This window comes from Pinus tabuliformis, chromosome X (assembly GCF_031772625.1).
Source record: "Pinus tabuliformis cultivar Carrire ecotype Pingquan chromosome X, CPIR1, whole genome shotgun sequence".
Lineage (NCBI taxonomy): Eukaryota > Viridiplantae > Streptophyta > Pinopsida > Pinales > Pinaceae > Pinus > Pinus tabuliformis.
Window position 1 is genome coordinate 871820137 of NC_142308.1, and position 72089 is coordinate 871892225.

Genomic DNA, 72089 nt, shown 5'->3' on the forward strand with positions numbered 1-72089 from the left:
TATGTAGAGGACTAGTTGATCCAACATAATTGGTTCAGTGAAAGACACGAGAAAAGTGCACAAGAGTACACCACCAAATTTAGAAATAAAACCATAATGTTTTTTATCTCCCCAAAGAACCTACTCATACTCCTTAAGTATATCAGGGGTCTATACAACCATATCCAAAATAAAGTGATGTTGTTCAAACCTAGAATGGTGGATGAAGCTTGTGTATACGCATAATACCTAGAGAAGAAAGGTCAAAAGAAAGGAAATTCAAGTGGGTCAAAGTAGAAGGGGCACCAGGAAGCTTACAAGAATGGGAAGAAGAAGTGGAAGGGAGTGAAGAAAAAAATATAGTAGATAAATCACACAAGTGAAAATATACCAACAACCACTGCAACCACTGTAACAATAATGTTCATACAGAGGAAAAGAGCCAGAAGTTGCATCCATATCTTAACATGAAGAATCAAAATAAAGATGTTAAGATGAAAAATATAATGGCCAAAAACTCAAGAAACCAAGTGGAAAGCAACTCAAACACGTATAAGAAGATTGTCTATGAATCAATGTAGAAGGGGGTGAATTCGAGCATCCTTAAATAATAGGAAGAGAGGGAAATGACCAAACTCTTCCATATAAAGATATAGGTAAAAAAAAGTGATGCTCTATTTGAATCAAGATTATTGAAGAATATCATAACAATAGATCTAGTCAAGAAAATAGGACTAGAGACTCATGACCATCCTAGTCCATATCCATTATGATAGGTCTAAAAGGAGGTATAGTTAAAGGTAACCAAAAAGTGCAGGATCATTTTTTTATCAGTGTTGAATTTATTGATGAAGTATGATGGGATGTATTTCCGCTAGATGTATGTCGTATTGTGTTTGAGGGTCCCTATATGTGCAAAGAGCCAACTAGTACCACCTCATCAAGGACAAAAAATCCTTCATCATCAATTCGCACAAGGGTAAGTCAAGGATCTCACTCGTAAGTGCCAACTAGGCCAAAAAGTTGATCAATTATAGCAAGAAATGTGTTTTATTATTTTTAAGAGAAAATCAATCTGTAGAATATTTCATGAGAGCTAAGTAATTCCTAGAGGGGTGCACTAAGGATAAAAAACAATAAATGGAAGAGTTAAAAAATGCATATAGGGGTGTGTTCGAGGACCTTATAGGGATACCACCAAAGAGGGAAGTGGAGCACGAGATCTAGCGATTTCTTGACTCTTTGTTTCTAAACATTAGGATGTCTAGGAAATCGGTTATATATGCAAATGAGGCAACTAAGTAGTTGAATAAACTACTGGAATACAATTTAATTTAACCAAGCACCTCATCATGTGGGTCACCATCATCATTGTGCAAAGAAGGATGGGACTTGGAAGATGGATTATAGGGCATTGGAAAAAAATGCACTGTATTGAATTCACAATTATACTGAGAAGGGAGTAAATTAATATAATACAATTATACAATATCTAAAACATTCAATCACAATATAATACACCAATCACATGAGAGAATTAAACACAGGATATGCATGGAAACCCATCTAGGAGAAAACCACAAACATTATTTTAATTATTTGATTTAAGTAGGAGCCAACCTACTGTTACAATGTTTATAGGCACCAACATAGAGGAGAAACCAATCCCCTCATATTTGCAAGAAACAACTTTCAAGAGACACCAATCCCCTTAGATTTTCATGCACCAACTTGTAGGAGACACCAATCCCCTTAGATTTGCAAGCACCAATTTGTTGGAGACACCATTCCCCTTTAGATCTACTGATCCAATCTCTTTTTCCTATTTGATCTCTGTATCATCAAATTTTCAAAATGGATCCATAGGAACATTCTTTAATTCTCACATATTCCAAATTTTTGAATTCAAATTTTCTTCTCTTTTCTTTTCTATGACAATGATATGTTCTTTTTGGTTAACTTACAGTGATCTGGCATACTACACTATGTTGAACTCTTCTTTACTCACTCTCCACTAGCCTAGATATTAGACAATTCTATTCTACACACATTCTATTTATATATTTGCTTTATCATATCTACCGATGCACTCTCTCTATGCTCTTTGTCCCATCTCTTACTGGTCAAGATGTTAGACAATTCATCTACTTTGATAGTTTATGTACTTCACTCACTTGACGCATGTTCTCTCCTCATGCATGTGCATACACCACTGTGCTATAAGATTGTGTATATGCTCTGTCACACACATTTATCACCTATAAATTGTTCATATTTATGCATGGTGTGAGCCTTTAATTCTACCATGAAACCTTCCTTGGGGTATTTTCCTATCAAATCCAATTTTCGTGACCAAGTGTTGTGACCATTGGAATAACCTACCATTGCAGTGAATCCAATGTATGGGTTAAACACTTAAATCACTCTTTGAGTTCACTAGATACATAGATATCTAGATTTTCATCCTAACACCTTCAAATCTAAGTTCTTTAACTATTAATACCTCGTGACCTTGTGTTGAAACCACAACATTAAATCACTATTGTAGTGAATCCAATGTTCAGGTACTTTGCAAATGATGAATCTTTGCTAATCATTTGGAATTTTGGATGCCTATATTACTCGTATAACTCCTTTATCTCCAATCACTAACCATTAACTGTTTGCAACCCTGCACTATGACCATGGTCTTAATTGATTTCCGCTGATGAATCTGATCTTTGGGTTCTTGTTGATGAGGGTGCTTTGTTAAAATTTGGATTATCAAATGCCTAGATTATCAGACATGGCCTTTCATTTACCTTTAACCTCTAGTCCCTTACATATCAACCTCTCACGAATGCATGATGAACCCTTGTCCTTCTATGTGGAACCAAGATAGCTAGAATTCCTATGAACTTTCTATATCGGTTGGTAGATGAAACTACATTTGACAACTTTTCCTTCTTGACTGCAACTTATGGAAATATTTAAATCACACTGTATAAAACCCATAATGTTAACCCTTATTTTCGTAATATTAAAATGATGACTATGTAATTCCAACATGGAGACCATGGATGGATGAGACATGATATGTACTCATAAAATAATTAAATAAAAAATGTTGGCCTGAGAGGGGGGGACACATGGATAAAAGTTAGAGGGGGGGAGTGAAGAAGTGGAAGAGTGGTGTTTGCTGGCATAACATAATGTTCCACCACCTAATAGCTGGAAAGGACTGATAGGTTAGAGAAAAAATTCCCACACCTTTCTTGTTTCCATGACGTGAGTGAATGGAAGCTAGGAAATATCGTAGGAGATGAGGAGCCACAAGGAAAAGGGGAGGATGCAAGCAAAATCAAGAGGGAAAGCAAAGAGGAAAAATGGAGAGAGAAATCTTGGGAAAATGGGAAGCGAGAGTGCAAGAGGAAGTAGGAGCTATGAATGAGTTATTTTACTTAGGTTGTTGGGGTTTGATCCCCTAGATTGGTGTGTTGAGTCCATTGAATTGTGGTGTCCAAGCCTAAATGGTTAATGGGAGGCTCAGTGTGGGATTGGACTACAATTTATTTTTGTAAGGTTGATAAACCCCTAGGTAGGATAGCTAAACCACTTTGGTGCTTGTTGAAAAAAGTTGATAAACCACTTAGTGCTTATTGAGGAAGTTGATAAACCGCTTAGTGCTTGATAAGTAAGTTGATAAACCACCTAGAAATTGGTCTATGGATTCTTGTAGTGTTTTCCTTGAAAATAAAATTGATAAACCACCCATATTGTAGATCTAGACTCCTAGAATTAAGAAATACCCCAAACAAACCTTAGGTGAATTTCTGAAGTGTGTATCCCACAAAAATTTAGATCCAGCTCAATGGTTGTCAGATATAAGAAAGAATGTGGTGTAGTTGGCCTATGCTTGGGTAGAGAGTTGAATTCCATCCCTCAATTGAAAATCATTCAAGTTAATCAGGTAAGTGTATTTATTTTACAAATATTTATACCAACTGTTGATGAACAATATCTTGTATAAAAATGTATGGATTGGTTCAACCTACAAAAGGTTGTTGGGTTGTCTATAATTTGCATGCTGAATGCTTTGTTGTATCTACTATCATGGTTATGTTGAATCTTGTAGATCTCCATGTTTACTGTTCATCTTATGAGGTATAAAGTTAGATACATGAATGAGCCTGGTTGCTTGAATGTGTTTAGTTATTCTAATATAATGTGTGGATTCAATGAATTCAAGGAGGTAGTATAACATGTGCATACCTTGTGATAAATATGTTTATTGGAGTCATTTCTTAAGCTTTGATCAACATACGATATATGGTAGTGTCTTGTTGGGGTTGGTCCTTGTTCTTATTGATGTCTCTAGAAATATTGTATACTCCGTGTTTAGAGGTCCTTGATCTCATTGATGATTTTAATATACCCTTAACAACTCTTAACATTAGGCCCTTGTGCCAAAATCATAGATAATTAGAGGTTTGGGTAGTTTCCCCTTTGTTCATTTACTGGTAAGGAATGTGGCTTGCTATGAATCTCAGGATTGTAGGCATGTGCTCTCTAAGTAATATGAATTGAGCATATCCTTAAAAAGGGTCGGGTCCAAGATGACATTAGGATGATGTGCACATGGCTCGAGCTTCACTAGTAGTTGAATTGGGCATAGTCTTAATGATCAAGTGCTCAAAAATATGCTCAAAAATGAAAGTTTTCGGAATGGCTAAAAAATGGAACGATTGGATAGATCTCGGCGATCTAATCTGGCGCAACTTGTTTCGAGGAAAAAAACATCGTATGCTCCTGAAAACGAGTTCTGATCGATTTCCCAAACACGCAAATTTTGGCAAAAATTGTGCAGGCTGCCCAGTCAATAGTCCGTACAGCTAACTAGGCCTGTTGACAGTGCAAGGTGATTGGGTTTCAAAAAGAGCCAATGATATCATGACACGTGGTTGGCCCAGGTGGCGCTGACTATTTTAGAGTTCATTGGTTGACAATTGGTGAGGTGGACCAACTAAAGGTGGCCACGTGGCCCAACCAGAGGTTTACACGTGGCACCTCAGTGGCCGCCAAAATTGGTCGGGGGGGTTGAATTGGTAGCCCGGAGGTTTGAACACTCGACCTCCCTCCTACAAGAATTGGGGCTTACCATTGGACCAAGGGCGGTTCTTGTTAAGCCCCTCCACAAAAAAATCCTTTAAACTTTAACGACGGAGGTGTTGGGGAAAAGGGGCTAGGGCTTAGCCCCACCCCACCATTAAACAAGGCCATACGACCCAATGCTGCGATCAGGCGCTACCCGGAGAGGGCCAGCCACAGGGGCCAGCGCCAAGTTCAATGGAAGTCCATGCGACCAGGTGCCGAGACCAAGGGCCGAAGTGGAGGGGGCCATACACAGAGCGCCAATCCCCAGGCATATGGGGCACCCATGTGACCACTAGCGCGCAAGGGGATAGAGGAAAATTTAATCATGCCACAATTTAAGCCAGGTTTTCACCGATTTGTCACCCAATTAGTAGAAAAAGGGGTAGATTTGTAGGACGATTAGCCGGACTTGGCGAATTTGTAGGTCGACTAGCAACAAAACTTGGGGAGCTCATAAATTTCTTAGTTTTTGGTCTTTTTTGGAGAATAAAGAGGCTAGACAAGGGTTTTTGACAGATCTGAAGCCATTGGAGCTGTTACTGAATCCATTTCAGAATTTTAACTTGATGTAAACACCATTTTTATGAGCATAATGATATAGGCCGAAGCATTGGAAGCTGGACTAGGAGACATAGCCCAGGCGGGGTGAACTCCTTCATCACTTGATGCTTTTTGTTTTCTGTTATGGTGATAATGTCTGCATTATTCTACAAATTCTGAAGTTTTAATGCATGTTTATGTGTTTATGAATTTAACATAAGAGCCTTAAAAAATCAAATTTAATCACTTCCAATTTTACATAAAAGTAAAGCAGTTTCATATACAGATCAAGTTTGGCATCAGAGCATAGGTTCTTTGTTCCTGTGAGGATTTAATTGTTTGCAAGTGTTTCTAATGCTTACAAGGTTGAAGCTCAAGAGAGGAGAAGGAAATCTTGTGGGTGCAGGTTCTCAAGTTGGAACAAGGACAAGGAGAGCACATTTGCCACAATCTCCACCACAAGTTTCACCTCAAGTTGTTCCTGAAGCTTCAGTAAGCATGTCTCATGAAGGAGGAGTTGATAATATGTCAGAGGATGAGAAGGATTTTAGAAAAGAATTCTTTGACATGACCCATATGGTGAAAGTTCTTTATGAAGAAAGAAACACAAGATTGCAGGGTGATAGCTCCAAGCCTCCAAAAGGTAATGGAGATAAACCACCATCTTCTCCACCATAATATTCACCTCCATCCTCGCCTTCATCTTCATCCTCTTCCACAACAACCCTTACTCAAACAACTCAACATACTCCAAAGGGACATGGTAAAAATCCCTTGTTGAAACTTGATATTAAATTCGATTTTCCTATGTATGATGGTGAGGTTAATGCTGAAAATCTAGATAATTGGGTTTGTCAACTTGAGTATATTGTAGGATTCAAAACATCAAGGATGATGAAACAAATATTCAACTGGCTTCATTAAGGTTGGAGTGCAACATTGATTTGGTGGGAAACCAAAACACATTAGGATATGAAAAATCATGGTAAGGTCTCAACCTCTTGGATATATTTTATTGCTACACTTAGAAGATAGTTTTATCCTTTATCTTATATGCAGAAGGCTATTATGGTTTGCAAGAATTTTAGACAAGGAAAAGGACAAAGTGTTCAAAAGTATACTCACGAGTTTAGGACAAGATCACTAGTATTGGGTGTAAATTTTTCATCACAAGACACTTTGTTAAAATATATTGGAGGTTTACATAGCTACCTTAGGCACACTATTCTCATGTTCAATCCCATAGACTTAGATGAGGTTTGTGTTCAAGCCACTGATCCAAAAATGAATCCTGGATAAACCTCTAAGTCTAAAAGACTTCATGCAAGAGGTAAAAGGTGCCAAATGGCACAAGTCCTTTGTAAATTAGAGGAAAATGAAAGTCACAGGTTGCTCTAAAAAATAGTCCCATTGCATAGATCTGTTCATTCTGAATCCGACACAATTTAAATGGACCAAAACGGACTCAAGATGAAGGAGTTATTATAAAATGAAAATTGCCCAATGTCCTTAGAAAAGGAGGCAATTTCATTAAATTTTAAAATATATCAAAAATTTTGATTTTAGTATAGGCTCACGGGCCAATCTGACACGTGGCAGTCCGGGATTGGGCCACGTGGCCTTGTTTGATTGGTCAAAGAGGAAATATCGCATCACAACTATTTCAAAGGAGAGGACCTTGGGCCATCAACGATTGCGATAAGCAATTGCTGCTTTATCGCATCGCACAGATCCATGGGAGGAATTAACAAAGGCCGAGGCCAATGCAACATGCGATCACCGATTATCGGCGTCGGTGGACCAGGCATCGGTGATGTATATATTGGATCGGTGATCCAAAAAGGGAAGGACCCCGGGCCGATGCGACTTGTGACTACGATCGCTAATATCAGTGGATCATTGTCGATGATCCCAAAAGGGAAGGACCCCGGGCCATGCGACTTGCGACTATAATCGGAAACGGACCTGAAGGGGCTTCAAAATATAAATAAATAATATTTCAAATCCACTCCAAGGCCATTTTTGCGGGAATTTGCAGTGTTTTAGTGTATTTTTAAATACAAAGGGGAAACCTATGGAACATGCCAATTGTGATATGCGATAGCGATTTTAGGCATTCCCGATAGGGATACAAAGCGCAGTTATGAAACTTTGAAGTATGGAGTAGTGATGTATGCAGATTTTCCTGTGTTTTGCAGCATTCTTTGTGTAAAACATAGAACGACTATTTCAGAAGAATTTAAAGTGCCGATGGCCACCATACCTTGGGACGTTATCAATGATGAAAATGCAGATAGGGAGGCGAATGGACGGACAGAGAGGAATAGCTAGAGGCTTGACCAGAGAGGTATAGCTAGAGGAAGGCGTCTTGGGGAACGAAAGAGGCTTTGGTAACCATCCACAAGAGCTAGAAGTGTTATTCTTGGTGGACTCGAGGAGTTTGAGCCATCTCGGGGGATAAATCCCAATGTTGAAGAGTTAGCGAGGGGAGACCTCAAAATCGATAATGATTCCAAAGAACCCGAGGAACAAAGAGCCCGAGAGCAAAAGAGCTTAGGGACAGAGAGCTGAGAGCCAAAGAGCCTTAATACCAAGAGGGACAGAGAGCCACAATCCCACAGAGAAGCGGGAGGTGGAGCGAAAGAGGCCAAGAGACCCACAGAGAGCCTGAGAGCCAGAGAGTCAGGACTGGTTTGAATTCGAGCGTGCTGTTAGCTTCAACAGTTGAGGAAAACAATTCTGAGGGAGTCAGAGAAGCCAGAAGCTCAAAGGAGCTCAGAGCACTGACTGAAAGAATTAGTCGGCAGAAGCCGAGATCTGTTTTGCAGCTAAAGGACAGCCAGGGGTAAGATGGTATTCTGAGCCCATTGGTTCATTTGTAAACCATATGGAGTTGAGTCACAGACTTGCAAAAGAATTCAGCCAGAATTCAAAAGAGTCTAATCGAGTTGATTAGAGCTCTAGGAGAGGTAGCTCAAGATATCAGGGTGAACTCCATATTAATTTTCTGTCTTATGTGTATTGTTTTACTGCTGCCTTATTCACTGTTATATGCATTTATGTATATGTTCAAGCACATTTAAATATCAGCATACACAACAGATTTTAAAGCACATAACAGCCAACAATAAAACAAGCATATGCCTATACTTTAAAAGCATTTCTTAATTCTTCATTGGTTAATCATTAAAGACTTGGGAATATTCAAGCTTTGGAAGTGGGAGAGGTTCTTGTAAGCTAGACAAGAAGCCTAAGAGCCCCATTTTCAGATCAGCCACACATCTAGAAGCAAGAGGGAAACATAGTTCATATGAGAAAAGTGAGAGTTCCCTTGAGTTTGGAGAAAAAGGAAAGGGTAAGTTTAAGGGAAAAGGGAAGAAGAATGCTTCTATTAAAATGGAAAAAGAAAAACTCACATGCAAACATTGTTTGAAAAATGGCCATGATGAAGACCATTGTTGGAAACTCCATCTAGAGTTGAAACCCAACAAACTTAAAAACAAAGAGAAGGAGAAAACAACTGCAATTGTAGAACATGACTTAGGTTCAAATTTAGGAGATGAAACCAAGATTACAACGATGGGTTTGAAAGGTAAGAACATAGCAAGCACTAGTACTTCAAGTTGTTCCAATGATATTCCAAATGATGAAACAAGAATTGAAATTTTCCATATTGGAGTTGTTTCAAAGCATACAAAAATAGACACACTATTTGATAGTGGTTCGTAAGAAAATTTGATTTATGAAGACTTAGTCAAGAAGTTAAATCTAGAAACTGTTGCACATCCAAGACTTTATCCTTTAGGCTGGATATCTAAGAATTCAAATTTATAGGTGACAAGGAAATGTATCCTTAGATTTGTAATTACTGCAAACTTTCTTGATGAAGTTGAACTTGATGTAGTTCCGCTTGATATTTCCGGTTTTTGGGAAGCCCATATCTTTATGATAGGAGAACAATATTTCATCACCATGAGAATAAGTATCACTTGTTCAAGAATGGAATTGAGTACATAGTTAGAGCGCATAGTAAGAAGATGAGTTTGTCTCTTATGCATGTTGGACAAATGAAGAGAATTGTGAATGCAAGTCAAAATTTTGCTTTGTTAATGTTCAAACATCAAGATGTTGTGAATGAGGCCTTTCAAGGAAATGCATCAAATGAAAAATCTGATTTCATTAAGGTTGCTAATGGTTGTAATAAGTTGTTTCAGGGTTCTAACATGTTGCCTCCTAAAAGAGGTAAACAAGATGAGGAAAAATTGCAGCAACATACATCATTGTTGAACAGTGATGGGAACAAGATGTCGGTGCTAAAGAGTGCAAAGGTCAAAGAGAAAGTGCCAAAGAAATTTGACAAAGAAGGCATAGGTTCCACAAGTTCTTCTTGGGGGTTTCAAAATGGTGCATGGCAATGGCGAAAACACTTGGTCAAGAGTCGAGCCAAGTACAAGGCAAGACAAGCTAAACATCGTCATGTCGACAGTGTTTGAGGTGAGAAGAATTTCAAGTTGTTTAAGTTTCCTTTGATTGATGATCGAGGAAGGAATATGTTTGTTCCTTCAAGGACAGTTTGTTGTTCTACAAATTCTGGGAAATTGCAGCAAGATGGTATCTACAACAGCAAGACAAGGTCTCCAGAATCAAGGGATAAAATAAGTTTTCATTAAAATATCAATTTGTTGAATTCAAGAAAATTCCATTGGGTTGAGACTGGAAGGGTGAGGGAGCTATACCCTCATCTAATTGTTCAGTAATAAAGAGCTTTTGGGGTCCAAAAGCTTCCAGTGGGGAGAAGTGATCTGGTGCTCAAAAATGAAAGTTGTCGGAATGGCTCAAAAATGGAATGACTGGATATATCTCAGAGATTTGAATCTGGTGCAACTAGTTTCACGGAAAAAAAACATCGTATGCTCCTGGAAATAAGTTCTGATCGATTTCCCAAACATGCAAATTTTGGCAAAAATAGTCAGTAGTCCGTACAGATGACTGGGCCTGCTGACTGTGCAAGGTGACTGGGCTTCAAAAAGAGCCAATGATATTTCGACAGGTGGCAGGCCCAGTTGGTGCTGACTTTTTTGGAGTTGATTGGTTGACAGTTGATGAGGTGGACCAACCAGAGGTGGCCACGTGGCCCAACTAGAGGTTGCCACGTGGCACCTTGGTGGCTACTTAAATTGGATGGGGGTTTCGAATTGGCATCTTGAAGGTTTGAACACTCAAACTCCATCCCACAAGTGTTGGGGATATTACAATTAGACCAAGGGCATTTCTTGTTATGCCCCTCCGCAAAAACATCCTTTAAACTTTAACGATGGAGGTGTTGGGGAAAATGGGCCAGGGCTTAGCCCCAAACCCCCAATTAAAAAAGGCCATACAACCCAACAATGTGACCAAGTGCTAGGTGGAGAGGGGCCAGCCCCAGGTTCTATGGCAGCCCATGCGACTAGGCACCAAGACCCAGGGCCGAAGCAGAGGGGGCCAGACCCAGAGCGCCAACCCCTGTGCATATGGGGCACCCATGTGACCACTAGTGCGCAAGGGGATAGAGGAAAATTTAATCATCCCATAATTTGTGCCAGATTTTCACTGATTTTTCACCCAGTTAATGGAAAAAGGGGTAGATTTGTAGGACGGTTATCGAGACTTGGTGAATTTGTAGTTTGACTAGCAACTAAACTTGGGGAGCTCATAACTTTCTCAGGTTTTGGTCTTTTTGGGAGCGGAAAGAGGCTAGATAGGGGTTTTTGATAGCTCTGAAGCCATTGAATTTGTTATTGAAGCCATTTGAGTAGTGTAATTAGATGTAAACACCATTTTTATGAGCATGATGATATAGGCCCAAGCATTGGAAGCTGGACTAGGAGACATAGCCCAGGCGGGGTGAACACCTTCATCACTTGCTGTTTTGTGTTTGCCGTATGGTGATATTGTATGCATTATTCTGCAAATTCTAAAGTTTTAATGCATGCTTATGTGTTTATGAATTTAACATAAGAGCCTTAAAAAATCAAATTTAATCAGTTGAAATTTTACATAAACCTCAAGTAGTTTCATATACAAATCACTTAAGCAAGCAGAGGATGGGGTGGTGTATGCATGGGGAGGAACTTGCTCGGATGATGTATGTGCTAAGAGGAACCCATCAAGGTGATGTATGTGCAACCCCAGGATCTCAAGGTTAAGTTTGAAAGGCACATAGCTTGAGTGGGTTGAGGACCTGGGACTATGATGACGTGGTTACATGGGCCAATATCAAAGGAGAATGGTTGCAAATGTAATGGGGTAGGATAGTGGATCCCATGACTTAAGTCCATGTGCCAAGGCTCTAATAGGAGGAGAATATGTCAACATGGATTCCACACATGCTCAAGTAATGACCTTAATTAGGACTTAAGTGTGTGATATATTAATCCTGGAGTTCTTGAGAGGCCTTAATTAGGGATTAGTTTTAATTCCCCATTGTGTGGCCTTGGGCTTGAGTAGATTTCCATGGTTGGGATGGTTCAATTACCTAGGACTGGGATGATGTGGCACAGGTGATGAGGCCAAGTTGATGACGTGGTTGAAACAATGATGTGGCACATTTTATATGTGACATGTGGCAGGATAAATTATCCCTTTTGGGTGGTCAAGTGGAATGTTTTTGGATGACACGTGGCACCACCAGTGGAGGCCACGTAAAATACAATATTAGTAGGACATGGTAGAAGAAGGGTGACATGGAAACCATTAATTGGTTGACAATAATGATTGGAAACTAAGTTGGCCAAGAAACATGGTAAGATATGGTGGTTTCTTATCTTAGGATTAAGTTTCATTAATTAGGGATTAGTCCTAAACTGAGATGCATGACCCTTGGGCAAATGTAAAGTTCCATGGCCTGGATGGGTCGATGACCTAGGACCTAGAGGACATGGTGTTGGGTGGCATGGTAGAATAGGTGGCACCAGGAATGAGTGGGGGATATACAATAAAATCTGGGACCACCCCACGTTGTTATTCTTGAGGAAGGTAAGGGGGTCCCAGGATGGCTCTTCAACTATCAGATTAGGTAGTCCCCTTAGGGTTTGTGGCATGCTTAGGAAAAATGTGAGAGTTTTAGTCACATAAGCGACAAATTCTAGACCCCCACTTCATTAATTGTCGGGTAGGCAAGGGTTGTCAATCAAATCATATTATATGATGGATTGATGGTAATTTATGGTGGTTTAACCATTGCTACATGGATCAGTTGTAGGTGCCATGTGGAAGTTATTTTATGGTGTGGAATTATTTGATTTGTAAAACATCAAGTGGGTATAAATTTCAAACCAAGGGTCAGATTGAGATAAAATTTACATCATGAGATTTTCAGCCATTTTCAGATCAATGTGCCTACTACAAGTATACCAAGGTGAAGAGGCTATATATATAACTATCCATGTTTGATGTAAATGATAGTTATGTGTGTTTAGAAACACATAATATAACAAATAAATAAAGGAATGAGTAGTGGAATGGTTTAGTATAGCATAGACAAGTCCCATCAGAATCAAGAAGAGGACTTAGTTGGGAAGAAGCCAAAGGAGAATTATCTAGATTGTAAGGATACTCTCAAGAACTTGAGAGCTGAGTCGAGGCATTGCAAGGCAGACAATGAAAAGATTGTTAGAGAACAAGAAAGGAAAGTGGAGGAAAATGTGGTAATATTTAAAAACCCATTAAACCCGCAAAGGTAAAAATAATAGGATCTTGGTGATAGTTATCTAGGTAGGAACAAGTCCAAACCTAGCCCATTATGTGTCCAAAAGAAAAAATTGGAGACCAATAGGGCAGAAAGAAACAAGTCAAGGAAAAGACATAACAAAAAAAAGAAGATGTAGTGAGAGCAGAAATTCCACTCAACACTGTGCAAAGAGAGTCTAGCATACCTAATCAACCATTAGATACCATAGTTAAGGGACACCATCATTAGAGAAGTCAGAAGAGCTCAGTGCTAGAAGATTTCAAGATAGAAAAGCCTCCTACCTTCGACGGAGAGATAAAGAAGGATGAAGAGGCAGAGACTTGGTTGTTGTGGATGAAGAAATAATTCAGGGTGCATGACTACTTAGAGAACATGAATTCCCAAGTATCCATTTTTAGCTTGAAGAGGAAAGTTGAATTATGGTGGAAAAAATTGAGAATTGTTAAAGGCATTAGGGAGAAGGAATTGTCATGGGGGATATTTGAGAAATATTTTTGAGAGAAGTACTTGTCTGAGAGGTACTATGACAAAAAGTTTAAAAAATTTCATGAGCATAAGCTGGGGAAACTTACTGCTGATTAGTACACTAACATTTTTTTGCAGTTATTGAGGTATGTACCATCTATTATATATGAGAACGTAAAAATTGAAAGGTACCTTAGTGGGTTATCAAAGGCATATCGAGATAGCATTGAATTTAATGAACAAAGAACATTAGATGAGACTATTCATAAGGCCAAATAGTGGTATGAGAAATCCAAACATAATGCTGAGTTCCAAATAGACTAGAAAAAGAAGGATGAGAGCATATTCAAGGGAAAAGGAGCAAAATTTTCAAGATATAAGCAAGAAGGTGTTGATAAATTGGGAGGCTTGCATATTAAATTAGATTTCTCTTTCTTTCATATATACTATCGAAATTTGTTGGCTTCTTATTAATTTAATTATGTTTTTCTTCCTCCAACAATTATCAAATGTAAAAACATGAAGATAGAAGTACAAAAGAAACACAAGATATAGGCTCCAAGCCAGGGAAAAACCCCTCCAAGGGGAAAAACTAGAAAAAATATCTTCTTATAGAATCAAATCAAAGTGTGATATCCAAGACCGATGACCAACCTTTTAGATTCCAAGTCTAACCCTCCTTTTGCACAAAAAATCCATTAGCAACAAGAGAACAACAACAAATATTCGACAAGAGATAAGATAAGGAATAACTTCCAAAAACCCTTCATCCATTTCAGACTTCAACCCTCCTCCTTTTGTGAAATTTTAGAACCAATCCAACAAATTGTGTGTGTCCAAATGAGCTCAACTCAGCTTTTATTTATATTGTCCATAGGGGTTCAAATATATATGACCTTTGTGTTAGGGCTGACTTGACAGATAGGGATGTCTTGGAATCTAGAGGGGTTTTTGTCCCAAAATACATATTTAAAATTATTTTTCCTTTTTTATTTACAATAGGTCAAAATAGGACTTTGACTCTTTGACCCAACAAATCCTAAAAGCATGAAGAACTTGCTTAAATAATAAAATAATAATTTCTTGAGCATGAAACCCATTCTTGATCTTTTTTTTCTTTTTGCTTTTTACATAAAACATACAATGAAATAAGTACACAAATAATTATGAAGACTGAACCTAGTTACATTTTCTAAGAGGAGGGATGAATGGGAAGTTCACCACTCCTACCAAGAATCAATATTAGTAAAAATCCATGAATTCTAGTAGAAAAAAAACCACTAAACCAACAAAAGAAGAGTTAGAGGGGTTCATGAAAGGGATTTTGTAGTGTTGGACATTTGGAGAGAACCATATGTGGAGAAACGTCTCTCAACAATAACAGAGTGGAACAAAGCTGTACAATGTACAAGAGGTGATGGCAATGAATGATGTGGCTCAGAACATACCTCTAACCACATTGTATAGTAAGCAGGAAAACCATAAATTTTCAGTAATATAGATGGAAGGTATGGTTGTTAATCAACCAATTTCAATTTTAATTGACCTAGGTTCTAATTTCAACTATATTATACCAAAAGTGGTAAAGACTTGTGCTATGCAGAAGAAAACCCACGAGAAATCATGGATGATTTAACTAGCCATGGGAACCAAGAGGTGGGTGACAAACATGGTGGAGTCATGCCCCGTGATAATAAGTGACATGTATATTTATCCACTCTTAATATTTTACAATTGTGTTCGTGCACCATTTTGATTGTCATAGATTAGTTAGCAGCCCATAAAACCGAATTTCTTGCTTCAATAAGTCGTTGGAGTGTCTTAATGATGATGGTAAGGAAGTGATGTTTTAGGGGATAAATAAGCTTGTTACACTCATGAAAATAACAAAGATGCAAGTGAAGACATGCAGTACAAAGGATGCATTGTATGCAATCCAAGTGACCAACAACTCTGAAAGTAGTGAAGTCGAAAGGGAAATGCACTTGTTGCTAAAGCAATTCAGTGATGTATTTTCAATAAAAGTATTGAGGTTACCACCCAAGAGGGACATCAATTTTACCATTGAGTTAATCCTTGGGATGATGCCAACATTGAAAGCTCCATATCATATGAGTACACTCAAGTTGGTGGAGTTAAATATGTATTTGAAGGAAATGTTGGATAATGGGTACGTTAGAGCTACCATATCAGCCTGGGGGGGCCCCACATTGTTCTTGAAGAAAAAGGATGGTACACTGCAATTGTGCATTGATTATCTATAACTGGTTAAAAATACAATAAAGAACAAGTACCTACTACCCAATATTGATGACTTGTTTGATTAGTTGAGTGGAGTTGATGTGTTTTGAAAGATAGACTTGAAGTCTGGGTTCCATCAAGTTTGGATTAAGGATGAAGACATCCATAAAACAAAATTCAGGATGAAGCATGGAAATTATGAGTTTGTGGTGGTGCCATTTGGGCTCACAACTACACCAACCACATTTATGTGCTTGATGAACAAAATTTTCAACCTGTAATTAGACAAATTTACATTGGTTTTTGTGGATGACATCCTAGTTTACTCAAAAACCAGGGAAGAACATGAATAACATTTGTAAGCAATATTTCAATTATTGAGGGAACATAAGTTGTATGCCAAACTCAACAAGTGTGAGTTCTTCTAAATGAAATTCCACTACTTTGGGCTTGTAATTTAAAAAGGAGTGGCTGTAGAGCCTGAAAGGATCAAGGCCATAATGGATTGACCTACTTCCCGAAATGTCAGAAACCTTTTATTAGGTTGGCTAGATATTACTAATGATTCATTTGATACTTTTCAAAGATCGAGCACCCAATTACAACCTTAAAAATGAAGGGATTCAAATTTCGATGGACATTTGAACATGCAACTAATTTTGAGAAAATTAATAAATTACTCACATGTGCACCTATTTTAAGGATGACAGATCTAGAGAAGGACTTACTGGTTTGCATTGATGCTTCTAAGGAAGGACTAGGTGGAGTCCTAATGCAAGAAGGACAAGTGGTTTTCTATGAGTCAAGGAAACTAAATGAACATGATAAGAATAATGTTACCCATGATCCCTAACACAAAAAGGACATGTGGTTTGCTATGAGTTGAGGAAACTAAATGAACATGAGAATAACTATGTTAGCCATGACATAGAGCTGATAGCGATAGTGCATGCCTTAAAAATGTGGAGGCATTACTTGTTGGGGAGAAAGTTTGCATTAATGAAAAACCATGGAGAACTGAGATACTTTTTTGACCAGCCTAAGTTAAATGCTAGATAAGCCAAGTGGTTGGATTTTATCATCAAATTTGATTTTGAGATAAAACACATTAAAACCAAGGAAAATAAGGTAGAAGATGCACTTAGTAGAAGTCTATAAGCGGCTCATTTGAGTAGTGATAAATTGTGAAATTGATACCAAGGAAAGTGTTATGCTCCTATACCAATAGGTGTCATATTTCATGATTGACTGATGAAATACCAAATATGTTCATCCTTCCCATGCTGCAAAGGTTCCATATTTTCAAAAAATCAAAAATTTAAAAAATGAAAAGAGGGTATGCCCTAAAAGAAAAATCAAAGGGCAAAAAGAATGAATTGGTCAAAAAGAAAGAAAATGAACCCCAAAGGAAAGACCATGAAAGTGTGCTAGTCCAAAATGCCACTACTGTCTTATTTTTGCAAAAAAAGTTCAATATGTGCAATCAGTGACTTCTGTCACAGTTGATGGATGGCCAGACAACTTAACCTTGACTAGTCCATGTTTAAATTTCCTGTTTTAGAGGTAGAGAATGAAATCTGTCCATACAGTTCAAGCTTGACAAATCAGTAGTCAGGTAGAGAAGCAAAGGTGCTCAATAGTTAAATCTGAGCCCCTGGAAGAAATAAGGGCCGACTTAGATAGGAGGGCAGTTAAAAGAAAACAAGGAAGTAAGGGTTTGCTAGTTCAAATGCACCCAAAGAAAAGGAAGAAAAAATGTTAGGTGTATTAGGCTAGGTAGGAAGTTTTGATGTTGCAGAAGCAGGTTTGTGAGCAATTTTGTCCTTTGAATATGATCTATCTCATGGATGACATAAGTGCCATGGCAAGGTGGCTACCAAACAGGTGAAGCATGACTAATTTCCCTCCTCATTTCTCCAAGAACATTTACTAATTTCCCCTCAAGGACACTGAGATCTGCTCAGTGCACCTAGTTCACTTCATTTCATGAAAAAGACTAAGTGAAACTTTGTTTTTACTTAGGCAAAGGAAGCCACATTTCTTGTGTAAAAATGCTTTTCTTCCATTATGCTAAGCTTCCCAGAATTCATGGCCTAGATCCTTTTCATTTCCCTAAAGCCTAAGTCACTCTTCAAACTTAGTGTTTTGTTTAAACCTACCTTTCATATTAACCTACTAACTTTATATTATAACTCCTACATGAATATTTCCCCTCCCCTACTATATAAAATACATAAAAAATCCCCAAAGATTTAAATATCCCGACCCTCGGCGATAATAGCCATATATCAAAGTTTTGGGAGTTAATAGCTCATCTGGGGCCATTAAAAAACCCTACGCGCACATACCACGGGATTCATTTAACATTCGGTTAAATGAATAACCAACCCGCCCGACAAACCCAAAGTTGAAATACATAGAAAAACCTTACAAAATGTTGAATTATATGGCAGGTCCCCACGCCGTACCCCTCCGCCAACTCCGTCCACTCTCGACCGTCTGATCTAGGCTTTCCCATCGGACGACCCACAGCAATATCAGAACCCCTCCGATGACCGAACATTAGCGCCCGGGAAAATGGAAGTTTTGCCGTCGTATAAGAACCACGTGGAGCCCGCCCAGTGCTATCGCGACCCCTCTGCCCAAAATAGCTTTTGTCCAAAAGTGGTGTGGGATAATACCATATACTGCCCCTCGCTTCCCCCCCGCTGATGTCGTCACGCACGTCATCGCCCACATCATCACCCACGTCATCTGCCACCTCACCTCCATGTCATCCGCCAAGTCAGCCTCCGTACCCCCGCTACACGACAAATATTACATCATGCTAACGTCACCCGACCAAAGCACGCCAAAACCCGCCAAAATCAAATTTTTGTCAAAAAGGCGTAAAATGTCGTTTTTCGTTCATTTCTATTTTGTTTCTTCTGCGTGACCTCTGCATGCTGTTTCTCGTCCAAAGCATCATTTTGACCACACAGTCCGCCACCCAGCTAGATTGAGTCCACAGCTCGTCCCCTTAGCTTGTTCCGCCACCTGCATTTCGCATAAGGCACGCATTGAAACATGTATTTACCCGAATTTTGCTCCTAAACCACGTTTTTCTAGTTTTCTCTGTAAAATTGCCTGGAGAACCCAAATTTGAATTAAAATCACTGTGCTGCCTTCAAACCAGTGCACCATAACCACTATTTTTTCTCATTTTTACCGAGAAATCTCTCAAACTCCATCCCCCACTGCAAAATTCGCCCACTAAGCTAAATTCAAGCTCGTTCGGCCCACAATTCCCACAGAAAGGACCAAAAAGTGTTATTTTACCTACTGTTGCTGCATAAAGCCCAAATTTCAAATTGAAAAATCACAGAAGATTGAATAATGGAGGCTCCAGTGGCCCTCAATGTTGCCCCCCTCAATGCACCACACAAAGAATTGGAATGGTTGCCCCTTGCTGACAGAGATTTCCAGATTAATGACTTAATTGGTGACAAGCCTCACCTCCAAGCTTTTTGTGAAATTAGGAATAGATACTGCAACAATACTGATGTCTATGGAATTTGGGAGTCCAACATGCCCATGTACTACCTCCCCTCAGTAAATGTGCTCCCTGATATCATCCACTTATGCTGTGCCAATTATGACCCCACTCAAAGAGCAGTTATGGCTCCATCTGGGACTGTCTTATTTTACATTACCCCTGAATCCATAAATGAGATGCTACACTTTAAGCCAACTCAGCCTCTGGCCCCTCTCTCCATGGGATTCTTGCTTGACCAAGGTGCCAAACTGCCCAATTCAGAGATAACCAGAATAGCTCAATTATTCATGAGACTAGATCGCCAGCCCAGGCAGCCACCTCCTTTTAACCAGGTCTAGTTCAATGAAGCTGGAAAATTCATTACTGACATGATATCCTACATCTTGGGATTTAAAACCAGTGAGTATGTTGATGAGACTACCTTAGTTTTGATGTCCATGTTTACTCTAGGACAACCCCCTGCTGTCAAATATGATTATGCCACCTTCATAGTTGATAAGATCCATGAGCAATTTATGAACCTGGACAGAGAAAGAGTGTTTAAATACACATCATACATCTATCATCTGCTGCTGTACAATCAACCAAATAGCTTTCAAATTCCCCTTAGAAAATTGGATCTCAAAGGAGAAAGGAGGTTTGTGATATCAGTCTTCTATCAAGTCCATAACTCTCCTTACACTTATTGTGAATTCATTGACCTGTTCATACACCCAGCCTCTTCTTTATTGATGACAACTCCTCCTGCCAGACTCTCTGGTGAAATGTAGAAAATTTTACATCTCTCAAAAGGCTACAATATAGGTGACTGGTACTTTTACCAGAATCACACTGAGATAAGGATTTAAGGCTGTGAGCTGTGCTCCTATAAACTGCCAAAATATGTGCCTATGAGACTATTTTCCCTGGAATACTTCAGGCAATTTATTAGCTCAGATTTGACTCATTTCTATGCTGCCAAGAAAAAGGCACAGCTGAAAATAAGAAATCAATTGGGCCCGTTTGTCTTCAATAAAAGGGAAGCCTGGGAAGAGGCTGACAAGATTTTAGGGGAGCAACTTAAGTTGAAACAAAGTTTTTATTGGGCACCATATGACCCCGATCATTTCATAAGTTATAGAAAAGTGAAAAACAAGCTAACAGCATATGTTCACCACAAGATCCCTGAAATTCAACAGTATGCTAACCAACAAGAATGGGTAGAAGGCACATTAGTTGAAGAGATTACTGAGGAAGAGAAATTGGAAAAAGCCATGAAAGAGCTTGAAAAAACGCTTGACCTGGACTCTTTTGGACAGGTATCCTTCAAGCTGCCTCAGCACACAGGAGGTGATACATCTTTTGCTGGGACTTCTCAGCAGCCCACACAAAAAGCCAACACAGGGTCAGCAAAGGGCAAGGAGGTAATAGGTTCAGAGCAGGACATAATGACAGACCAACCAACTACATCAAAGGAACCAGGCCAAGGGCAGGTTCCTCTAGCTCAAACAAAGGCCCCAGAAATCCCTGCACTACAAACTCCTCTAAATGAGGAAAGAGGCAAGAAAAGGGATAGGCAAGAAGACACACCGATCAGCGGTCCTGAAGAGCAACCAGGGGAGAAAAGGCAAAGATTGAACCCCTTATTAGAAGAGGAGTTTATCAAGAAGACCACAGACAGTCTAAGGGAAGAAAGAGTAGTCAGTCAGGATACAACCCCAGTCACAGAAACATTGGCCAGTTCACACAGGTAGGAGATCGGAAGACAACATAGTGTGAAATTCTCTTCTGCCAGGCCACAAAGTAGGTAAGGCTCTGACATTAAGAAGACATTTACTGAAATAAAGGCAAAGAATGAGCCAATAAGAATTAAACTTTATAATCACTTACTAAAGATGGCCCCCACAAATCAACAAAGGTTAATGTCAGCATATGACATTCAAGAAGGAAAGATGATTCTTAGTCACTTTAAGCCCAAGATGCAACAACCACAAGCAGCTGCTGATTACATCAGGACCAGTTTGGAATTATTAGCCAAAGACATTCATCCAATGGACAAGATTGAGTTGCATAAACTAACTGGAGAAATGGTATACTCCACATTGGCAGATAAGGCATTCTTGGCCCACAAATTACAAAATTCTTTAAATAATACCTCTGCCCAATTAGAGTTGGAAAAGGCTTCTTCTTTAGCTAAGGATAACAGGATCAAATCCTTGGAAGAGATTATCATTGAGCTGGGACATGATCCCAAGGATGCCAAAGGCATTAAAGCATTAATAAAAAAGAAGGAAGAAGACATTGCAGCTCTCAGGAAACAGCTCAAGCTGCCCATTACCATGCATCCCTAAACTACAAAGATTGTTGAGCAGAAATCACAGGAAGATATGATGGACCTGCTAATGAAAATGAATGAGAGATTGGTAGAAACAAAGCAGGAATTGGAGAAGGCATTATAGGAAAAGCAGGGAGTGTCGACCTCCCAGTCATCTCAAATAGCTCCAATAGTTACAAATGCTCGTTCTACAGTCACAACAACAGTCCCTCCTACTGCCCCGGCATCAACAACGCTAAGTACTTCAACAACAACAACAACAAGTAGCAGCACTACCATGACTACTGAGGAATTGATAAAGGCTATGGAGGATCTAAGACTCCAAGTATCAGAACTAAAGGATGCTAAAGAGAAATTGGCCAAGTTGGAAATAAGTTATGACAAATCTAAAATGACTGTGGTAGAAAAAACAAGGGAGGTAAAAGCATTAGAGAATAAAGTAAAGGCATTGGAAAAGGACCTCTCTTTAGAAAAGCCTCTAGGAGAAATCAGGGGCATTTTGTGGGCCAACATTGGCCAATCCATCACTGATATATGGACATCAATACAGATAATTCATGAGAAGATTGATTTGGTGACAACAGCTCAAGAAGAAATTCAAAAGGCCAGGGATTCATTGGGACACATGCCCGAACAGGCCAATAGGCTAATACAGTTTTTGAACACCCACACCAAGGAACAGCTGGCATCACTGGATATCAGGGACAGGAAAAGCACCATCCTAACAATTAAAAGAGTTCTGACGATGAGAAACTTCATACAAAATCTGGAGAGGAAGTGTTAGGACAGGTAAATGGAGATAAATGCTTTCACACAGAAATTTACATCTTTAGAGGAAAAGGGTCTGCCCAGTTTATTAACCAATGACTATAAACTGATGACACATGCAGACTATACTCGCAGGTTGAATACATATGTGGATAATCAAGTCACAGCATCATCAAGTTTTGCAGGAGAGAAGGCACTCCCATCTGGACAAAGCCTGCATGACAATTTAGAAATCTGTTTTTTATTGAGCATGAAGTGAGACATATTTTCACGGTCCAGCCTACTTTCTTCAGGTACATGGATGCTGATGAAACTCTAATAAAAATGCATAGACACCAATTACCAGATGATTAGTGGTGGCAGAGTATGCTGGAAATTTTGTAGGCGGATTTCAAAGTTTTGTTAATTTTTCACAGAACACGATAGATAGTGGAGAAAAAGAGCAGATACAAATCACGCTGGGCAATGGTCTATTAAAGCGCAATTAAAGCACCCAAGAAAGCAACGCCAGTAGTGCAGAATGTCATTAAAGTATCCATTGGCCTACTCGCTGAGCAAATAATCAATGCATCTCACCAACTGAGCGGCCAACACAACATCTCTTGCTTCTACATTCATTTCTCTCTGTTTTCAAGATCATTTACTTCTCCTGTAGAGTAGGTAGAAGAAGTTATTGCTAGATATTATCTCATTGAGATATTTTCTAAACATTTTTGTACAAATACCTCCCCAATCTAAGTATTAGGGGTTGGTGATACCATTCTGGAGCTGCGCTGTAAATTTGAGAACTCTTCTAAATAAAAGGTTGTTGGAATGCTTTGTTGTTGAACTCTCTGGTTGTGGAATTGATGGCAGAGGACTATGTTGCGGAATTCTCAAATTATTTCATGGATCAATAAGTCTTTTTAACTCATGTTTTACTGTTTCTGTGTTTTATATATCATTTATATATCATATTCTAAATTACAGAGAAAAAGAATAACTCAGAACTTACTTAACTGTACTCTGTGTTCAATCTCTGTTATTTTTTATGTTTTCTTCAGAATTAGCATAAGCAGGAATTCTTAACTGCTCCTGTTTCCCTGGTTCTTACACCTTGAATATAACTAAGGAATTCTTAACTGCTCCCTGGTAATATTCATCCACTTTCCCTCTGTTAGCATGATGAAGGATTCTTGATTGCCCTTCACCCCCTGACCCCATTTCACCTGATTCCAGCTTACAATTTGTTTCATGGTTGATTACCTTGCTCTGTAGTACCTCCCTCTGTCAAAGAAACCATATCCAGCAGTTCATCTTCATTGACTCCATTAACCCAATGGACTGAACTTTCATATTTGCACCCCTGTTCTATTTGAAAGTCACCATCCAAAAATCAAACAAATCCCTGTACTTCATAACTAGCCTAACATACAACAAAACAAAGCTAAATCATAAAGAGAGAGCCCTCTCTGGCTGCAGATCGGCTAGAATCTGCATCTAAAAGATTGGTTAGTTGTTACCTCGACTGTATTCCCTTTTCTCACAACTTTTGAGGAACAACCTGAGTGATAACAGAAAGGATCAAAGAGGCATTTGTACATGGTGAGCATTACCCCATAATGTGAATGACGATTTGTAGAGGTACTAGAGGGATTAATGAACAAGAACTACAAGCTCATAGATGATGGCATGCTAATGTTGAAAGACATGAAGTATGTGCCCATGTGGCTGATTTAAGGAATATCATTATGGATGAGTTTCATAAAATACCTTACTCATATCATCCTAGTTATCATAAGATGAGAAAAACCATAAAGAAAACATATTGTTGGCCAGGATTGAAGAAGGAAGTTGTTGACTACATCTCCAAGTTCCTGGAATGCTAACAAGTTAAAGTAGAATGTAGGCACCCATCAAGATTGCTACAAACTAATCCCATTCCTGAATGGAAGTGGGAAGTTATATATATGGAAATCGTTTTAGGATTATTGAAAAAAACCAAACAACATGATGCCATTATGTTTGTAGTGGAAAATTTTAGTAAGGAAACTAACTTCATAGCTATCAATTCCGCTCACAAATCCATAGATATAGCTCAAATATTCATGAGGAAAATATCTATATTGCATGGCATACCCAAGAAAATCATCTTAGACTGGGATGCAAAGTTCACTTTCAATTTTTTAAATCCATTGTTTGCTAGTTTTAGAACCCATCTAGATTTTAGTACCACATGTCATCCTTAGACAGATGGCCAGATGGAATGAGTGAACATAATTCTAGAAGATATGATGTGAATGTATGTCACACATCAACAAAATAAGTGGGACAATTTCCTAACATTAGTGGAGTTTGTGTACAACAATGGATGTTAGGAGTCACTGAGGATGAGTCATTTTGAGGCACTATATGGCCAAAAATGTAACAATTTTATAACAGGGACGACCCAGTGAAAAATATAGTCCTTGGACTTGACATGTTGAAAGACATGGAACAAGAACTAGTCAAGATCAGGTAGGAATTGAAAGAAACCTAGGATAGGAAAAAGAGTTATGTAGACCAATAGAGGTTACACAAAGAATTATAAGTAGGAGAGAATGTGCATCTCCATGTAAGAACAAGGAATTAGAGCTCATTAAAATGGGGTGTTAAGTTGGAACCTAGATTTATGAGCCCTTTCATATTTTGGAAGGAGTGGGGCCAATGGATTATAGATTGGACTTACCACCAACCATGAAATCAAATGATCTGTTTCACATTTATTTGCTTAAGAAATATGTACATGAAACTAACTATATTTTTTATTGGTCTGTGATATAGGTGGAACTTGAGGGAGAGTTTCAACCATAACCACTATGAATCCTCGACCAGAGGCAGATTGCACTATGAAATCAAGTAATAGAGCAAGTCAAGGTGCAATGGAAGCACTTTGGACCCGATGAAGCCACCTGGGAGATGGTATAACAAATAAGGGAATTATACCCATTTTTGTTTAAATATTAAGCATATGTAAGAGATATGTTATAAAGCTCAATTTTGTACTTTTGTTCTCTATTTATTGAAACACTGAGGATGGTGTTCCTTTAAGGGGTTGGGGTTTGTAACACTACAATGTTAACCCCTATTTTTGTAATGTTAATATGATGATTGTGTAATTCTATGATGGAGACCATGGCTAGTTGAGACATGATGTGTAATCATAAAATAATTAAACATGAAAATTTACTAACCTTAGAGGGGGGACACATGGATCAAGGTTTGACAGGGGTAGTGGAGAAGTGGAAGAGTGGTGTTTGTTGGTGTAATATAATGTTCCACCACCTAATAACTGGCCAGGACCAATTGAGAAGATGAAAATTCTTATGCCTTACTTGTTTCCATGATGTGAGCAAATGGAAGCTAGGTAGTCTCATAGGAGACAAGGAGCCTCAAGGAAAAATGGAGGATGCAAGAAAAATCAAGAGGGACAACAAAGAGGTAACTATAGGGAAAATGAGGAGATAGAGTGTAGGAGAAAGAAAGAGTTGTGATTGAGAATTTTTTTTTACTGATATTATTGGGGTGTGATCCCCGAGATTGGTGTGTTGAGGTCATTGGACTATGGTGTCCAAGCCTGAATGGTAAGTGGGAGGCTCATTAAAGGATTAGACTATGAATGCTTGCTATAATGCTAATAAACCACTAGGTAGGGTAGCTAAACCGATGTGGCTCTTGTTGAAAAGAGCTAATAAGCCACTAAGTATTTATTGAGGAAGCTGATAAACCACTTAGTGCTTGCTAAGAAAGCTAATAAACTACCTGGATAGTTGTTTACAGACTCCTGCATTGATTTCATTAAAAATATAGTTGATAAACCACTTAGATTGTAGATACAGACTCCTAAAACGGAGAAATACCCCATATGAACCTTAGGTGAATTCCTTGAGTGATTATCCCCTCTAACATTAGATTCGACGCGAGGGGTGGTTTGCTACAAGAAATACTACGATGTAGCTATCCTATCATTGGGTGGACAACTGAAGTTGCTCCCTTAGTTTCCAATCACTTAAGCTAATTAGATAAGTGTATTTATTTTACAAATATTTGTACCAAGTGCTAATGAACAATGTCTTGAATGTGCTATGAAAATGTATGGATTGGTTCAGCCTATGAAAGGTTGTTGAAATATTTATAATGTACATGTTGAATTCTTTGTTTTATCTATTGTCATGGCTATGTTGAATCTTTAGATCTTTATGTTTGATGTTCATACTATGAGGTACAAAACTAGTTACATAAAGACCTTGGTTGCCTGAATGTGTTTAGTTATTATGATATAATGTGTGGATTCAATGAGTTCATGGAGGTAGTATAGCATGTGCATGCATTGTGAGAAATCTAGTTGTTGGAGTCATTTCTAAAGCTTTGATCAAAATCTAATATAGCAGTGTCTTGTTGGTGTTGAGCCTTGTTCTCATTCATTTCTTTGAAACTACTATATTCTCAGCGTTTAGAGGTCCTTGGTATTGTTGCTAATGTTTGTCAACCGTTAGTGGCCATTATGCCAAAAGCATAGAGGATTGCAGGTTTGGGTAGTTTCCCTTTTATTCATATGCTGGTAAGGAATGCGGCTTGCTATTACTTGCGAGCCTATAGTCTTGGGATCTCTAAGTAATTTGAATTGGGCATAAGATTAAAAAGGGTTAGGGCCTAGATGATATCACGATGATGTGTGCATGACCCGGGTTCTATAAATAGTTAATTCGGATGTAGCTTTAAAAGGGTTGGATCCGGGGTGAAGTATTCATGGGGAGGAACTCACTGGGATGACGTATATGCTAAGTGAAACTCACCAACGTGATGTATGCACGACCTTAGGATCTAAAGGTTAATTTTGAAAGGTGTGAGGCTAGAGTGGAATGGGGACCTGGGACCATGATGACATGGTTACATGGGATAGCATTAAAGGAGAATAGTTTCAAATGCAATGGGGTAGGTCGGTGTAGACCATGAGTTAAGTCTTGATAGGAGGAGAAGATGACAATGTGGATGCCATGCAGGACTGGGAAAGGAACTCAATTTGGGCTTAAGCATGGGATTATATTAATAACTATAGTGGTTGTGAGGCCTTAATGAGGGATTAGTTTTAATCCCCAGTTACATGGCCCCGGGCTTGAGAAAAGTCCCATGTCTGGGATGGGTCGAGGACTCAGGCCCCACATGATGTGGCATTGGTGATGTGGCCAAGTTGATGATTTGATCATGTTCGATGATGTGACACATTATATGCATGGCATGTGGTAGGTAGGATTAACCCTTTTGGGAGGTCGAATGGCCTTTTTTGGATGACATATGGAACCACCAGTGGAGGCCACATGGTAGTGCAATGTTAGTAGGATGTGGTAGAAGAAGGTTGACATGGAAATGATTAATTGATTGATAATAATGTGTTGACAGTGCTAGAAATCCGTCAACCAAGGGGGTCTCCTCAGTATGGAGTCATAATTAGACCTCACACTGTTTGGAGTAGGATCTCCATCTAAAGTATTGAACCAACCACTATAATTCTAAGGTTTTTCGTAGCTGTGATGAATAACATAAGAGATTACACACATATCCTTCAATTAGCAAGTTGACGTTGTGAAACACTAGTTGCAATGTGTGAAAGGAGGCTTTCACGAGAGAGTAGTAAGAGTGAGTCTCTAGAACGATAGTAATAGTACTATCCTAAGAGAGGCACATGAGAACAAGGAAATATTTGTTAGTTATATAACGAAATAGTTCACATAGACACAACGAACATTAAAGAAAATATAACACCCATTCAATAAAATAAGTACCAAATCCAATAAAGTAGTTCATTTTCCTTATTACAAATGAACAAAACATGTACCAAAAACATCTAAAGAATATTATTACAAATATTCATGAGACATGCATGAAAATGTGTTGGCTTAAAGAGCTTTAGATCATTAGGTGATAGATCCAAGTACACAGTTATAGTGGTGGGACACTAGCTCCAATAGTGGAACATTAAGTCACTCCTTACTTCTACAAAGAATGATCTTCTCTCCTATGCCAATCTAGAGAAGCTAAGGCTAGCTCTCCAAAGTATATGACTCCAAAATCCCTTTGCTTGAGTTATAAGGGTGTATTTATAACTAATGATGTGACTCTCCACCTCCCATGTGACTCTTGACCTCTCTCATGACTCTTGACCTTATGTTATGACTTTTTAAATTCTTACATGACCTTTGAGCTTCTATATGACTCATTTGTCCACATGTGACTTTACATATTCCACACATGACTCTTGGAATTGTACACATTGAATTTTTCCTTTTACTTTCGATAATTAAATCATTACATCCACAAATATTGTGGCAAGAAAGATTGTCTGAAGATTGAGCAAGTTGCACACACAATGAAGGCTCTGAAATGGATAAGTGTGGGATCAGTGAGGCAAGAGAGAACAAGACATGCAATAAAGTCATGAAATGGTGATATCACTCGAATAAATCAACACACACCATAAAACTCAAAATCCACATGCATACCTTGAAAAGACAACAAAGTGACACTTATTTCTAAGTGTGACAGTTAAAATGTCACGTTGCAACACTTAGAATACAAGTAACGACTGCAATCAAATAATACACTAAGCTATGGGAGGGTGTAGAATGTATTCTTATGATATATATGATATACCATTGTACAAGAATGTGTTAGATCAGCCTCTAGTGGTGCACTAAAATGCGACACGTGCAGGAGTGAAAATCATCAAAAGCAATAGCTGCGATAGTAAGAAAACATGAAAACAAAACTTGCAAAAGCTAAAGAAAGTGGATGAGACACATGCTATAGTAAAGAGAACACAAGAGTGCCACTTGTGGAAGTGAAAACAAGCAAAAGTGACAGTTGGAAAATGAAAGTGACACTAATGAAAACCAAATCACATAGAAGCGTCAGTTTAGAAAAATCACCTAAGAGATGATATAATTGTAACCAACAATGAGGGAACTATAAATATTGGGATCATGCACTGACTGTCAACAAGGGATTCTTAGTCTCTATCTCCAGGAACTGTGCAACCTCTATCCTTGACATCGATGTAATGACTATTAGTAAGGATTTCATAGTGCTCAACTTGCTAGCATGTGCTTTGACTGTTGGGCTTGCTTGAAAGAAAAGCACTTGTAAATGCAAAAATATTGAGCATGTGTAAGCAAGTGACTTCAATAACTATAAACTCAGATGAGGACTTGAGTACTTAGAAAATCTGTTGGGAATACTGAGAGGGGGGGTGAATCAGTATTTCTTACAATCCTTTTTTAATTGTTCTAGTGATTCCCAAAAACACACACACACACACACACACACACACACACACACACACACACACACACACACACACATATATATATATATACTTGTATATGTATACACAGACCACAGAAATCAACAGCTGGAATTAATGCTTTTATTAAAGAAACGCAAAACAGTGTAATGAAATAAATACAATATCAATATATATATATAATTGTGAACAGTTGCCAAGCTCCAACTTGGACTTCAGAGAGGCTCCAACCTCCAGAGCAGCAACTCTGTTTTGCCAAGACACCAATCTTGGACTTAGGAGCACCAACTCTCAAGGACTTCAATCCTGTTCAATTCTGAGGCTCCAACCTCTTTGGTATACACTAGTGTGTTGCTGCACTCTTTTCAGCTTCCACTACTTCTGCTACCACCTTTACCTCTTATGCTTCCACTATCTCATACGCAGGTTATACCATATACCAACGACAACATCAGTTCTCTGTTTTTGCTACTTTTATACATTCCATGCCTCTGTCCATTCATTTCCTCTTTCTCACCGGCTCTTTGGCTTCCTTTCTCCGCAGGCTCTTCGGCTTCCTCAACGCTTGCTTACCCTATCAGTTACCTCCTCTCTTGATTGCTTCTTCGGCTTCCCGGACTTCAGTTCCCTTTGTCTATCCAACCGTTCCAATATTCACAGGATACATATATCAAAATTGTAACAACACTCCTGTTTTGCTCATGATTGCAGGCATACACTGGAGCCGTCTCATTTAACAGACAACCACATCTTATCCCAATCATAATCGCCATGATTCGGTCTCCCACACTATCGGGACAGTTCCTTACAGTATTTTTGCCTCAGAACCTGATGGCCTGAGTGCAGGCGTTAGGGATAATTTTCCCAATCTGGCAGTAATTTCTCCTATATCAGTCTCAATTCCCCTTTCTTCTTCTTTTGGCTTATCAGTCATAAAACTAATATCTTCATTGATCTCTCCGAGCCCACAATCCTTGCTTAATTGACAAATAGTGCTTTACTCTTCCATCGGGCAGCAATTCCAAAGGAATTACTTTAAAAAACACGATCGAAGGCTTTTATAGGAATAATACGCCCAACACTCTATTGGCGGCTTTATACTATCGACAGTAATTCAAAAGAGTGACTTTAAATACATTCGCGCCTTATGATATCCCTTTTCCCTTTCCCCCGACGCGATATCGGCGATCGCTATTAGCGGAGTCTGTACACCAATGCTTCCAATCTGCTGTGCGGACCCGACGCACATTAAGCTCCCTTCTAAAGAGATTTCGGGTCCAGCCTATCGGTAGTTCCCTATCGGTAGATTTGCAATGTAATGGGTTTGCGGACCTGACGCTCCTTTAGGCTCTGTTTTATAATATTTCGGCTCCGATTATCGGAGTGTACAGTCTAAGCCTTTGCGGACCCGATACCCATTAACTCTAATCTATAGTATTTTGGCTCCGGGATATCGGATCTCTCCCATGTAGCCGTATCAAAGGTTCCTTTCGGACCCGAAATCCTTATCCATTTCACTTTATAATACTTCGGCTCCGGGATTTCGGAGCGCACAGTTAAGAGCTTAAACGGCCCTCTCTGACGCGATATTGGGTTCGGAACCGAAATCCTTATCCGCTGCACTTTATAATACTTCGGCTCCAGGATTTCGGAGCTCACAGTTAAGAGCTTAAAAGGCCCTCTCTGACACAATATTGGGTTCAAACTCGATGGGGTATGAACCAATCTTAAGAATGCTTCACGTCCGCTATAAAGGCCCGCTTAAAGAAAAAGTCATGGATCCTCTGTGTAAACAGAGTAGACACGATAATTTATAATACAGCTTATGAGGCCTGCATACACATTCAATTAACAGAAGGCCATTAGACCAAGAGAAAAGTTTAAGTAATAATGCTTCGGCACCCGCTCCTCTCTTCTCTGGCATATATATGGCATATATATATATATGTGGCTCCTCCGATATGTTCCTCTTTGCTCCAATGTGGCTCCTTTGGCTTGGTCTGCTCCTCTTGGCTCCATTTGCTCCTCTTGGCTCCGATATGCTCTGTCTCCTCTTTGCTCCAATGTGGCTCCTCTGGCTTGGTCTGCTCCTCTTGGCTCTGATATGCTCTGTCTCCTCATCTTGAATATTGCCATATTGACATCAATGACAATCTGTGTCCAACAATCTCCCCCTTTGTTATTGATGGCAATATTCTTCTGCTCTCTCCCCCTTTGACATCAATGACAAAGGAATGCATACGAACTCCCCCTATCAAATTGCTCCCCCTGTCCTGCTGCATCTTTATGAATGAACTTGAGTGATGATAAAGAAATAACCCCCATCTTTTGACGTAGATGTTCAAATGCTTCTCGAGGAAGAGGTTTTGTGAAAATATCAGCTATCTTCTCCTTAGTACTGATATATTCTAGGACGATATTTTGTTCAGCTACTTGCTCACGGAGGAAATGATACTTGATCGGTATGTGTTTGGTTCTTGAGTGCATCACTGGATTTTTGCTGAGACTGATAGCACTTGTGTTGTCACAATAAATGGTAATTGGTTGATCTGTACATATGTCAAGATCTTTTAGAGCTTCCTTCATCCATAGTATCTGAGAACAACAGTCTGCCGCAACAATATACTCGGCTTCGGCTGTGGATAATGATATGGATGACTGTTTTTTGCTGAGCCAGGATACTAAACAGTCTCCTAGGAAGAATGCATTTCCACTAGTACTTTTCCGATCATCTATACTTCTAGCCCAATCAGCATCGGTGTATACAGTTACCATCAGTGTTGAGTCCTTTGGGTACCAAAGACCAAAATCAGAAGTTCCCTTCAAGTATCTGAGAATTCTTTTTACAGCTAATAAATGAGATTGTTTGGGAGCAGATTGAAATCTTCCCACCATTCCTACTGCTTGCATTATGTCTGGTCGTGTAGCTGTTAAGTATAGAAGGGCTCGAATCATTGACCTGTAATGAGTTGCATCTACTAGAGGGGAGTCATCATCTTTTCTCAATTTGCAGTTTGTGGTCATAGGTGTACTCACGGGTGCACAGTCCTCCATTCCATATTTTTTGAGCATGTCTTTTAGATATTTGGCTTGAGATACACACAATCCTGCTCTGGTTTGAGATAGTTGAAGTCCAAGGAAGTGGGACATCTCTCCTATCATTGACATCTCAAACTCTTTTGCCATGATTTGAGAAAATTCATGGCTCATTTCATCATTATTACTAGCAAAAATCAGATCATCGACATAAACAACAGCAACTAGTAACTTACCTTGATCTGTCTTTATGTATAGATTGCTTCCAGCCACTCCCTTTTTGAAGCCTTGTTGTTGGAGATAGTTATCCAGTCTTGCATACCAAGCTCTAGGAGCTTGTTTCAATCCATACAAAGCCTTTTTCAACTTACAGACTAGGTCCTTTCCTGCTGTCAGATCAAAACGTTCTGGCTGCTCCATGTAGACTTCCTCTTTGAGTTCCCCATTTAGGAATGCTGATTTCACGTCCATTTGATAGATTTTGAATCCTTTTGAGCAAGCAAATGCTAAGAACATCCTGATAGCTTCCATACGGGCCACTGGTGCAAATGTCTCTTCAAAGTCAACTCCTTCAATTTGTGAATAGCCTTTGCAGACAAGTCTTGCCTTGTTTCTGATAACCTGTCCTTCCTCATTCATTTTATTTTTGAATACCCATTTGGTTCCTATTATGTTTTTGTCCTTTGGGTGAGGTATCAGCTCCCATGTCTTGTTCTTCTCAATTTGGGACATTTCTTCTTCCATTGCTTTTACCCAATGAGGATCCTTACTTGCTTCTACAAATGTTTTTAGTTCTATCATAGATAGGAGGGCAATGACTTTTCTCTTGGGTGTGATTGATATCCTTCTTCGGGTCTACACACCTTCATCTTTATCGCCAATGATCTACTCTTCTGGATGATGTTTTTGGACATATTTCAACTTTGAAGGGGTATTAGGTGGTTCTCTTTCCTCTTCTTCTTCTTTCTCATCTATTTCTTCTTTTGTAGGTTCTTCTTCTTCAATGAGAAAGTCATCTTCATGTTCTTCAATTTCCTTTTCTGGAAGATCTTCATCAACCTTTACATCAATGCTTTCTACTATTTTCTTCAGTCGATAACTGTAGCACTTGTAAGCCTTGCTCTGTGTAGAGTATCCAAGAAATATCCCTTCATCAACCCGAGAATCAAACTTTCCGGGTGAGCCATCATTTATTTTTATGAAGCACTTGCTTCCAAAGATCTTGAAGTACTTCACTGAAGCAGGTCTTCCTTTCCATAGCTCATAACGAGTTTTATCACAATTTGGTCTCAATTGAGTTCGATTCAGTGTATAGACAACGGTCCCTACTGCTTCTCTCCAGAATCTAGGCTGTAGGTCTGCTGCTAATAGCATGGTTCTTGCCATCTCTTGGACTGTTCGGTTTCATCTTTTAACTACCCCATTTTGCTGAGGTGTTCTGGCAGCTAAGAATTCCCTTTTAATTCCATGAATATTACAGAACTTACTGAACTCGTTTGATGTGAATTCTCCTCTTTTGTCTGTTTTGAGGCACTTAGTTTTTGAATCTTTTTCATTTTCTACAAGGGCTTTGAAATTCTTAAAACACTCAAAAGTTTTAGATTTATACTTTATGAAATATATCCACATCATTCTAGTATAATCAACAACAAATAACACAAAGTACCTTTCTCCTTGGAGTGCTTGATTTCTAGTTGGCCCACATACATCAGCATGGATGATCTCCAAGGGCTTCAATGTACAGTGTTCCTTTGTCTTGTGGCTGGTTCTGGTCTGCTTTCCATGTTGACATGGACCACACACTGCTTGATTTGGTTTGAACAGCCTTGGGATGTCTTGTACAGCTTTGATCTTGCTGATATTGATCAGATTTTCGAAGCTTGTATGTCCAATTCGCTTGTGCCACAACCAACTCTCATCTGTCTGACTCAAGTAGCATTTATTTTCTTGAATCTTGTTTAGAATGTAGATGTTATCTGGTGTTCTCACCCCTTTTGCCACAAGTTTCCCTGAGGTAGAGTTCCTTATTTCACAGTCTTTGGTGTTGAAAACAACCTTATGTCCTTGATCACAGATTTGGCTGACACTCAGAAGGTTGTGTTTGAGTCCGTCAACCAGCAGAGCATCTTGAGCTTTTCCTTTTCCATTGATCAGAGTAACTGTTCCTCTTCCTGCAATTTTGCGAGTTCGGCTTCCAAAGGATACATTCCCTTCCTTTTTGCTCAGTGAGATAAACTTCCTTTTGTCTCCTGTCATGTGTCTGGAGCACCCACTATCCACAAACCACTGGTTTCCATTATTTTACGCAAATAGAGCCAGGCCGCATTTGTACATGTCAGAGTTCTTGCTACTCGTCTTTCTTCCTTTGAGTGGGCAGTCTTGTTCATAGTGTCCATTATTGTAGCAAAAAGAGCAAGTCAGATGAAATTTAGTCAAGGGATCAAATGAATTGAAGGTTTTGATTTGTCCTTGTCTTTTGGGGGCATATGAGTTGATTACTCGGTCCTTTTGTGTTGTCTTTCACTTTTGCGAGCCATACAGTGTCTAGCTTGGTGACCGAAGTTTTTACAGTGAAAACAATGTCCAAGAAAGATGGTTTTGAATCAACCACGGTTTAAGTCGATTTCCTTCCTGGGAATTACTCCTCCCTCGTCCTTTGGATTTTTGATGGGCCCTTGGTGGAGTACAGGTTTGTATTTGCTGTAGTGTCCATGATTCGACTCCACATTCTTCTTTGGAGTAATTCTTTCTTCATTCTTGGAATCTGGGATACACTTTTGATAACATGCTTTTTCATCTTTTGGATTGCAGGAAAGTGCATCGGCATAGCTTTTCGCACTTTTCTTAGTGCTTGAGGATTCTCCCTTGAAACCTATTCCAGACTTATCATGTTGAGGTTTTTGATTTTTCAGAATAGTCTCAAGTATTTGAGAGATTTTACAACCCCTTTTAATTTTCTCCAACTCCTTTCTCAAAGATACTATTTCGGCCTCGCGTTCTTCACAAGTCTCTTCTTTTTCTTTAAGTTTTGCTTCCAAGAGATCTTCTCTCCTTCTTATTTCCTCGTTTTCCACTTTGAGAGAAATGATTTTGTTCCGTAGTTTCTCGTTTTCATCAATGGTGCTTATTAACAGTTCATTTACATTTCCTTCTAGCCCCGAGTCATCATCGTCATCTGTGAGTGCCATGAATACTGCTTCTTGGCTTTCATCATGATCACTTTCCTCATCTGATTTTTCTTTGATGACCATAAACTCATCCTCATCAGACTCATATTTCTTGGAGAAGAAGTTTTTCTTATTGAACCCTTTCTTTTTATGTGCCATTCTTTTAGAATTTCCTTCATCATCACTGTCATGTTTATGAGGACATTTTGCTGCATAATGACCTATTTTACCACATTTGAAACAGATAAGAGGATACTTGCCTTTAAGCTTAGATCCTCTCTTCAGCTTCCGTACATATTGAGCCAATTCGGATTCCACATTTGACTCATCACTACAGTCATTCCTTTCTTTCCTTTTCTTTGACTTTGAGGCCTTGAATGCTGCATCTTTGGAGCTAGGGCCACCTTTCCTCATTCCATAGGCAGTGAGAATTCCATGAAGTTCATCCATTTTGAGGGTATCTAAATCCTTTGCTTCTTCTATAGCACTTATTTTGGAGTCAAATCTGTCTAGAAGAGACCTTAATACCTTTTGAACAATGGTACTTTCTTCCACCTTTTCGTCCAATCCTTTCAGGGAATTTACTACTTCAGCTACTCGAAGGAGGTATGCTGCAATATCTTCTTCATCTTCCATCTTCAAACTTTCAAATTGTCTTCTGTGAGTTTGAAGCTTTGCCTTTTTGACTTTTGAGTGTCCATCGTACAAGCCAACTAGCTTCTCCCACATTTCTTTGGCAGAGGTACAGTGCATAATTTTTGTAAACTCGGAATCAGTGATTCCACTAGTGATGGAGTTCATGGCCTTTGCATTTGCGATGTAGGATTTCTTGTCATCTTGGTCTATTGGAAGATTGGAAGTCGTTTGGTATTCAGTTTGACAAAAATGCCAGACTTCAGGTCCAAGGGACATTAATTAGTAAGTCATTCTTTTGTTCCAGAAACCAAAGTTAGTGCCATCGAACAGAGGAGGATTTCCTGATGCTTCGTGATTTCTCATCATGGCTGCGGATCCTTCTTCAAGTTGTTAGGCTAGAATGAAGAAGCTGGCTTTGATACCAATTGTTGGGAATACTGAGAGGGGGGGTGAATCAGTATTTCTTACAATCCTTTTTTAATTGTTCGAGTGATTCCCAAAACATATATATATTTGTATATGTATACATAGACCACAGAAATCAACAACTCGAATTAATGCTTTTATTAAAGAAACGCAAAATAGTGCAATGAAATAAATACAATATTAATATATATCTAATTGTGAATAGTTGCCAAGCTCCAACTTGGACTTTAGAGAGGCTCCAACCTCCAGAGCAGCAACTCTGTTTTGCCAAGACACTAATCTTGGACTTAGGAGCACCAACTCCCAAGGACTTCAATCCTGTTCAATTCTGAGGCTCCAACCTCTTTGGTATACATTGGTGTGCTGCTGCACTCTTTTCAGCTTCCAATGCTTCTGCTGCCCCCTTTACCTCTTCTGCTTCCACTATCTCATACGCAGGTTATACCATATACCAACGACAACATCACTTCTCTGTTTTTGCTGCTTTTATACATTCCATGCCTCTGTCCATTCATTTCCTCTTTCTCGCTAGCTCTTTGGCTTCCTTTCTCCGCAGGCTCTTCGGCTTCCTCAACGCTTGCTTACCCTGTCAGTTACCTCCTCTCTTGCTTGCTTCTTCAGCTTCCCGGACTTCAGTTCCCTCTGTCTATCCAACCGTTCCAATATTCACAAGATACATATATCAAAATTGTAACAACACTCCTGTTTTGCTCATGATCGCAGGCATACACTGGAGCCGTCTCATTTAACAGAAAACCAAATCTTATCCCAATCATAATCGCCATGATTCAGTCTCCCGCACTATCGGGACTGTTCCTTACAGTATTTTTGCCTCAGAACCTGATGGCCTGGGTGCAGGCGTTAGGGATAATCTTCCCAATCTGGCAGTTATTTCTCCTATATCAGTCTCAATTTCCCTTTCTTCTTCTTTTGGCTTATCAGTCATAAAACTGATATCTTCATTGATCTCTCCGAGCCCACAATCCTTGCTTAATTGACAAATAGTGATTTACTCTTCCATCGGGCAACAATTCCAAAGGAATTACTTTAAAAAAACACTATCGGAGGCTTTTATAGGAATAATACGCCCAACACTCTATCGACGACTTTATGCTATCGGCAGTAATTCAAAAGAGTGACTTTAAATACATTCGCGCCTTATGATATCCCTTTTCCCTTTCCCCCGACGCGATATCGGCGATTGCTATCGGCGGAGTCTGTACACCAATGCTTCCAATCTGCTGTGCGGACCCGACGCACATTAAGCTCCCTTCTAAAGAGATTTCGGGTCCGGCCTATCGGTAGTTCCCTATTGGCAGATTTGCAATGTAATGGGTCTGCGGACCCGATGCTCCTTTAGGCTCTGTTTTATAATATTTCGGCTCCGATTATTGGAGCGTACAGTCTAAGCCTTTGCGGACCCGATACCCATTAACTCCAATCTATAGTATTTCGGCTCCAGGATATCGGAGCTCTCCATGTAGCCGTATCAAAGGTTCCTTTCGGACCCGAAATCCTTATCTGCTGCACTTTATAATACTTCGGCTCTGGGATTTCGAAGCGCACAGTTAAGAGCTTAAACGGCCCTCTCCGACGCGATATTGGGTTCGGATCCGAAATCCTTATCCGCTGCACTTTATAATACTCCGGCTCCGGGATTTCGGAGCTCACAGTTAAGAGCTTAAAAGGCCCTCTCCGACGCGATATTTGGTTCGGACCCGATGGGGTATGAACCAATCTTAAGAATGCTTCACATCCGCTATAAAGGCCCGCTTAAAGAAAAAGTCGTGGATCCTCTGTGTAAATAGAGTAGACACGATAATTTATAAGATAGCTTATGAGGCCTGCATACACATTCAATTAACAGAAGGCCATTAGACCGAGAGAAAAGTTTAAGTAATAATGCTTCGACACCTGCTCCTCTCTTCTCTGGCATATATATGGCATATATATATGTGGCTCCTCCGATATGTTCCTCTTTGCTCCAATGTGGCTCCTCTGGCTTGGTCTGCTCCTCTTGGCTCCATTTGCTCCTCTTGGCTCCGATATGCTCTGTCTCCTCTTTGCTCCAATGTGGCTCCTTTGGCTTGGTCTGCTCCTCTTGGCTCCATTTTCTCCTCTTGGCTCCGATATGCTCTGTCTCCTCCTCTTGAATATTGCCATATTGACATCAATGACAATTTGTGTCCAACAAAATCATCAACCAAATGTGAAGCGATCAAGATCAATCAAGGAATGATAGATCATATGATCACAAGTAGGCTCCAAAATTTGAGTGTAGGTAAAATTTTGGAGGGTGTTTGTAACATCAACAACATAATGATTGGAATCTAACTTGGCCAAGTGACATTGCAAGATATGGTGGTTTCTTATCCATGATTAAGTCACATTAATCAAGGATTAATACTAATCCCTAGACATGCAACCCTTAAGAAAGACTAAAGTTCCATGGTTGGTATGTGTTAAGGAGCTAAGACCAAGAGGATGTGGTGCTGGGTGGAATTTCAGAAGAGATGAGGTGGTAACAGGGATGAGTGGGGCACATATGACAAAATACAAGACCCCCTTTCATTATTCTTTGGGTAGGGAAAGGGGCCTCAGGATGGCTCTTCAATCATTAGATTGGGTAGGCCCATTAGGGGTTTATGATCTAAACTTAAACAGGAACGTAACAACTTACATATATAATCATAAATACAGAGATGCAACAGAAAAACACTTCATTTCATTAATAGAAAATTACTGAACTATGCTTACAAACAAAATGGAAATAAGATAGCTCGAACGATGGTAGCTTATCTCTGAGAAGAGATGTGGCGGATACATGCCTCTGAACTGTGTTACAATGAGGCTCAAAGGCATATTTATTATTGAGAAACAATGGAAAACCCTAAACATATAAAAACCTAACCCTAGGAGATGAAGCGCAAAAATTGTGGGCCCCGTTTGGGTAAATTGGTACATCAAATTCCCAACTTCGTAACTTTGGCATATGATCTCCATTTGGCTATCATAATACCTCATTTCAAAGATCTCAAAGAGAAGGATAAAAGAAAAGATGTCCAACAACTAGTCTGTAGTACACCTCCAAATAATCTTGGCACACTCGCTTGAAGGAACACATATGTGTCCCAAGTGGCATAATAGTGCATCTTGAAGGTGAAAATTTGGAACTTTCTTCCCTTCCAAGAGTGTTGGTATGTGCTACCGAATTTTGGATCGCTCTTGTAAAGATGCAGACACCCTGATGTCTCGTGTTCATAGGAGTCAAGCACAATGATCAGCACCATGGTTGGTTGTCGGCTGAGACAATGTGTGACATTATTGGTGCTTCCCTTCTTATACTTAATGTTAAAATGTAACTGTTGTAGGTAGGTGGACCATTTCTGATGGTGATCATTCTTCAACTTCTCTTGTGTCTGTATGAACTGTAGAGGTCGGTGGTCTATGTAGATGACCGTTTCCTTCACCATAATATAATGCTCCCATTGACAACAGGCCTGTACAATGGAATATATTTCTTTGTCGTAAGTGGGGTACTTTCATACTGTGTCTGAAAGTGTCTCATTGTGGTAAGGCACTGGATGCCCATGCTGAGTAAGAATCAAACCAATATCATAGTCAGAGGCATCTGTCTTAATCTCAAATGGTTGTTGCAGGTCTGGTAATGTGAGCACTGGTGTAGAACAGAGGTGATTCTTCAACTTGGAGAACACTTGCTGTTGGGTTTCAGACCAATTTTTTTTTTTCTTTTGTTCCACCCTTGGTGACTTGAATTAAAGGCCAAGTGATATGAGAGAACCCCAACACGAACCTATGGTAGAAGTTGGAAATAATCAAAAAGCTATGGAGCTCTGTTAGAGTGGTTGGGGCTGACCAATCCCGAATGACTTGTATCTTGGATGGGTCCACATGTACACCCTGCTCATCAATTATGTACCCTAGATATTGAACCTGGGTCAAGCCAAAGGTGCATTTCTCCAAGTTAGCGCACAACTTGTGTTGTCGCAGGGTTTGAAGGACTTGTCAAATATGGTGGAGGTGCTTGTCCCAACTTCGGCTGAAGATAAAGATGTCAACTAAATACACCACCATGAATGCATTGGTGAAGGGTCATAAGATGTCATCCATCAGTCTCATGAAGGTTGCAGGGGCATTCATCAATCTGAACAACATGACCAACCATTCGAAAAGCCCCTCCTTAGATTTGAAGGCAGTCTTCAACACATCAGAGGGTTTGATAGGCACCTGGTGATAACATGACTTCATGTCAATCTTGCTGAAATATTTGGCCCCCGTGAGATGATCAAGAAGGTCATCAATCCATGAGATTTGGTACCTATTCGGGACAATGATCTTGTTCAATGCCCAGTAGTCAATACAGAGCCTCCAAGTCCCATCCTTCTTCTGTACCAATACAATCGGGTTCCCACAGGGTGATGAGCTTGGCTTGATGTTCCCTTTCTGCAATAGTTCCTAAATCTGCCTCCTAATCTCATCGTTCCAAAACAGAGAGTCGATAGATCAACCCATTGGGCAGTGGCGTGCCCAGTGTCAGATTGATGGAGTGCTTGACCTAACAGTGTAGAGGTAACCCTGTAGGTGAGGCAAAAATATCCTTGTACTCCTCCACAAACTTGTCCATTTGTTGGTGCTGTACAGAGGAGCCCTGCTTGGAAGCCATGGCCACAACCTTCTTCTTGTCGTGAGGGCGAATCATAAGGATTTTTTTTCCTGGTATGGGAAATGATCTTACTGCATTGCTTTGCAGTGATCCAAGAGATGGCGGTAGGCGGGGCTACCTCCGGTATCCTGTACAACTTGTTGGCCAAGGTAATAATCACAAAGTGAGGTCTACACTCATATAAATCATGTTTCTTCCACAATTATGGTTGTCCTAACAATACATCACAAACTTGAGGAGGAGAAACATCACATAGTACCTCATCCATGAAGGTCTTGATGCTATAGGGATGGCAACATTGCTGGTTGACGCGAAGATCTTTTCCTTGGTGAAGCCACCCGATGGTGTACAACTGTGGATGTGTTGTAGTCTTTAGGCCCAACCGCTTCACGACATCTTCTGAAATGAGTTCTTTTGGCTCCCGCTGTCGACAATGATTATAGCGAGAACCCTTCACCCACATCTGTGAGTGGAAGAGGCATTCCCCCTCCTTTGGATCTTCAGGCTCAATCTTCTGGATCTTGGTGGTGGCCATGGTGGCACTGGGCTCCGCATCAATGATCTTCTTCCCTTTTTCAGTTCCCTTATCAGGTTCTGATTTAGAGTCAGAACATGTGTCTGATTCAGAAGCCTTCAACTCAGCCACCAGTGACTGCTTGGCCTGACACTCACTTGTATTGTGAGTGGAGCTCTTATGGAACTCACACCATTTTCCCATGTCCTTCTTTGTCTTCATGGTGTTGTTCTTTGCTTGTGGCTTTGACAGGCTATCCTCGGTAGCCCTGCCTTGGCTTGTTCCTTTGTTCTGTGGTTTGGGGGTGCTTTTTCCTTGCTTTGGATTCGCAGATCCAAAGTCCTGCTTCTTCTATTTAAACTTCTACTCAATCTTGACGACATACCAATACGCCGTGCCGAGCAAGGAAATGTCCATGAAATCCATCTCATACTTGATGTACTTGAGTAGACATCCACAGTACTTGAGCACCAAATGTCGCTCAGTATCCTTGATACCCAGCTTCTTGCGAAGGGTATGGAAAATATTTGTGAACTTCGACACATCTTGGTCCCTTCCCTTCCGCAGCGTGGTCCAATTTATGTATTTATCTTCATAGCTCTTGACAGGGTGATATTGTTCCTTGATGGAATCTTAGAAAGATCCCAAGTGGGTGTGGTTGAAAACCATGAGGGTTCACTCTCATCCTTTTGTTCACAATAGGTTTCCCACCAGTCCTTGACGTGTGGGGCGGCTTTGAGAAGTGTAAAAGTAATCTTTTCCTGAATGGAAAAGTCATGAACTGAAAAATATCCTTCCAATAGATTTAACCATTTATCTACGACATCTACATCTATCATGCCTTCAAATATGGGAATATCGAAGTTAACTTATACCTTAAAAGGAGTGGCACCTCCAGAGTGGCTGCTGGATGAAGATGCATCACTTGTGGGTAGCCGTTGAATGATTTAGGCAAAGTTATCCATCATCACGTAACTCTGTCACTTGAGGGCTTCCTTGAGAAACATTTTTAAAGGATCTCCTGCCCCCTTGTCTTTATTTTCTTCCGCCATGGGAGGTCATTGGGTTTTGCGAGGCTGTTCTTGCAACGGTTCAACCAGATCGAGCCCTAACTCCTTATACCTTGATCTCATTGGGGACATGCAATGAAAAACAGAGAAAGAGCAGACCACTATGATACCACTGATCCGAAATTAAACAGGAACACAAAAAATTATAGATATAATCATAAATATAGAGATGCAACAGAAAAACACTTCATTTCATTAAGAGAAAAATACTGAAATATGCTTACAAACAGAATGGAAATAAGATTGTTCGGGCGATGGTAGCTTATTTATGAGAAGCGATGTGGCGGCTACATGCCTTTGAACTATGTTACAATGAGGCTCAAAGGTCTATTTATTATTGAGAAACAATGAAAAACCTTAAACATCCAAAAACCTAACCCTAGGAGATCAAGCGCCAAAACTATGGGCCCCGTTTGGGTAAATTGGTACATCAACTTCCTGGGGTCGTAACTTTGGCATATGATATCAGTTTGGCTATCATAATACCTTTGTTTCAAATATATCAAAGAGGAGGTTGAAAATAAATTGATAATATAGTTTGGGCCATTTTCGACCTCTCTGTTTTCCCTAAAAACGTTGTTTAGGGCCTCAAAACGGCTTCGGAAGTTCAAGACCCGAAAAATTGCCAAAAATAGTAAACTGTGCTACAATTAAGGAAACCAAAAAACTGAAAGAGACAGTGTTGGGAGTCAAAGTGGAATAGGCAGGTGGCCACCAATATCCAATTGGATCAGTTTATGTTGTGCTCAGGGAAGGTGTGCGAAGTTTAGTTGTAGAATTGAAAAATTTTGGATCTCGTTCTATGTTATTCATGGGTTGGGCAAGGGGGCCACAAGATGGCTTTGGGCCACCAATAAAATCATATCATATGATGCATTGATGGTAATATGCAGTGGTTTACCATTTCTATGTGGTTCACTTATGGGTGCCACGTGGTTCTATCTTCACTGGCATGGCATTATTTGATTGTTCAAACATCAAGTAGGCATAAATTTCAAACTAGCATTCAGATTGAGATAAAATTTATATCTTCAAAATTATTTTGATGAGATGAATGCAATGATGGATTTTGTTTTGAGTTTTGAAAACAATGGAAGAAGAGGATTTTTATAAACCCACCTTCATAATATACCTTGGATGTTGGGTAAATTTTAATGTAACACCTCTCACAGTCCGAGAAGCTTTAAAGGGGCAGGAGGGAGTGATACACACTAGATTGTTGTGTATCAGATAACTTCAAAAAATGTTCACTATGGTACTTTGGTAGCCTAGTATAAAGCCCCATACAAGCTATGCCATCTTCCAAATATCACACCACATCATCTGCTAAGACCAATCATAGTCTGCCATGTGTCTAGGTGCTAATCAATACCTTCCAAGTGTAACCTACCAATCGCCAAGTTGCTAGCCAAAAAATCAAAATCTACTTGCCTCATGTCATCATTGTATGTGTCCATGCCACTTCCTTTCCATGTCATACTATTTCCATGCCACACTGGAGCCATGTCATATCAACTTGTTATTTACTTTGTTCCATCTGGTGCCTAGTTCGTTGTTACTTCAGTTCCATAGGATGGGGTCCTACCAGTGCCATGTCATATCGCTTTGCATTATTCTTAGGCTTATATTGGGCCCACCCTAACTTAGCATACTGGACCACACATTAAGCCCATATTATACTGTGTCATGTTTAGGATTATACTAGATTCACTTTAACATGATAGGCTATGCCTTTAGGGATTTTTTGGATAAACACCAAAATTTGTTCAAGTAATTCCAAGGAAGCACCAAGTTTCATTCCAAAATGATAAATTTCCATTTGAGAAAAAACACCAAATTTCATTCCTCTACTGGGGATTCCCTTTGAATTTGACAGTAATGTAGTCATTGGAAACTCCCCTTGATCTTGACATCAATGGAAACACATTCATCATCTCCCCCTATATCATTGATGGAAACCCCTAGAATTGGAGCATTGACAACCCCTGACATCCCTAGGCACTTGAGCACTGCTTTCCAGCCTACCAATTTTTCTCAAACCAATTGCTAATCTCTATGCACCTATTTCAATCTCCTCTTTTTTAATTTCACAACCAATTTCCAAGATGTGCACCAATTTCTAAGTTCTGCACCAGTCAAAAATATCTCCCTACACTCTGAACCAATTACTCTACATCAGTGGTTAATCTCTCCCTCATTAGCATTCTTGTAATCAATTTCCAATCGCCAATATATACACCTCTCATCTCTAGCTACCATCTGTATCTCTTGATGCTAGTGTATAATATCTCCCCCTTTGACATCAATGGAAAAGTGTTGTGTCTACAACTTCTGATACCAATGAATCATTGTTCCCATTGACACCTTTCATTCCCTGCATGTCTAACACAAACTGCATGTCTTCTCATCTGCTCTATTGTTATCGGGAAAACTAGTGTCCATTTAGAGTTGCTAGTCCCACTAAGACAGGTAGCTATATTAGAAACAAACAAACCAAAGTTACTTGTGTTTTCCTTTATGAGAGATCGATGAGAGAGAAGCAGAGAGTACCAACCTCAGTCTTTCGCTAGTTTCCTTGCTTGTTTCCTCTCTCCCTTGATAGAGCTTTCACCACTCCTTTCTCACTTGTCCCGCTTCAAAGAACACCTATAGAGCCAAAGCAACAAAATAACATCAAAGCATAGAGATCTGATCAGATGTACATTAACCATACAAATGCATATACAAATACAAGATTCAGAGATATACAAGTATATGGAGGAAAACTCAAATAGCTTTATTGATAGAAGTAGTAGAAGGGAGGATTACAACTAAGCTGTCTGATCCAACATCATCCTCCCAGCATGAAAGCCCTCTTCACCTCATAAAAAATCAAGATCACCCAACAATACAATGTCTCAAAGAGAAACCAACAGCACTTCCTTACAAATTACAAAATTCCAACCTTTGGATCTCTAGGATGAGGGATCCATATATATATATGTTTGCAGGAGATTGAGTCAGCTTCTAGGATTTTGATTAGTGTCATTTCATTGATAGTTATTGGTTCCACTTGGAGATTTCATGATCTCTTACTCATCCCTGGGCGAATTTAGAGAGGCAAGTGTCATATGAGCAGTTTCTAGAAGATTCTTTGAGTTTCCAACTAGCAAACTGCTTTTTCCATTTGTCTGCTCTCGCTCATTGCACCCTACAGAAGGGATTTTCAGTATGCATCACACCCTTTGTGTGTAGAAGGTGAGATGCATCGTACCCTCAGCATGGAGCAGTCTGTATGGTCCAGATTTGACCAGTTATGAGTAGTTTTTCAGGGAGAACTTCTGGGAAATGATGTAATCAGCTGACCTTGTTCCTTTAGGGTATGAAACAACACTTTTAGGGTTTAGAAGCCCTTGAATATGGACATATGTGATTGGGGTTGTAGTGCCCAAATATGTCTATAACAACTATGGAATTAGAAATCTCTTTATTATCATATATCCCCTTGAACATGAGAACAAAACAACTACTGCTACAAATTCTCTAACACCAATGATTAATTTGGAACCAATTTCCTAGTATTTACACCAAGTATTGATGGGGATGTGGATGCCAATTTTTAAGCCTTGATATTGATTGTGTTTTCCAATTTGACCAACTATAATGATATCAATTATGTAAATTCTAGAAAATATACATTTCATCATTCTTTTAATGCAACTCATTTTTTAAAATTTCAAGCTTTAACATGCGCTAAAGAATTGCCATATACCAAACTTTAAATTCTAATTGGATGAGAGAGATATCACTCCCAAGCTCTATCTTAGATCTCAAATGGATCTCTGGGAAGAGGTTTAGTGAATATGTCTACAATTTGTGCCTTAGTAGCAATATATTATAGTCTAATAGTGTGAGAAGCTACATGGTCTCTAACTAAATGAAATTTGATAGGAATATGCTTTGTCTTTGAATGCATTACAAGATTCTTGGAAATGTTAATTACACTAGTATTATTACACATAATTGGAACAGGGTGATAATATTCTACCTTGATATCTTTTAGATTTTTTTTTTATCTATAGGACCTGAGTGAAACATGTAACTATTGGTATGTACTTGGATTCAACTATACACAGGGAAATATAAGTCTATTTATTGCCTAGCCGTGACATTAAGTAGTTACCCAAAAAGAAGGTTGCACCACTTGTGCTTTTCTTATCATTAATACGACTTGTCAAATTTGCATTTGTGTATGTTGTTAGAGTGAAATATTTTATCCTTGAGTACCACATACCATAATCAATAGTTCCCTTTATGTAGCTAAAGATTACTTTGATTGCATTCACATGGCTTTCCTTGGGGGTAGACTGAAATCTGGCAACCAATACTACATATTACATTATATCAAGTCTTGAGGTGGTTAGATATAGGAGGCTTCCAATTATCGAAATATTAATATTCTAATTTTCATTAGAGGATTCATCATCCCTGCTCAACTTGCACCCTGTGACCATAGGTGTGTTGATAGGTGTACAATAATCCATGCAAAATTTCTTTAGTATTTCCTTTAGATACATATTTTGAGAGATGAAGATACTTTTATTTGATTGAGAAACCTATAATCCAAGGAATAATGATGATTCTCCCAACATGAACATCTTGAACTCCTTCTACATGTCTGCTGCAAACTTTTGACCCATTTGATCAATAACACTTCATAAGATCTAGATACCTATCAAGTCTTGAATACCAGGCTCTTGGATCTTGCTTTAGTCTACATACTTGGTTTGAATCTTTGGATAGCTAAAGTATATTTGGATATTAGGGTACACATATTCTTCTAAGTCATCATTCAAGAATGTTGACTTGACATCCATTTGATACACTTTGAATTTTATGAATCACGCAAACACTAAGAACATTCTTATTATTTGTCATATAGATACAAGAGACAGTGTTTCTTCAAAATAAATACCTTCTACTTGTGAAAACCCTTTGAAGACTAGTCTACCTTTATTTCTCACTACTTGTCCATCTTCATTTAGTTTTTTTTCTGAAGACCCAATTAGTGCTAATTGCATTTTTATATTTTGGTTTGGGCATAAGTTCCCATGTTTCATTTTTCTCTATTTGATACAGTTCTTCATTCATGATATCAGACCCAATGCTTATCTTCACTAGCTTTGTCAAAACATTTCGGTTCTATTTTGGAAAATAGTGCTAGATTTTCATGTCTTGGGGTGTTGATAAATTTTCTTCTAGTCTAAAATCTTAATTATGTATTACCAAATATTTAATCTTTAGGATGAAAATTTTGCACATATCTAGATGGTGTTTTGTGTTGCTGAGGTTCCATATCTTCTTCATATCCATCTTCCCATTTTTGTTCTTCCTTTTTTCAATCTATGCTGCTTGTTTCATATGATTCTTCAATGCTTTGTGGCTTTGATGTTTGTGGAAATTCTTCATTTATCCTTACATCAATGCATTCCACACTCTTTCTTAGTCTTTCTTTTACACTTGTAGCCTTTTATTTTGGATGAGCAACCAATAAATATCCCTTCATAATATTTAGATTCAAAGTTTCCCAAGTTGGCTTCATTTCTCTTGATATAATATTTGATTACAAAGACCTTTATATGCTTGACTAAGGTAGCTAGGCTTTTCCACAGTTCATAGGGGGTGTTATCACTACTTAATTTGTGTTTAGGTCAATTTAATATGTAGACAGTTGTTGGAGCTGCTTCTCCCCAAAAAGTGTTTGGAGCCTTTGCTTCATCCAACATAGCTCTTACCATCCCTTGTATCAATATATTCTTTCTTTCAAGTATTCCATTTTGTTGAGGAGTTTTTGATGTTGAGTATTGTCTTCTAATTCCAATATTTCTCATAGAATTCATCAAAATCATTTGAGGTAAACTCTACTCCTCTATCATATCTCAAGCACTAAATATTTAGGTCCATTTCATTCTCAACTTGAGATATCTTGAACTTATTGAAGGCCTCTGAATTTTCATTAAGCAATATGATCCATGTTTCCCTTGTATAATAATCAATAAAGAGCATACAATATCTTTCACCTCTTAAGGTTTGGGTTCTTGTAGGATGAAAAACATCTATATGAACTAGATCTAGTGGTGTAGTTAATGAATATTCTTTTTTTCTTGAAATTCACCCTTGTCTACTTCCCAAACAAACAAGGATTGCATATAGAATCATTTGGCTTTGATATCTTAGGCATGCCTCTAACAATCTTTGTTTTGATAATTTTTAACAAGATTTCAAAATTGATGTGCCCATTCTCCTTTTCCATAGGCATATTTTATCCACTCTTTTCATGCAACATTTTTATTTGGATCGATCAAGAACATACACATTGCTAGGAGTTCTAATTGCTTTATCTATCACTTTCCTAGATTCTTCTTTCCTTATTTCACCCCTTAGAATGAAAAGTGAGGTCATATTCTTGGTCACATATTTGACTAACACTTAACAAATTATGCTTCAGACCATCAACATATAAGACATTTTGAACCTTAGCCTTTTCATTAAGGCTAACAATCCCTTTACCTTTTATCTTAGCTTGTGCATTATTGCTAAAGGCGACACTTACTCCTTTGTCTTCTTTTAAAGAAAGAAATTTACTCTTGTTCCCTATAATGTGCTTTGAGAACCCACTGTCAATATACCATTGACCTTCTTGATTGTGAGCATATAATGTATATAGGAGAAAATACATCATTCTTTATAGATAGGAATTCCTAGATCTAGGATTTGAGAACTGACCATATCTAAAATTTCCATGTGTGTGTGTACACACACACACACACACACACACACACACACACACACACACACACACACACACACACACACACATACACACACACACACACACACACACACACACACACACACACACACACACACACACACACACACACACACACACACACACACACACACAAACATACATATATGGGCTCTACATTTTACAACCTTATGACCAAATTTATGACATGAAATATAGTAGCCATATAAGATATTTGGGTACCTAAAGTGTATGGCCTTCATGGAGGAGTGGTTTTGCGGAATCCTTTATTTCTTTCTTGTTGATTATTTTATTACATTTGGCATCATTTGTGGAGCTGATGGAGTCATTTATTTTCTAGTTCTTATTTTTGTCAGTGTCTTTATTTGCATTGCTAGACCTCCCTTTGAGCACATTTTCATAGTTGATGGGCTCTCCTTTTTCTGAAGGATTTGTGATTGCCTCTTTTTTCAATATCTCATAGTGGTATTTGTAACCAAGATCTATCTTGATTTCTAGTGATATCTAATTAATGAGGATATTGTTAAGGGTTTCAAAACCCTTTACAAATCTTATTTTCATATATGCTTGAGCTTTAGATTTCTCTAGAGAAATCTATCCCAACTAACTTGAAAAGTCTATCCTGCACACAAAAGAAAACAGGAATAAACTTTACAACATAATAGTATTTTCAATAAAAATACTAGGAAATGAATAGTTGCACATCAGTGAATACATCATTATGTGGCCAAATTCCAAACAATCATTAATCAAGTATAAACGACATAAACACTCAACAATAATCTGGAATAAACAATAGTAGATCTATATATTGATAAATAGAGGGAAGATTACAACCAAATGTAGTTGCAACATGAACTCATCCAACTCCTAGCTCCAAGAAATCTCTCACTCTCAAGTAAGATATCGACAATGTAACAATACATAGAATTCCAATCCCTTTCTCAATGGCCAATCTCTCATTTAATAGGAAAAATGGAGGCTATGGAGACTATTAGTTTCTCTCCAATTGAATGTTGTTTTTCCACGATACTGGAGTCTAAGATATAATCTTATAATCACTGACGCTACGAATCCAAGTATCACAATAAGACTACTTTGCATAGTGGAATAATATACAACAATAAAATTTCTACTAGTTCACAAAATATACACAACTTTTTACAAATTTGTACAACAACCCAATTTTGTTATATTAGTAAAACTAATATTACAACAGTCTAGGGCTCCCATAACAGGGATAATGACCCTCATATATCCACTTATACCATGATATACAAAAAATAGGGCTTTTTGTCAGTCCTCTGACAACCAATCTACCCTGAACAAAGTACTTTGGCCATCTAACTGATGTAGAACTCCTCACAACCGCCTTGGTCATACCCTGTACACATCTGCTGGGTCCTTTCGCTCCCAATTTGTAGAAAAAAATTTGCATCTATCAATGAACCAACCCCATTAGGTTATTGAACTCAAATCCACCTTCTCTCTCATTGACCATTAGTTCTTCAATGCATCAACAAATCAAGACTCCTATCAAGTTGTTCGTAATTCCTTTTGTGAACAACTCTCAATTGCCCACGACTACTCCTCAGCTACTTAGGGACTTAAACCCACTATAGTATTCCCGTAATGCTCTAATGAAGGCTAACATAGGGCATGAAGGGCTTCCACCTATCACTGCAAGATGTCCTTCTCCCACAATGAACAAGAGCTACGAGGATTTCCCAACTTCTACTATAGATGTCCTTCTCCACAAGGCAATTTTAGGGCTAAAAACTACTCCTGGATGATCAGACCTATGAGATATTCTTTTTCCACTTCTAAAAATCCCTTAGTCCTTCAAGATACTTGTTCCTTAGATCTTGAAGCAAGCCTCTAAAATCCTCCACAAGTTGTTCTTTAGGCTGCTCCAACTCTGCCACTTCTAGAAGGCCTAAAGTCCTTCTAGGTTATTGCAATTAGGTCTAAGATATGGATCAATTTCACACTGCCCTCCATCAGTCCACAAGTGTCCATATAAAACAATCCAAACATCAATAATACATACCTCTTTGTTGTATAATCTTCTCACTAGTTAGGGAATCCAATCACTTTAATTACCCTTCCTATTGGCTGCTAATAATATTCCAAAAAAATTCCTCTTCTAGGACTTCATCCTCTTAGAAAATACATCAACATTACATACCTCTAGGGCTATTGGTGTACTGATGTAGGGTTCTACTGTTGGTTAGGGATTACGTCAGCCCTAAACTCTCCTCCCAACACCCTATCTCAGCTATGGTATGCTCTCGTTAAGGTCTTCTCCCCTTCACTGCTCCGTGTGCCACCTTCCAGCTTAATTCTAGGCCTTTTCGGTCCTCCAACAAAGATATTACATGCTTTTCCTAAGTATGTAATTCTTCCTTAGGGATGTGGCCTATATTAAGAGACAAATCACAACTCAAACTCACCATAAAACTTCACAATATGGCCTCCAACATCTACTTCCTTATCTCCACAATAATTTTGAATGTTTAGGTCCCAAAAAAAGGGTCTTGGCCTTCTTGGAGATGCCATATATCAAGTTTTGACCTCCTGCAAATACATCAAATGTTAGGGATTTACTGCAGAACATAAATAATTACCAAGAAGAGAAAATAAAAATAACTAGCAACAAGTATTCACATAAACAATACACACAACATTTAACAGGGAAAACCCCAAATCCGGGGAAAAACTCAACCTAATGAGATCTCATTAACCTTGGCCAAAATCCTAGCCAAGATGGCCAAGTGAGCCTTCACCTCTCACCACCAGGCCTACATTACAATGAAGTATTCCCAACCTTTTATAGGCTACATTACATGCAATACCACAGACAGAAAACCATGGGTGCACAATACCATGTGCCCTAAAACCATCACTATTTACCTGGTCAACTTTGACTCTATCCCAAGTCAAGTTTGCCTAACAATCCCCCCCTTAACGTTGACTTGGGGTTCCTTGACTAAATCCAAACCAAACCTACTAAGTGAGACAACCCCCCTCACTCTAGCCCTTACCCCCCTCAAAGTTTTTACCCAAGATTTATGAACCCAACATCCCCCCTATTACCTAGGTCTAACCTAGACTTTACCGATAATTATCTAGGGGTACACATGCCTTACTAGGTCTTACAGAAGTATGCCCATTTACATGCAGCTAACATTGTATGACTACATTACAATATTTTTTTTTGTTTACCCTTGTCGCTATCTTTGTATATATGACATCAATGTCCATATAAAAAGAACCCATCTACCAGATTACATGGGTCACCAGCCGGTGTAACCGCCAGTCCATATAAAAAGAACCCATCTACCAGAGTACATGGTTCATTAATTTATTAATCCACGTGAACATATCCTCTCTCTGCCTCTAGACCTCATAATATCCATAACTATGTGCAATCTAGGGGTTTTGAGTGCCTTTGCAACTTCTCCATTTCTTGATCCATGAGCCTACAACTGAAACACAACCTCTAGGTCATGTCATCCATTCGAAGTCGTTGTTTGACCCACGCATTTTCGAAAGCTGGGCGAGTTCTTCAAAACAAATTTTGAGGAATCACCGCTGGTTAAACTCAGATTTAAGTCCTATAAACTCTCTTCTTTGCACAAAACACCAAATTTGAAAAATCCACGAACAACCTTAGTGGATTCTGCCAGATTTGTAGTTTGAATTGGACAGTTTCTGAGGATCACTTGATTAAATTTCAGCATAAATTTGACACATCAAATAATTTGTTTGTGAAGAACTGATGACATTAGGGTTGAGGATCCACATCACCTCTCCCATTTCTTCTCCTCCACAACCATCTCGAAACCAGCATGGCACTCAATGGCATTGAAGAGCTTGCACAGGTCTACCTTCCATACATAACGTCTACCTCGCCAGTGGATCCTACCAGAACATCATCGTCATTTTCATTGACATTGATGTTCAGCTCTCCATCGATTCTCGACAGCTTTCATTTCAAATTTGATCGCATTAACATTGAATACATCCTTGGGGAGTCAAACCCTAGTATTACATTTCAACTCCTCCGATTATCCTTCGCCCTTGATCACTATCACACTGTCTCCTAGTAGCACTCCACCTGCTCATGGTGCTTCATGACTCTTACCACAGCATATCGACTTCCACCTTAGTGAACAACATACCTCTACACCTAGGCATCCATCAACTCTCCACTTCTTGATCAGGCCTATTCTCCTTGATTGATCTTATCTCAAGGAAAAAACCACGGATCTACGAACATATACTCCTTCTGTTATCATTCACAGAAAGGAATAAATTCGATTCTATACCAGATCCAGACTCTTCTCTTTTCGCTCCTCCTTTCCTGGGATGGTTCTTATCCCTTTCCTCCTGGCATAACGCTAGTGAAATTTGCAATACTATCTGCATTATTTTCCAGTGCTGCAACCATTTGTCCCACCATAATGTTCTAGTTCAATGACAAAGATTGCTAGGGCCGCCACATTACTTGCTCCCAGTGACTGAATCCACTCTTGTGCATCCCATATTTGAGCCCGTGCACATGCCTCTGTACCTATAAATCATCTCCTGTGCTCGTACCTGTGCCTTCGCCAACATTTCCTGGCTCAAAACATCCTTGATCACATGATAACATCCGAACTTGATTTACTTTGATTCACAACCACTATTTTTGATAGAAATATCATGAGAAATAACAACAAACTTCTGCACTGATCTCTCTATTCATTGGGCCAAAATAAATCCTTCACTGTAGAGGCATTCATTCTAAACCCAAACCCTCAATCATGGCTCTAATACTAATTGTTAGGGATTTACTACAGAACATAATAATTACTGAGAAGAAAAAATAAAAATAACCAGCAACAAGTATTCACATAAACGATAGACACAATATTTAATCGAGAAAATGCCAAATCTAGGGAAAAACCCAACATAATGAGATCTCATTAACCTTGGCCAAAATCCTGGCCAAGATGGCCAAGTGAGCCTTCACCGCTCACCTCCAAGGCTACATTACAATTAAGTCTTCCCACACTTTTATTGGCTCCATTACATGCAATACCATAGGCAGAAAACCATGGGTGCACAATACCATGTGCCCCAAAACCATCACTATTTACCTGGTTAACTTTGACTCTATCCCGAGTCAAGTTTACCTAACATCAGATCCTCTGTGGCCCTAAAATCTAAGGCAGACAATCCATAAACCATCACAAAAAGTCCTAGAATACTCTCCAAAAGTCTTAGTCTCCTACCTAGGGAACTTGTTCATCTAAAATAGTCTAGAAGAAATGCAACCTTGCTCCTCCTCACCTTCACTTGGATTCCTTATACCCGCAGCCAAATAAGAGATCTATTTCATAGACATGTTTCTCCATGGATGTGTCATTTATCCTTTCACAAGTCCTCTATTTATATGTTTCATGTGGGGTGTGACATTATCCCTTAAGGGCACTCCTCCAACTAGGCTTACTTGACACTTTAACCCTCACAACCAAGCTCTAACATATAAAAATTCATAACTCAACTTCTACAACTCTAATTTGGGTGATTTTCATTGTGCCTAGTTACTCTAGAGGGCTTATATCATCTCCATTGGTCAAACCATCAATCCTTATCACGATTTCACACCCACATGCTTGGGTTCTAGGCTCACAAACATATTTGTGTGCCCATTCCTCCAAAACCCATTAGCTTAGGGTTTGGAGTACCTCCCAATCTAAAAATATCAATACTCCCTCTTAGCAAGGGAGGTATTTCCAACACTAGGAAGTCTCCATCATCATCATATCTGATGACACTAGCCCATCTGGAATCCATCATTGCAACATACTTTGTATAATGAACCCTACGGTCTTGGTAGTGCCTCTGCCACATCTCAACTAAACCTGAAGACAAAAACACTCCCATAGGGATGCTCCCTCTAAAGCTAGACTCCCTCTGAGTCTACATGATTTCCACTAGCTCAACCTATCATTGATCTTGTGTCCTACAAGGTTAGTCTAAGCCGCGGTCGAACATGGGTCATCACCTCACCCCAACCCAATCCTGAAAGAACTCATCCTCCTGGATCAAACACATCTCATGCAAATCCCTCAATTTTGGATATTCAACATCACTATCTGATGAAGACTCTAGCCTGCTAATATGCGATCCATCACATGAAGCAATCTTGATCATGCTGATCTTATCCTTGATAAAGAAATCCTCGAGCTGTCCCAATGACCCATAGAAAATCACAAGAAGTCTATGACCAACAACTTGTCCTACAACAAACTATTCTTCCCTAAAATCACTACCAAACCACTATAACACCCAACTGATGTCACTGCCAAGCCAGTCAAGATCACGTCTCCATGTCTTCAAATGAACCCTCTACTCCATGATCTAGACAATCTCAACTCCCTTTGAGCTACTTCGTCGTGCACACTCTGATTCACTATCCCTTCAAATTAGCTTTGATACCATGTTGTTTTCCACAATACTATAGTCTAGGATAGAATCTTATAATCACTAACGCTACCAATCCAAGTATCACTAGAAGACTACTTTTCACAATAGAATAATAAACGACAATAAATCTACTAGTGCACCAAATATACACAACTTTTTACAAATTTATACAACAACCGACCTTTGTTATATTAATCAAAATGATAATATAGTAGTCTACGGCTCCCATACTAGAGATATTTTTCCTCATACATCCACTGATATAAAGATATACAAAAACTAGGGATTGGTGTTAGTCCTTTCACAACCAATCTACCCTAAATAAAGTACTCTGACGGTCTTGCTGACGTAGAGCTCCTCACAAATACCTTGGTTGTACCTTATACACATCTTCCCGGTCCTTCTTCTCCTGATGTGCAACAAGAAAACCCTACTTTATCAATGAACTAGATCCATTAGGTCACTAAACTCAGATCCACCTGCTCTCTCGCTGATAGTTAGTCCTTCAATGCATCAACATATCGAGACTAGTTGGTCGCTACTTCATTTGTGAACATATCTCAACTACCCACTTTTTCTCCTCAACTACTTAGGGAGTTCAACCCACTATAGTCTTCCTGCGCTGCTCCAATGAAGACTAACATAGGGCATGGAGTGCTACCACCTATCACTGCAAGAGGTCCTTCTCCCACAATGAACATGGGCTAGGAGGATTTCCCAACTTCTACTTTAGATGTCTTCCTCCACAAGGTAAGTCTAGGGCTACAAAATTCTCTTGGATGATCAAACCTATGAGATATTCTTCTGCCACTTCTAAAAATCCCTTAGTCCTTCAAGCGACTTATTCCTTATGGCTTGAAGTAATCCTCTACAATCCTCCACAAGTTGTTCTTTAGGCTGCTCCAACTCTATAAATTCTAGCAGGAGTAAATTCATTCTAGGTCACTGCACGTAGGGCTCAGATATGGATCACTTTCACACTTCCCTCCACTAGTCCAAAAGTGTCTATAAAAAACAAATAAAACATCAAAATACATACCTATTTTTTGTAACATCTTCTCACTAGTTCAGGAATCCAATCACTCTGATTACCCTTCCTCATGGATGTTAACAATATTCCGAAAACTATCCTCTTCTAAGACTTCATCCTATAAGAAAACACATTAACATTACATACATCTAGGGATGTTGGTGTATTGTTGTAGTGTTATGCTACTAGTTAGGGCTTACATAAACCCTGAAATCTCCTGCCAACACCTTATCTTATGTGCGATTTTCTCTCCTTAAGGCCTACTCCACTTTTCTATTCCCTGTGCCACCTTCCAGCCTAATTCTAGGCCTTTTGGGTCCTCTAACAAAGTTATTACAGACTTTCCCTAAGTATATACTTATTCCTCAGGGCTACAACCTATAAGAAGAGAAAAATAACTCAAATTTACCATAAAACTGCGACATCTGGCCTCCAATGGTTGTGGCCTTATCTTCACAACAAACCTAAATGTTCTACTCCCAAAACAAGGGTCTCGACTCTCTTGAATATGCTCTATCTCAATATTATACCTCCTACAAATAAATTAGATCATCTACGTCCCCAAAACATGAGGTAGACAAGACACAAACCATCAAAAAACAACCCACAATACTCTCCAAAAGTCTTGGCCTCCTACCTATTGAACTCGGCCCTCCAAAATAGTCTAGAAGAGATGCAACCTTGCTCCTCCTCACCTTTGCTTGGAGTCCTTCTACCTATTGCAAAATAAAATATCTCTTTAATAGAAATGTTTCTCCATGGATTTGTCATTTAGCCTTTCAAATATCCACTATTTATATGTCACATGTGGGGTGTGACATTAGCCCTTAAGGGAACTCCTCCAACTAGGCTAACTTGACACTTTATCCCTCACAACCACAAGTATTTAACATATATAAATTCATAACTCAACTTTTACAACTCTGATTTGGATGATTTTCATTGCCCCTAGTTGATTTAGAGGGCCTCTATCATCTCCATTTGTCAAACCATCATTCCTCATCACAGTTTCATGCACACATGCTTGGGTGAAAATCCCACAAGCTTGGTTTCTAAGTCCACACGCACATTTGTGTACACATTCCTCCAAAACCGACAAACCTAGAGTTTGGAGTAATTAGAGTGTCATAATAGAAGGAGGTCTACAAACAACATATGCCTGATATAATTCATGTCCTGAGTCAGGTGTAACCATTCTCAATAGCTAAAGAAAAACAATACACTATGGATCCATGTAGAAAATGAACATAGCATGTCCACCAACAGGTACAATGTGCATCAATGTCATAGTGCAAGAAGTCTTATATAATTTTTCTCCATAAATAAAATACGTGACTTGGGAGAGGAAACAAGGCCAAGTGATGCAAGCCTCATCCCAAGGTCTTCGTCACTGTCCCAAAATTGCATAATTCTACACGTGAATAAATGAGTTGATGTTGAAATTGTGAGAATTTTTCAGATTATCGGCCAATGATGGAAACCATTAACATATTCGAGGAAGGTCACCAATAAGGGTTATGGTCTCCAAGATGCTTAGTACAATCTAGTGAGTGTGAATGAATGAGTTCAAGTTGAACACTCACAGAATAACTCAATTGGGAGTCAATAATGAAAACCTGCCACTACGGATTGTAAGGTCAAGGGTACTTTGATGGTTCTCAACCCGCTACCTAGATAATTTGTTGAAGTTGATAGGAAGGGATCTGTTGAAGGTGGGTAATGATGAGTTCCACATCAGTTGATAAGAAACGATAATAAAGTTATTGATTTTTGAGATATGTAGAACAACGAGATGAACTAACTTAAGACAAAAGGACATATGATCAATGGTTGATAATGTCAACACAAAGTAGATAATCCCTTGAACAATAGAAGGCACAATACCATGAATACTAGGCAGCTTAGTCTCAAGAACACCAAAAAGAGTAGGATACAAGGATATAGAGACATCAGGGTATCAAGGCAAGACTCATAATTTGGTAGCATTTAAAAATAAACTAAAAAAGGTTGAAAATGTTGGATGGGTGCCATGTTCAAGGGATGGATAGTAGATTGCTGCCATAAAACTTTCAACTGATATAGATAATAAAATTGTTCTTTCTTCCAATCTTTTCCCATTCTTCTTAGGTTTAAAAACTCAAAAAAGGGTAAGCTTGACATTCTTGTCATGATTAGAGAGTCCGAAAAGAGCTTAAAGAAGACTCCAAGAGGCATCATTTTGATCGTTGGTGACCGTGTGTGATAATGATAGAATAATATACCTAACACAGTTCCTTTTCCATAGTTATTCCATTGAGTCCAGATAAAGAGATAAACCTATGCTCAATAGACATTCACCTCATTTTTTATGATTACGAAGGAGAGAAAAATAAACTTGATATTCTTCGTAAAATTTTTGATGAATCAGATGAAGAAAACTCATGGTATTTTTTTTTTAATTTTTAATTAATTAATTAATTAATTATTTAATTTATTTTTAATCTTTAAATTTTATTTATTTTTTTTTTTTTTAAATTTTAATTTTAATTTTTTAATTTTTTTCTTTAGATTGGAGACCTTCTTCATGGGAATTTTATGAGCTCAAATAAGTAAACTCGATGTTTTTTTGATTTTACAAGCGAGAAAAAGACCATAAAAATAATGCTTGTTCTTCTTCGTGGGATTTTAACGTGCTCGAAGAAGTAAACTCGAGTTTTTTGTTTTGTTTTGTTTTTTTGTTATTTGTTTTTGGTTTTGTTTTGTTTTTTGTTTGCCTTTTTTTTTGTTTTGTTTTGTTTTGTTTTTTTTTTTTTTTACGAGTGAGGAAAATACCATTAAAAATGCTCGTTTAATTTTTTTTGGCTTTTGAAAATTATGTAATTGTTTTGGTTGGATGCAACAAATTGACATAAGTTTTGGTATGACATAAATGTGGGACCAATTCGACTTGTAGTCATTTTGTATAAGCGTCTTAGTTTTGGGATTTTTGATGTACTTGTTTCAGGTAGAATCACCCTAGGGTCTTGCGTTGAGAACCCTAACAGAGCGGAGGGCATACAACATAAAGAGACACACAAAAAAGCAATCCTAATACTTAAACGATTAAACTTGGTACATAAGGTCTTACCCATAGGTACTACGTTTGAGGTTGTTCCTGTAGGGTTCAAACCCTCTGCTTCTTCCTTGCGCTTTAAGACCTGCAATTCATTCAAGGCAAAGAATATACACCAAAAATAACTGAAATCATGTTCATGATATCAAGGTTAGATCATATAAGCATGTAAGCAAATAAGCATTAACATGAGATTTTAGGAGCAAATCATGACATAAATTAATGCATAAAGACCATAATCATCCAGAACAAGACATCACCTCTTTATTAATGTAAGCTAAAGAAAATACAGAAGAACTACAACCTGGGTCATCCGTTGGCTCCAAGTGAAACCGTCCTCCAAATCCGTCCTACCTAGACCTCAACAATCCTCCTCCATAAGTATACACAAGGATGTCATGAAGGGATGATGACCATGTCAAGAAGGAAACAAGGGTTTCCTATGACTGGGAGTGCAGAAGGCACATGGATATATTCAAACTTGATCAGGGATGTAATCAACTATAATATCAATATCTAATCCTTCCTCTTCCCTTAGGCCTTCCCATGGAGATGTATTTATACTTCTCCAAATTAGTTTTTTCAGTTGGGAAACAGTTGGGCCACAGGCTATAGTAGGTGGGTATTCAGTCAAACCAGTAAACCCCACCTGAATTAAGGGATATCATATATTTTTTAATGTTTTAACATATATATGCGGGTTGGGTATAGGTTGACCTGCGTGTACACGTGATTTAGATAGGGCATAATCGCGTATGGGATTTAAAACGTTGTTTTTTAGAAAATGGACCAAGTCTGGTAGGGAAGGGTTGCCCTAGACCATATCATAAAGAATCAAATCTACCAAGGGTGGTAAATGGTGCTCTAACAGTACTAAAAAGTTGGTCTGATCTAAAGGCAAAGAAAAACAAGAAAAAGGGGAAGCAACACACTAAAAGAAACAAAACTTTTTACATAAATTTACAAAGCACATGCCAATGGGATTCTAGGCATGTTACTTTTTCAGATAGAACCCAGTTTGGGGCTCCACAAGTGGGTCCGCATAATAGTACATAATTCATAGCCACCTTTAGAAAGGGCACGAGTAACAGTGTAATGACTAGGCTAGATGGGTGGAAAGGTTCCTTTCCCGAAGATATTGTCTAAGTTCCCTTCCTAGAACAACTCTTGAACAATTGTCAAAGAGGAAGGGATAATCTCAGGCTAATAAAGTGACAAGATTCGTAGAGGGTTAGTGTTCAGTGCAAATGGAAAAGAGATTGAGACATGTTGGTGAGACCCATCCCAAGGCCACTTATCTAGAGACATGATCTTCATAATAGCCTTGTTAGAGGGAAAGACATTGGTGTGAAGATCAATATATGGAGATATAGTGGAAGAGTCCATAGGGCCATGGACCCCAACTAAGGAAGAAGGAGATTCAGATGTACATGGAGTAGCTTGATAAGCTATTTCCATGAGTGACAACAACATCTATTCTCCAAAAGATTCAATGGTGGAAGGGGCTGGGAGGATCCATGGTTTTGTAGGGAAAACAAGGAAATAGATACCATTGAAATGGTCATAGGAAATTTGGGTGGCAGAAGAGGGAAGCACCATAAAATTGAGGAGCCATTCAAAAGGCCGGTACCAACACTAACAAAAGTGTCAAGGGAACCACCCAGTAAAGGAACATTGCTAGAAGTTGGCGGTTGAAAATATAGGGTTTAGAAGGACAATTGGTCTAGAGTCACAATGTTTCCTTGACGAGGAAAAGAGATAAGTCGAAAAACTGATGAGACAATGAATTTCATAGCATAAGTCCAACTATGTCCTCGCAAAAGGTTGTAATCGAGTGGGTGCTCAACAACTTCAATATCAACCATAATAGTTTTCCCTCTAAGAGTGATGGGAAAACCAACGAGGTATCATTTAGGGAAGAAATTATGGCCATCAAAAGCTTTGAGGGAATTGTATGGTGGAGCAAGTGTGGGTGAGCCAATAGGTAGTAGTCACTACACAAGTGGATGCACCTTAATCGATGACATATTCTTAATGGATTTGCTTCTCATTGGACTTGCATCTGAAATGCAAGTTGGTGCGAGAGGTGAGGTGTACATTTTTCCAAGTCGAAGGAAATTAAATTGGAATCCTGAGGGTTGACCCTTCCTATAGTTGCGATTAAAGATTTCCATTGCGTGGGACAAATTTGTAATACTTCAAGATCAAAGATGGAACATGGTTCTTGTGCAAAATGTTCTACAATAATGTAGTTTTGGGTGGCATGGGAAGCATATTTGTGTGTAGTTTAGAAAAGTTCCCCTTTGAGGGGGCGAATAACAGGGTCATAAATAGGTTTCTCGATGTGAAGATCATTGGGTAGAGGAAGAGTAGAAGATAATAAGATGTCCAAAGTGTCTGGGATAGGGTTACCCTAGTTTTTGGCCAACATTTGTAAATTGACCATATTAAAAGCATTTACGATAGATGATCCTTCTCTAGGAGGAGGGGGATGAGAACCACTGTTGCCCCCTTGCGGAGGTGGAGGTGGGTTTGCTACCAAATGTTGTTGCTGCATGATCTCCTCCAGTTCTTAGCTCCAAAAAATCTCACTCTAAAGAACTGCAGACCTGCAATTTCTTAAGCACTGTTGTGACAATAATCTCATTCCCCCATTTGCACAAATTAACTCATTACTATTTAATCCCTAAATTAAGCTCTTCTACTATCAAGCATTCAAGAAGTCTTGATGATGGATCCCGATTAGGATTTGAAACGTTGACGAAAAAATGGTTTTTACTGTGGATTCTCCGATAACTAAATGAAAACAAAAACTCACTCTCTCAAGTAAAATTTCGACATCATAACTATACATATAATTTTGATCCCTTTCTCAATGGATGAGCTCTCAATTTGTAGGAAAAATGGAGGCTATGGTGTTATAGACATTTTTGTGCCTTACAGCATTGAGCATGAAATGTCCATAATCCAAGGGATCCAAAGTCCCTAAATGAGTTGTTCCTACCCCTAAAGGAACAAGGTCAACCAAAGACAGCTTCTCCCAGAAGTTCTCCACCAAAAACCACTCAGAAACAGTCAATTCAGGATCAATTCAGAGGCTCCACTAGCTGTCTGCGCTGAAATGCAGAGATTACACTGGCTAGGTGCACTGTAACGCAGGTAGAAGCACTACCAGGGTGCGCTGAGCGGGAAATGACAAATGGCAAGTTCATTCAACGAGGTGGAAAGACCCTGGAAGCTTCCAGAATCTTCTCCAATGACACTTGCCTCAATGAATTCGACTAGTGATGAGTAAGAGGCTCTCAACCTCCAAGTGGAAGCAAGAACTGACAGAGAGAAGCCACAAGTCAAAACATGAGCTGACTCATCCTCTCTGCTCAGATCTATATATGGATCTCTCACCCAGAGGTTCAGGAGGCTGGAATTTTGTATTTTGCAGAGAATTGCTGTTGGTTTGAGATTGTTATTAGCACATTGGGTGATTTATGCTTTGTTGGAGGAGAGGAAGGGACTCCTTTGCTGGGAGGTAGATGCTGGATCGGAACTCACTTGGTTGTATCTCCTCTCAGACTTTATTATCTTATCAATAAACTATTTGAGTTTCTCCTACATGTTGTATACCAATGATGTTTTGTTATGCTTACATGTTTAGCTTAATCTGATCTTGAGCTTTTTATGAATGTATAACTGTATCTTTGTGTAGTTTCTCTTTCTTGTGATCTTGCAGGAATTCAGTGAAGCTGGGCCGATGAAGGAGCAAGAAGCTGTGAGCTACTGAAGAGAGGAGTGATTTGGATCGACAAACTAGTGGAAGATACAGGTTAGTTAGATCCTTCTTCCTCACTTACATCTCATAAAGAAGAATACTCGAATAAGTTTACCTGTTTGTTGCTAAGGCACTATCACCTCTTAGAGTGGGATAGGGGCATTCCGTATTGGATACTTTTCCCAACAACATATGGAGACAATCAGTTTCTCTCCTGTGAAATTTGGGAAAAAGATTTGGGGCGGATGATGTTTCCTCATGCTTTAATGTTTTTATCTAATATAGTTCTTTATTTGTTTAAGAAAAAACTATTTATGAAGAAAAGGTGAGCAAATTCCATCTTTTAAGAGTTTCCTTAAGTGAACAAGAGTGTCATAGTGAGCTAACTCAAGATTTTTTCTTTGTGGCTGAGTGAGAATTTGGTAACACAGGTTAGATGAAGAGACAAATTGTTATAGACTAGGGTAACGTTCTCCTCGTAGTACATAACTTTCATTATAACACATATAAAGGGTGTGTTATAGTCTCAAATAGGCAAGAAAAGGTGGTGTATTCATATCAAAGCATAATGATCTCCTCAGAACTGATGAGGTATTTTCAAGTATTATACCTTTATCCTTTCTAGATCCCTTTTTTAGCTTCCTCATGAATTGATCTACCTTTTATTCTGGTTCATGGTAGGAGAAATCATGATATTGCTTTTTTTTCATTAAAACTTTGAAAGAAACTTCCTTTGGTGCTAACCTCTCTTTACAAATCCTTGTTTCATATTTTGCAAGGATTCCATGTAACTCTTCTATTTTTAAAGCATCCACATCCTTTGATCTAGGGGAATCTTACGCCTAAGTCAAAACACATTTTGGCTAGACTTAGGGGTCTTTAATTTACCAAGGGAGTTGGTTCCCTAGTTGAGTGTGATTATTTAATTATTTGAAATTCCTCAGTTTTTAAGTTAATTTAGAGAAATTACGTAAATATGATCGAGAACGAGGAATATTGTAATAATATCTTGTATTTGATTAGATCTCAAGAATGTTTAAATGAGATTAGAGAGATCTCAGGATTAGTTAGATATATGAGAGAAATGTGGATTTAGAGGATCCTACAGATAGGGTTTGTTGAGTGATTAGTGGATCTAAACTGATTGTGGTTCAAAATCCTAAGCCTAAGGGAAGAATGGTGTGTATAGGAGGAGTGTCAAGAGAATTGAGTGTGGAGGCCAAGGCCAATCAGAGGCCATTTAATGTAAATGAGGTTGAGATAAGCCTTTATAAATTACCTGTATATTTATTAATAAAAGAAAGAGACACTTAGTTTCATGTGCTTTGAGTTGATTTGTGTGGAAATATCTATTCACTATTATACTATGTAATATCTTTAATCATGATAAATTGAATATGATACATATGTATTGCATGGTTATTATGGAAAAGCTAAGGAAAGAGAGTGATTAGAGGAGGCAGTAACCCTTTGAAATAGGGTTTATGCTATTTCTTTTACAATAATTAAGTTCAATTGTTGATCATGGGTCAATGAGTTGGATCAATGATCTGGTTCATTTAGAAAAATGGCATAGTATAAGTGAGGGGATATAGAAACTATTCTACAAAGAGCATGAGATCATTTCAAATTTGTTGCAAAAGTGGTTGAATGCACTTGAAGTCCATGTGTTAAAGTTCTACAAATGGTGGTTATTTCCTTGATAATAGAGCATAAGAGGGAAAAGGCCGAGACATAGTTCTTGTTGAGCATGTGAGAGTTTGTCATATAATGGATTATAGTGACATAAAGGACGAATCACTGTCTCAGAACAAAATTTACCCTGAAAGGTCAAAGGAGTGGATAAATTCAAAGCATCGGGGTTGTCGCTTGATGGGGGTCAGGGTCAATAATTAACAGAGAAATTCCCATCTTGGAGTATATCGCCTTATAAGTTTCCAAGTGTTACTCATTCCCAAATCACCGGGGTTCGGGATCAACACTTGAAGGGAAAATACAACAGTAATTGATAGATAATTCCTAGAGTTTGTCTCCTCAAAATTTTTGAAGGGAGAAAAAATGCTTTGCATTCCAAATCACAGGGGTCCGGGGTCAGAAAGTGATGAAGAGTTTGGCACTTAGAAATGTAGAGGAATATACATATCATATTTTGACTCTGTAAAATTTTCAAAAGTACATACAAAATGAAATGTTAGGGTTCAGGGAAAGTATGAGTTGGTCATGCAGGTGGTCACGTAACCCATAGGCTTCATATCTTGAGCGCTTAAGTGGATAAGGGAGGGGATCTAAAAATTGATGAAGAAAGAGGATAAGAAAAAATTGACAAAAGATAATTTACGTCCCAAAGTTAGTCTCCCTGAGAGTTTCAAAGGTAAACCTAAGTGCGCTTGATACAAAAATTCAAGGGTCTAAGATTAAGTATGGTGGTTATGCCCCACAATCATGAAGTACTATCTCATTGTTAAAATGGAGATTCACCAAGGATAAAAGGGATATGAAATAAGACTAGGCCATGTATAATTAAAGGTAAGAATTATTACCACGTGCATACATATATATAATGGTTAGATGGGTCTATGTTGGGGCTGAGAGTTGCCTGACTATACACACGATATATACAATACAAGCTTGAATCCACATGTTTTGTGTTATATGTTTATCTCTCCACCCTTGCAGCAACTCCCAATTCGATTTGAAATTATCATTCCCCTTAGTTATACTATTACCCATTCCCATTCCACATTCATGATCAAAACTAAGCTTGAAAATGGTAGAATTGGTATAAAAGGGAATTTATTACATCCCATAGTTGGGTTTAGGGAAGTGCCTATACTATTTTGGAATAATTTGGGATTGTTGGTTAGATATTTCCATCTGCATTGTTTGTGGCATCAAAGTAGGATAAATCCTGCTTGTTTAATAATTAAAGAATTTGATAGTGACGAAAACACAAAAATAGACTAGCAAAGGGGATGCCAACAAAGGAGTTGTTTTAGATAGAAAAGGTGGAGAAAGGCATTATAACAAGATCAGATTTGGAGGAGTCCAAATGAGGTAAAATTTATTTTGTTCTACAATTTATATTAATAATTGAAGATTTATGATTACAAGATCAAACTCTGAGGAAAAACATTGAAGACCTTGGGAGGAAAGCAGAATATATTGTTCTGAGGACATTGAAGAACTACAACAGTGAAGGCAGATCCAGTAGAGGATTAGAGATTCAAGATGATTGCCATAAAAGGTTGAAATAGCTTATGCACCCTTGAGGTGGATTTTTTTAAAAGAGTAAAAAGTAGATTGCTTTTGGAAGAGAATTCATTCAAAGGAATGGATTGAAAGGAAGATTGCTAGACATAAGATCTTAGTATAAATATTATAGCATCATGTTTTTGTTTTTGTTTTTTTTAATATCAATTTGGCTTTGTAGGTAATAGAGAGGTAAGATTAGTAGCAGCTATGATATTCAATTAAAACTGTGACAGAGGAAGAGGGAGCAAGCAAAGCTCTCAAGTGAAGACACTGTGACAAAAACCAACAACAATATGAAATTGTCAAAGAGAGGACATCAAATTTATCGAAGGAGGAAGAAGTGAGCATATGAAGACACAAAAGACAACAAATTTGAAAGATGAGGAGTAGAGGTGATTGAGAAGAGGTTCTATTGCAGAGAAATAGAAGAAGAAGTGAGGATACTAAGAATGAGGCTTGGTATTGGTGACAAGTTGTGGACTTGTTACATAGATGGAGAAAGCTTATTGTTACTAACAAGTGGAAAAGAAGAGTTCACAAAAAAAGGAAAGGATGGTTAGATAGTCATGTCAAGGGTTCAGAGAGGAGAAGTCACAATCAAAGGAAAAAGAGTGCCAAAGTAGCTAGCATAAATAAGATGAGCAATGAGGAATTTGAGAAGGAGATTGTTGAGTTAAGAGTAGAACTCAATCATGTGAAACCATTGCTACAATACTAGGGATATGGCTAGACAATGATGAAGAAGAAGGTGAGATGGAATCTATTGTAAATGAAGTTGAGGAAAGGGATGTATGACAGGTAGAAGGAAAAACTCAAAGCAGTTGAGTATAAATTGGCTGATTTTGAACAAGGCATATTCCTTGATGAAGAGGAAGATAGAGATGTCAATGATCAATTTATTGACAACCTGATGAACTATTGGATTAGTTTGGATTAGCATGGAGGTGTGATAATTGAGGCAACAGATGAGGAGCTTTATGTTTTTGAAGATGAAACTTTGTGTATGATTTCAGGTTTGGCAGGTGATGACCAACAATTAGATAATGTGCTTATACAGGTTGATGAATAAATGAGACTTTTAGAAGAAATGGCTGAGATGGAGAGATTTATAAATGAGAATGTGTTTATTAACCTCGAGGATGGTGAACTTGGCAATGATGTTTTCATAGTAAGGGAAGCTAAAAAAGAACAAACCTTAAATTATGTTCTAGAGGAGAACATCATCTCATGAAGATTATGCAAGTACAAAAGATGAAGAGTTAATTTATGAAGACATGCTCAAGGAGATTCCAATGCTAATTGAAAGTCTCATGCCAGAGGAAAGAAGCGCAAATGACGAGCTGGAGCTTTTGGAGGGGTGTGTGATAGAAGATCCAAGCGATGGATATTGCATGGATATCACATATATAATTCAATATGATTTTTTTGAATTCTATGAAGGATTGAATTTATTGGAGGAAATGATAATAAGCCAAAGAGTGCATGTTTAGCATGTGAAAGCAAAAATGGGAGAAGAGGAAATTGTGTTAAAAGAAAATAAGGAGAAGACTACAAAGTGTGATCAACAAATTAAATAGAGTCTTATAACTCCTATAACAGAGGAGGATATGTAACAGCCCGTGGACAGTAATAATAATGAATTTCAACCAAGGATAGAGCTCATTGAGGAGATTAATGGATTGTGGATATTAATGAGGAAGACATCTAGGAGAAGATAAAAAAGATAGAGGAGGAAAACCAACAAGTAGGTGTAGCTGAAGAACTTTATATTAGCAAGGAAAATGGGCAACAACAACATAAAGTGTGGAAGCCTAGAGAATTGAAGACAACAAAACAACATCAACATAGTAGAGAAGAAGATAAACTACAACATAAAGTTTGGGATCCAGGAGGATTTCAACAAAAAAAAACATGATTAGGAGATCATGAATATTTTGTTACTTGGGAGTATGATATAGGAGCATCTTACCTCCTATTCAAAACATATTTTGACTAGACTTAGGGGTATTTCATTTAACAAGGGAGTTGGTTCCCTAATTGAATGTGATTGTTTAATTACTTGTAATTTCTATGTTTTTAAGGAAATCTAGAGAACTTGTGTAAATAAGATTCAAAATGAGGAATATTGTAATCAGATCTGATCTTGGAGGATATCTTGAGAATATTTGAATGGGGCTACAGAGATCTTAGGATTAGATAGATCTCTTGATAGAAATTTGGATCTAGAGGATCCTAAAGATAGAGGTTGTTGAGTGATTAGTGGATCTGAAGTAATTGTACTTCAAAATCCTAAGCCTAAGGGAAGAATGGTGTGTGTAGGAGGAGTTTCAAGAGAATTGAGTGTGGAGGCCAATTGGGGCTAAGGCCAATAAGAGGCCATTCAATGTAAATTAGGATGAGATAAGCCTTGTAAATTACTTGTATTTATTAATAGAAGGAATAGACAATCGACTTCAAGTGTTATGAGTTGATTTGTGTGGAAACCTCTATTCAATTTCACGTGATAAAATCTATATTTATCAGAATTAATTGAATATGATACACATGCATTACAGGTTTATTAGGCAAAGCTCATCAAAGAGAGTGATTAGAGGAGGCGAGAACCCTTTGAAATAGGGTTGAAAACATTTCTTATACAGTTAGTAAGTTCAATTGTTGATCATGGGTTAACAAGCCAGATCAACAGTCTATTTCATTTAGACAAAGGGTGTAGTGGAAGCAAGGGGATATAGAAACCATCCTAAGATGAGTGTGAGGTCATTTTAGAGTTTTTGAAAAGGTGGTTGAATGTGCATTAAGTCCATGTGTTAAATTATTGTGAATGATATTCGTTTCCTTTAGAACAAAGCATAAGTGGGAAAAGGATGAGACTTAGTTCTAATTGGGGTTATGAGAGTTCGTCATATAACAAAGATTACAGTGACAGAAAGGAAAAATTTCCATTTTGGAACAAAAGTTACCCCAGAAGGTCAAAGTAGTGGAGAAAGTCAAAGTGTCAGGGTTGTCACTTAATGGAGGTTGGGGTCAATAATTAACGGAGAAATTTCCATCCTGGAGTCTTTCACCGTGGAATTTTCTAAGAATAACTCATTCCCAAATCACCTATGTTCGGGATCAACACTTGCTTGGAACTAGTATGGTAATTGAAAAATAATTCCTAGAATATGTCTCCCTAGAAGTTTTGAAGGGAGGGAAAAGGGTTTTCATTCCAAATCCAAAGAAGGGAAGACTAGGGATGGATTGGTTTTGGTCATTATCATTTCCAGATGGAATTAGATGCACATTGGGAGTGCCCCTAGAAAATGAGCTGGTAACTGTTCACTGAGAGGACAAGTGGTGCAAATTATAGTGTTGGGCATTAGATGCAGATTTGACTTTGTAGTGGATTTTGGACTTCCTGGGAAGGAGGTGAATCCTGGTATTTCTTTGAGGGTGGAGGCATGAGCCCCTGGATCCCATTGTTGATTGATATGGGCATCGTATAATTTTATTTTCTTGTTGAGAAAATGTACATATGTGTATATGTGTGTATTATTGTAAATATTGTATTGAGATGGATTTATAAAGCTCCATAGATCGTATGGTTATTTGCTGGTTGAAGCAAATGTGTATGTGTATATGTCGATTGTAAATATCATAATGAGATGTGTTATAAAGCTCCAGTAAATGGTATGTTTTTCATGTTTCAACAGTGGTCATTGTAAATATTGCAACGAGCTATGTTATAAAGCTCCATGGGAAGTATGTTTTTTTTTTAGTAGTCTTGTTGGTTATAGTTGTCATTAAACACTTAGGACAGTGCTACCCCAAGGGGGAGGGTTCTGTAACAACCCTGGTGAAAATTCCATGTAAAAATATATAAGACCATGGTTGATGGGACACATATTCCAAGCTGAATGTAGGGCAAGACATCTTAGTGTGTTCATTTGATTGCTTATGGCTAAGGAAAAAGGCAAAGGAATTAAAATGAAAAAAAACATTTTTGGCACATTTATTTATGAAAATATTGGAAATTAGGAGAAAATGAAGGTGAAAGGCCACATGTTGCATATGAGGAGGAAATTGAAGGAAAATGATGGAAAATGAAGAAAATAGAGGAATCATTGA